General features: G+C 41.9%; 2 protein-coding genes across 2 annotated transcripts in view; both read left to right on the forward strand.

The window, feature by feature from the left end:
* The window catches only part of tfap2d (transcription factor AP-2 delta (activating enhancer binding protein 2 delta)), a 19,661-nt gene extending 17,361 nt beyond the window's left edge, over positions 1 to 2,300 (forward strand). Inside the window, exon 8 of the mRNA XM_084377052.1 lies at positions 962 to 2,300. Within this exon, the coding sequence (XP_084233178.1) occupies positions 962 to 1,178 (217 nt within the window). The 3' untranslated portion in view covers positions 1,179 to 2,300. The remainder of the gene's footprint in view (positions 1 to 961) is intronic.
* Positions 2,301 to 13,019: 10,719 nt separating this feature from the next.
* On the forward strand, positions 13,020 to 26,560 carry tfap2b (transcription factor AP-2 beta). Its single transcript, XM_084377312.1, has 7 exons — positions 13,020 to 13,098; positions 15,371 to 15,829; positions 17,244 to 17,298; positions 18,545 to 18,764; positions 19,104 to 19,222; positions 20,275 to 20,416; positions 25,637 to 26,560. The coding sequence occupies exons 1-7, from the start codon at positions 13,051 to 13,053 to the stop codon at positions 25,926 to 25,928; spliced, it is 1,335 nt and encodes a 444-aa protein (XP_084233438.1). The 5' UTR covers positions 13,020 to 13,050; the 3' UTR covers positions 25,929 to 26,560.
* The last annotated feature ends 45,529 nt before the right edge of the window (positions 26,561 to 72,089 follow it).

Consider the following 72,089-nt stretch of genomic DNA (forward strand, 5'->3'; position numbering starts at 1 on the left):
TAAAACAGGGAGAATTTGATATTTTTGCTTTGAAAAAACCCCCCAACATTTAATCAATTATACAAATTTGAGGCCGACTGATGCTGGATTTTTGAGGCTGATGTCGATAACGTGGTTATCACACATTTAAAAATACGTACGGAACTGAGGCATGATATTTTACAGTGGGAATTTTCACAAGAAAGAATCTTCTTCCTGATTACATTCTGTAAAAACAAGTCTTCATATCAAACATATATGTTGGTGCTGATACATCTGTGATATCTGTGATACCAATACAACAGGCTCTAATCAAATTAGTTTTCTGACAACTAATCGATTAATCGATTCAGACTGACAATCACAGTCAGAATCGACTTTATTGGCCAAGTATATGTAGACATACAAGGAATCTAACTGAGGTTTTCATTATTGTAAATGTACTTACACAAGGATTGACATACAGTTAAGACCAAGGAAGACAAAAGCTGAATAATAAAGTCAAGAGCAACAAGTTGATCAGGACCGTAATCTACATTAGTCGTGTAAAATGAGCATATAAAAATCATCACTGATCAACAATGTAAATAAAAGTCTAAATAGAAGTCAAGTGTTCTATAAATTAAACAATACAAGATGCAAGGGAAACAATTCAGCACTAATCTGTATGAATATGTTTAAAACTGTTGTAGTATTGAGTGTTTCCCCATAAATGACAGTAGAGATAGTGGAAACAGAGTGGTTGGAACATCACAGGACATTAAAACTGTGCTCTGACAGGAGTTAGCCCGACTAAAGGAGCTGTTTTAGGAGGATTAAAAGCTCCATAATGCAGCGAGAGGAGAGTTTCCCTGCAGGTGTACAAACCGAGGAGAGAAAAAGGACTTCCTCAGTCTGCCTCACAAACCCAAACCATCCCACTGATTCCACCTTCTCTCTGCACCTTAATGAGACACGCTTGTTTCCGTCTGCTTCCCTGCAGTCTGATCACTCACGGGTTCGGCACGCCGGCGGTCTGCGCGGCTCTCAGCACCTTCCAGACGGTCCTGAGCGAGATGCTCAACTACCTGGACAAAAACTCGAGCGGGAAGACGAGCGGGCCCACCGACCAACAGATCAACAACAGCTCGGAAAAGACGCAGCTCCGGAAAACAGCCGAGCCCCAGAGCAAAGACGGGAAAACAGAAAAGACTGAGTAGCCCCCACCCACCCGGTCCCCGTGCCTTGGAGCGCTGCATTTAGGAGTGTGTGTGTGTGTGTGTGTGTGTATATGTGTGTGTGAAAGGATTTGTTAACTCCCCGCATTACTGTGTCTTCTTTGGGACGACTCCTATTTATTGTCATTTATTTATCTTCTGTTGACCTGAACTGTCCCAGACAAGACCTACAGATGTGTGAGGGAAGGTAACACGTCCTGTTTAGGTGTGTGTGTTCATGTGTGATGACAAGGAGGAGCCTCGCCACAGGAGACGGCCCCGACTCGTCCAAGACTTTTATTTGTTTATTTATTAATTCTGAAAACAGGAAGTAAACATGCTGACATCACAGTTTCCCAGGACAGGGGCGGTAACTGCCAACAGAACACAACATACACACACTTTAAGGGTTTTGGGCGATTTGAACTCAATCCAGCTGATTCAGATGTGGATTTTCCGCGAGGATACAAAAACGGAAACACTTTTATTCACCTCTGAAAGTTCATTTAATCTCTTTTGGATTGAATTATTAAGAGAAAACGCAGTCCAAACAAACCAAACGTCCAGTTTTGCTTGAAATCTCACTTTCAAAACATTTAAAAAATGACCCTGACCCAAACTTCTATTCATACACACACCCAAACACACTGCTTTTACAAACCCCGCCCGTACCCCTGAGAGCACTCGAACCCACCGAGCAGACTTTTATTACTACGCCGAACAATCAGTGCCATAGCAAGCAGTGTGTTTACCATGTGAGCGACAGAGGGGGGAAAAAAAGGGACTGATTCTGGATGTGAGTCGGCCACACGCTGTTGTGCGTCTGCGAATGTGTGTGTGTGTGTGTGAGTGTGTCTCAGTGTGTGGGAGAGATGAAGAGAGAGTGAAAGAGAGAGAGAAGGGTCCAACTCAGCCATTTTGTAAAAGGTGACTTTGCGGTTGCCGTCGTTCCTCTTCCCCTGTGCATGTCTATCTTTGTACACTCCCCGGATCGCAAGTTTAGCCGACACAAGCTCTCCGACTCGCTCATGAACATTTGTAAAGATATATATAAATATTTAAATTACTTTTCTTGTAGGCTTTCAACTATATATATGTTAAATCCCTACCTTCTAAAATGCTGGTGTTCAATAAAGACAGTTGCTACGTGTTCTACTATTTACTCTGGTTTTAAGATGCTGCACACACACACACACACAAACACACACACACCACATTTAAACATACATCTACACAGAGATGGAAGCAAAAGAGCACGCAGAGACTAAAGAGAGGCAGTATGGATCAAAGCCAGCGAGGGTGAATTATCCATATGAGTTCACAGTGTTGAAATTATAAAAAAGTCAGAGTTCATCTCTAATGTTGTGGAGGGGAAAAAAAAAAAGGCGATACCTACAGAAAAGTTCAAACGCCTCCTTTGTGCGCACGAGCATGTGTGTGTTTTCTTTCAGTTCGAGCGACTTCTGTCAGGTTTCTCTGCTTATTTATATTTCAGAAAAAAGAGAAAAATGGGATGATAAAACAGAGCGAGGAGCAGCTGCCTGCTGGCGTCTCCATCCGGGCTCTGTAGGTTCTGTTTACTCTTTAATATTCCAGTCATTTAAAAGGAGGTCACGTTCACCGCATAACACAAAAACACATAATCAGACAGGATGCATTTACAGTGATGCCTGCGCTGGTTTGTCACCCTGAATCAATGCGAGAGAAGTGAAGCCTCAGGTGGAAGAAATAATAGTGGTATAAAGACGGTGACATAAAGGAGGAAGTGACACGGGTGCAGAGTTTCTGTATATTCCCATGTCTTGCTGTTATTGTTGGGTCTGGTGTTTGACAGATGGTGTTATCCCCACAAATATACACACCTGCAGTCAATGTTTTATGATGCTGGGACAAAGCTGAACCAATGATAACGCTTTGCAAAATTGTCAAAAACAATGCGTGATGACAAATGGTAAATTACAGTTTCACCATCGAGTGTTTTTCAGCTTTTACAGCAACACATTACAAAAGAGCAACAATGTCTACAATCTCATATGATGAAGGGATACAGGGTTTTAATTCCTGCAGTATATCTTCAGTGATTGAGTTTCCATAGAATACATTGAAAAACTGCTGAACTTACCTTTACATACAGCCCAGTCACCAGAATAAAATGGTGGCAATTTAATGTTTCTACAAACCAGATTCAAATACTCAGATTCGTACATTAAATACGCATCATTTAAATATTTCTGCCGTACGTGTCAAACAAAGGGACGTGGTGTTATTAAACGTTTCATCAGGACAATTTTCAGCTGTGTTTGTGGCAATACAATTGGTCATTTGTCACAAGACCTCAGGACATTTCCAGGTATTTTAAGCTAAAACATGAACTTTACCTAACCCTAACAAAGTGATATGTCGTGCACAAACCTAACCAGAGCACGGCCACAGTGATGTCACAACATTGACTTGAAAATGAAACATTAAGAAACATAAAGTTGCTGCATAAAGAAATGAAAAGTTTCAACATATCTGATGTTTGCAGAAACACATTATAGTAGCTAACATATATCCTGGCAAGTTGGGTGCTTACAAACAGTTTGTTTTCACCCGTGTCCATTTGTTGGTTGGTTTGTCAGCAGGCTTACGCAAAATCTGTTGAAAGTATTTCCACAAGACTAGGATGGAGGATGGATCTCGGCAAGGAATAGACCCCATTCACTTTTGGTGCGGATCTGGACAAAGGGACGGATCCAGGCATATAGGTGTTTTTTTGACATTTTTGTTAATTTCTCAGAGAATAATGCATGGGTCTTGATTAAAAAAATAAATCAGGCATATTTAGATATCTTTAAGTACAATTTGATGCGTATAAAGGGGACTGTTGGGCCTCGGCGGAGGTACGCACTCTACAGAGTGCAATGGTGCTGGAACAATTATTCAGTAGCACAATCATCGTCGACAAAAATATCAAACACTCTCTGTTTGCAGCCTCAAATGTGAGGATTCGCTGCTTTTCTCCTTTTGATATCACTGCAAACTGAATGACACGTTTTTAGTTTTGGACTGTTTGTCAGACAAAACAAGCAATATGACAGTGTGTCCTCTGGTCCTGAAGATACTTAACAAAGACCAAATCCAAACATTCGGCAATAGCCTTTATTTTGTTTATCATCATTTCGTTCTTGTATAACACAGTCTTGCCTGTTAGGGCTGGGCAATATATGGATGTTATATTGCTATTGTGATATGAGACGATACTGTATATGGTCTTTTAGACTCTGGATATCGTTATGGTCTTTCCTGGTTTTATATTTGTCTTGACCCACTTAGTCATCACTAAGGATTATTTATCAGTTTATTGTGAAAGTACCAACATTCATCCCTACAATGTTGCAATCTCAATATTGAGGTATTTGGTCGAAAATGTTGTGAAATTAATTTTGTCACTCAGTCTTAGCATTTATGAAGGGCTTTTGAGAAGATTTCAAAATATCAAGACATATAAGACGTATCGCGATATAGCCTAAAAATATTGGCAATATGATATCGCCCAGGCTTTTGCTTATTTTCTCTGCCACACAAGAAGCAGAAGAGCTGCTGTTCATCACTTCACGGTTTCACTCACTGGAACATTTTGATCCAAAACCATCTCTTAAAATCAAAAAACAGACTTCAGCCTCTCTTCAAAGTACAGTCGATTGTAACATCATAAACATAACTCATCAGTTTGAGTTTAACCCCTTTTGCTCCTGACTGCGGTGGTTTCCCGGAAGATGTTTGCTGCAAACGCTTCATGACGCCACGTTGAAGAAAATGGAGCCTGACAAACATTCACACACATCCTACTCCTCATCACCAGGAGGTTGATTGACATGTTGTTTACACTCAGCAGTCTGTAATGACAGGAAGTCCAATATGACATGAACTCAACGTTTCTGGTTCACGAAGGCAACCCGGCAACACATGTTTGTGGCAGGTGCTCGGCTACAGAGCTATATATTATTTTGCTTTTTTGTTTTTTTAAACGTGTTTTAATCACATTTTGGTCTGAGCCGCTGGGAGGAACTTCAATGATACCAGCATTATATATAATCAAACTCATGTATCTGAACCGCTGTGTGTGAGGCTGTAACAGAGTGATGTGTACGAGGCAGAGCAGCTCTCTAAATTGGCTCTTTGATGGTTGCTGCATCTCACTGGAGGGTACGAGCGGCAACAAATAAGCATGAACATACATACTGTACACACCCACACACACACAGCTACAGATATGCAAACATACCACTCGGAGAAAAGTAACTTAATCACACTTTTGTTTGTTATTACTTGCGTGATAAACATGTAATCCCCTGCCAAAGACGTCTCGGCTGACCCCACATCAGAATAATAATAAGCAGCCTGATCAAAATGAGCTGGAAACTGAAATCGATTCATTGCCTGTGCCGGAGATTCTGTAAATTGACAAACGGACAAGAATGAATCACAAGTTTTGACATCAGCAATGCATAATGTGATGGGGAGGCCGATGCATTATTCACACAGGCTATTGATTGTATTACAATGCGGCGCTCTGTTATCACCACATTAAGCATCGGAGCTCTTCTCTTTCTATTAACTCCGCCATTCTCCTCTCCAGCCTTCAATCTGCTGGATCTGTGATTATATTTAATTCAATCCATGAATCATTTCGGTGCAGTGCAGATATTTACACATGGAAGTGAGGTTTAACATCCAGGACGCACACTAAAAAAAGGAACATCCTCCACACAGGAATGCATGCGATGAACACTGCCATTCATATAGAATTGAATTAAACAGTCTGAGGTCTCAGAGGGGCTTTAGCTCCTGCTGACTGAGCCCCACAGTCACGAATACCAAACTTCTAAGCCCCATCTCTCCAGTCTCTCTCCTCTGAAGCTCTAACCCTCCTCCTCCTCCCCTGCCTCTCTGCTAAAACCTCTTCCTCTCCTGTCCTGATCCCGTTCAGTCCCAGGAACATTCAGGGCCTTTTCTCCTGCTCAATCCTGCCTTGCTGACTGTCCCCGTCACTGTCTGTCAACACAGACACACGCACACACACACACACACACACACACACACACACACACACACACACACACACACACACACACACACACACACACAAGCTGCTGCAATACACTCAAACCCACAAGACTCCAGGAAGACAGGGACACCCTGTTCTCCATTTAGTGCTGATCAACCGGCTGCCTCCATTTGTTAAATCCTGGGAGGGGAATTGGAAGTGGAAGCTTATTTCATAATGCAGCATAACGGAGTCTACAAGTCTTTTCTCAGGCGTTATTGAGTCCACAATAATGTTTTGCTTTGGAGTGCAGAGCCACGTTTGAGTCATTTTGTCTTTTGTTCCTCTTTCAACACCCAACGATCACTCCAGAATTCACACGGACAATATCAAGGTTTTTATTTCTATCGAACAACCCCCAAAATCCTGAACTGGTGGTCTGTTAGTGCTAATGTTGATTTACAAATGATGACGTTTTAAAGGCAGTCTTGAGCCTGTAAATGTCATCTCCTACACCCTTTTCACAGCAGACATTTTGACTTCTTATGGCAGGAAAATCTCAAGTGTTACTAGTAACATCAGTCTGGTTTATTGCAGAAGCCACTGAACCAGCATTAACAATACCAGGACCCTTAAACTGGATGGAATCCAGCCATCTTTTGATCATTCAACCCCTCTCAGAGTTACTGCACTGGAGCTGCCAAATTTTAAATTTGAGGCTAACGTGACACACATTTAAAGAGAGAAAGGACACATCCTGACTGGAAGCATCACAAACTGACATTGTTCATCACGGCCCAGGACAGGAAGGCTCTACAGCGGGTGATTAAAATCACCCAGAACATCACTGGTACCATCTACAGAGCATCAGTGACATCGGTGAGGTGAGATGTCTGCACAGAGTCCAAAGGATACTGACAGACAACACCCAGCCGGCCATAGTCTGTTCACCCTGCTGCCATCTGACAAAAGATACAGAAGTATCTGCTGCTGTACCACCAGACTACAGAGCAGCTTCACTCCCCAGGCTGTGAGACTCCTCAATTCATCATCAAGACTCCATCATATAGAATAGTTTGTGCCTTTAACCTCTCACCTTTTAATTAGCTATGCTACAACTGCAGCTAATTTGTTACAGAAGGCTTTTATACAACATATGTACCAGGGTGTCCCGGCTCCGTCTCTCTATCAGCTAAGAGATCCTTTGGTTTTCAGTTGATAATAATTTGGGTCATGCAAACATTTCCATTCAGTTTGGATCCATTACTCACATTCACAGGCTTTAGACAGTTTATCTCCATGGCTTTCTCCTCACACACTACGTTCCTCTGAACCTCTGTTCTGGTCACTAACCTCTGGAATATTATCCTCCAGTGCACATCTGTTGCTTCCGTTCAAGTGAAAGCTTACCTTTTTATTTTAGCTTTTCCTGGTGCGTCATATGTTTATTTACACAGCACCATTCAGACACAAGGCAGTTCAGAACACTTTACAGGGGCAGAGATATTAAGAGAACATTAAACACAGTATATTACAGCATAATATATTATGTTTATCATTAATGTATTCTTTTGTTTGTGTGGATATTTGTCATCGCTGTTGTTGATCTTTGTATTTTCATTTTGGTATACTGACTGCCTTATAAGGATTTGTAAAGTGTCCTTGGTTGACTTGAAAGGTGCTTAAAATAAAATGTATTTCCATTTGTATTATTAAATCAGTGTTGAGCTCAGGTCTCCATGTTGTTCTCAGCCTTCCTCTCTGTTCTGTGGTGTTCTAGTGCAGCCTAGTGGTCAGCAGCTGAACTGCAGCACACAATGCGACACCTTTCAGACTGCACCAGGTTAGAAAACTCAGAAAGGGAAATGGCATCTTAAGATGATATGAATGTGAAATGAGTGAATGCACCACCTAATTTATTGTTTCATGGACAAAACTAAATCATATAAGCCAGATCTGAAATGATTCGTATATATTTTCAAACAAAGAAATGATCTAAATGAGGATGAAAAACGAAAGATTGAATTGTCACAACCTGATTTTCAAACCTTCATCACTGGCAAAACATATTCTTTATAGTTGTGAAGACATCAGAATACAAACTAATTAAATAATCCATCCATTGAGTCAGTAAGTGAGCAAATTTAAGGCCATAAATTGATCAACATTTCCAGTTTTCTTTTGCAGGGTTTTGTTGAGCCTTTTCATTTGTGCTCTGACAAATAACACTACACCACATCTCCTTACATGTACCCAAAAGATTTAGATGCCTTTTACATAATTACACTACTTCTCTTCTTAGGATGAAGATGTGCACAAGAAATCAGTTTATCATTTCTAAGTTCACCATGTAAAAAGTGACTAAATGATTTCTCAGCCCTACTTTCAGTTATCTACCACACTTACTGTGCTATAAAAGGCTTAATTATGATGCACTGGGGAGATCCTAATGTAGGCGTCAAGAAATGTGAATCAAATCATTATGGCACAAGACATAAAGGATGTCTCCTCACAGCATATAAAGGCTTGAAAATGAGAATCTTTACAGACGTGTTGTAGACAGTGCAACCAAACTGGGGCCAGAACAGGTGGGATCAAAAATATCACCACCTTCCTCCTGTCTGAAATCCCAGCAAAAGAGACAACGAACGTGGCTCTTTTGTCGAGATGGTTGCAAACAAAAGGCAGGGAGAAGATAGAGCAGTATCACTGTGACATGTGTCTAATGTATGCTGATACATCGTGTGTCAAAGCCCTGCAGGACAACAACCACAACCAACGCCTCCAGACTTCCAGACTGTCAGGACATCTGTCATTGCTGACAGTCATATGCCCTGCCATGTGTGTGTGTGTTTGTGTGTGTGTGTGTGTGTGTGTGTGTGTGTGTGTGTGTGTGTGTGTGTGTGTGTGTGTGTGTGTGTGTGTGTGTGTGTGTGTGTGTGTGTGTGTGTAGAGAGAGAGAGGATGGGTGAATCTTTGGCAGCGGGTCAGTCCAGAGAACATGGGAACAGCCGTGCTTCTTAAACATTCATGTCTGCTATCCTCAGTAGCTTTTTCATTTTTGGGGGGTTTTTTTGCATGAAACATCAAAAAGAAGCGTAACCATAGCAGCCATGTCAGAGAAAACACACATGATAGATTGCATAGATTGTGTAGACACATGCACAGACAACACGAGAGCTTTATACATCTAAGCTCGGTCAAGACTTGCTCTGGCACCTGGTCTGGATCTGGTGAGTGCAGCTTTCTAATCATTTTAAAAGACCAAAAATGAATCAAAACTAACTTCTGATGTCCATTTTCTGGTCTTACGTTCAACTTCTGACTCAAGCGTGCACATAAACATGTATTTCCCCATAAAGGGATTTATTTTTCACTGCAAATAACATTCGTTTTCAGTTTTGACAACTCCATTACTGTCTGTGCTTTGACTTTAAAATCATTACTTTCATTTACTTACATCTGCAGAGTCAAATCATTAACAATCAACTTTACTGAGGCCTTCTGAATGAGAAACAATGGGACATCAAGACATGACACATTTATTTCAGGGAGCACAGATAGTGTTGACGGATGGATGCATGTATACTCTTAGGACACTAGGGGGAGCAGTTTACACACACTTGGACAATTTCTCAGAGGGTTTGAGGGGAATGCCATATGAAATAAGTGTACTAATAACAGATTTGAATATGACCTTTAAGTACATTTAACAATGGCCTCTGACCTGTTTATTATGGCAGCTGTGATAACTGTGGGGTTTTTTTTGTTTTATTTTTTGCAAACAGTTGTCTATGTCCCCCTCCTCTTGAGGCCATGGTAGAAGAAGTTTTCAGTTAATTCACTTTAGTAAAAGTAGAAAAACAACAGTGTACAAATATTCTGTTACATGTCAAAGTCCTGCATTCAAAATCTTACTAAAATCTTACAGTAAAATATACTGAAACCTTCGACTACTCATTCTACACAGAACGGTCCATCTCAGAATCATATTAATGTATATTACTAGATTATAATTAGTCCCTTTATTGTTGCAGCTGGTAAAGGTGGAGCTAATTGTAATAACTGTACATACTGCTGGGTCACTTAATCAATAACATTGTAATTTTCGGTTGATTTATATTGTGAATTAATAATCTGAATCTGCAAAGTAACTAATGTAGTCAACAAAATGTAGTGGAGTAAAAAGTATAAAGTAGCATAGAAAGAAAATACTCAAAATTGTACTTAAGTACAAATTGAGTGAATGTACTTACAGTCCACCACTGGATGCAAGTTACTGAATCTTTTAATGCCAGAGATATCGTCCAGCACAGCTCTCATCACCAAACGAAGAAAACATAAATATTGGACAGTGTGAGCCCCTGAATACTTGGGGAAAATATAGTATATTTTTAGAAAATAGGTCATAAATTAATTTATTGGGATAAACAGGTGTAAAAATTTATTGGATTTCAAGTATGTGTATGTTCATTAACGTCATCACGTTACTGTAATATTTAAATAATATTTATTTTTCTATGGTGCCCACCCTCAAACCAATCATATGTTTTTTGCCTCAAATTCAAGTTTAGTATCACCAACAAGAGTCGGACATTGCATTGTGTTTTGTACTCTCTTATTGTCTAATTCTCTTTCTAATGTGTTATTCTATGTACCTGTGCTTGTTCAGCTATCTGTGCATAGGAGTATATAATATATACAATGTAGTGTAATATTGTGTTTTGCTGTTTTTTCTGACTTGTAAAGTGCGCAGAGACTCTGGGTGATTTGCACTTAAAATAAACTGAAGTAATTTTAAGTGTGAAATCAGCTATGCTTCTGCTTCTTCTTGTTGGGTGTTACAGGCCATACTGGTTGCATATACTGAGACCAAGTAGTATGATCAAAATTAGATACTGTAACCCCACCATTTTATATTCCACTGCTATTTGTGACAACAGATCAATCAGTTATTTCTCCATTAATCCAACTATTAGTTACAAAACAATCCTATCTGTCTGAGGATGTGTAAACACAAATCATCTTCCATCTGCGGAGTGGTGCCGCCTGCCCCCTCTTTTAAAGGGGCACTGTGTAGTTTTTGGAGAAGAAATTAAAACTCAGAATTTTAATGTTTAAAATAGTTATGAGGAAAAATGAAAAATTGTGTCAATAACTGAACAAACAAGCTGTTCTCGGAGGAAAATAAGGTCCCAAGAACACTGTTTGAAGCTAGAAAGGTGGCAGGGTCTGCCACATATAAACAAAGTAAAACAGAATAGTGTTGTCCTTTACGGTCAGTTTGTTTATTTAGTTTATTCAGTCATGAAAATACTTTTTTTTTTTAGTTTAGGCATAAAAAAAAACAGTCAATGAAGATCTTAAAATTTCTTCCCCAAACTACATAGTGCACCTTTAATTGGGGCAACATATGGAGAGGTTTCCACACCTTACCAGAGTCCTGTGGTGTCATAGTGGAGTGATAGTGTCAAGCACAAGAGCCCAGGCTGCATGAACTTCTGGTCCTCATCATTACAACAGAAGCAAATATATAAACAGGTGACCAATTCATGGTTCAATAAGTGTGAAAACAACAGGAGTGATATGCTGTGGTCTTCAGACACCAGATCACGACCCAACATGTGCAGTGATGGGAGATTCAGGACCAACAAGCTGCACCACCATCAAAACACCAAATAGGGAAAATGTTTGGAGGAATGCTGTTCGTGCCTCCGGGAGAGATAAACAGACTCCAAGAGGATTGAAGCTGTTCCGGGGAACATAACCTCACATTATTGGTTTGGGTCATTGATAATATTACATATATGTATGTCATGCAACATGTCAGACTTTGTCAAGAATGACTTCATTAAAGGTCCAGTGTGTAGGATTTAGGGGGACGTATCAGCAGAAAGTAAATATAATGTTCATAATATTGATCATGTCTTATTCATATGTTTACTGTAGTGTATAATCGCTTGAAAGTAAGAATTGTTGTTTTTGTTACCTTAGAATGAAACCTTTATATTATATCTACAGACCCTCCTCCACACAGTCCGCCATGTTTCTACAGTAGCCCAGAACAGACAAACCAAACACTGGCGACCACAAGGCCTTTCCGTTTTTGTGTTTTTATTGGCCAGCACAGTACTTATACACTCCTGGGAAGGCGTAGGTGTTAGTAAGTCCAAACAAATCTTACACACTGAACCTTTAAGTCTTGGATTTATTCCCATTGTTGTAGCTGTTGCTAACACAGTCCACCAACGTTAATGAACAGAAACAGGCGATCAACGTCTGACATTAAGAAATACGAAAAGATAGAAACTACAAAACTACAAGCTTGAATAAAAATAAACTCTACGATCGTACTATTTGTTAGTTTTTGCTTTAATTTGTCATCCTCATCCTCCATCAGTGTTCCCTCTTCAGAAGCAACTGCTTAGATGATTACATGCAATATTTTTTTACTTCCATCAGAAATGTGCTCCAGAGAACTCAGAATTTGTGGCATCTAAGTCACCCTTAACCAAACTCGTTCATCTGAGCGTCCAATACATGCTTTTATTTTGTAAGCCGCAGAGACAGATGCCAAATAAAACATGTATTCTTTGTTTTTATGTGCCTGTTCCTCATGCTCATGCATGGAGCAGCCTGCCCTATAGCTCTTCTCAACAGCAGCGGGGTCTTTGCAGGGGTTCCCCATTCACAAAGCCTGCCTGCCTTTACAGAGGGCGGAGAGAGAGAGAGAAGAAGAAGAAGGGAGGGAGGGAGGGAGAGAGAGAGAGGGAGGGAGGGAGAGAGAGATGAGACATCCCTTCCGCACTTGGCTGCATTCGGTTTACCGACACCGGAGAAGCGACCATGCTGTGGAAACTAGTTGAGAATGTCAAGTATGAAGATATTTATGAGGTAACGTTGCCGTCCATGTGTGTATGTATGTTGAGGAAGCAGACTTACTGGAGATGATTTGAGGGATTAATGAAGTGTTGGACGTTGTTGGGATGAGTGAGGTGGTTTTCAGGAGGCTTTAGGCCTGTTAGTCTGTGGTGTGCTGACTGAGAATGTGGATTAGAGCAGAGAAATTTTTAAAATCATGATTTTTTTTCGTCTATAATGCAGCTCCATTCACTCTCTGGAGCATGAGTAAAACGTAAAAAAAAATATGTAACATTGGATAAAGATAATTTGTGTTTCACATTTTCTTGATTTTTTTATTTTTTATTTTTTACATGCGATATAACTTATTTTAGATAAATGCTATTTCGTCATGTTTAAAAGCAATCAACTTAAACTAACTTAAATTAAGCCCTGAAACATCTCTAAAAAGAAAATTTAAAAAAGAGCACCGGTGCTGCTAAAATATGTATTCAACAAAATAGTCGAAAAATAAATTAAATTCTTCATTTTAGTTTGTAAAATGCAGCAAAACAAGTTGGAGAACCGCTGGGTGAGAGGAGGCTGCTGATGTGTCAGAAGAATGTAAATTATTTGGCTTTCATCCCAGAACAATAATTCTTTTTTTTTTTAAAAACGAGCGAGCAGGAAGGGGAGAAATACCGCCGCGCTGCTCCGGCTCGCGCTGAATGGGCTCGAGCACAAAGCACGTTAGGAAGAAAAAAGGGGCAGCTCCGCGAGGCCCCTCGGCTCAGCCCGGCGGGAAACCCTCGTCTCGTGCCGCACATGGCTTTTCTCCCACGGCGCGAGGGGAGGGGAGGCTCTGGTGTTGTTAAACAAGTCATCCAAGAGGGCAGAGAGGGGCCCGCTGGAGACACAATGTGAAGTTTAATCGCTTCTTTTGACTCCTGACACCGTTCACACGAGCCCCTCGTGCGCCCTGTAGTGTGTCGGGTGTGTTTGTCAGGAGGCAGCTGCAGCACAACATGCGACACCTTCCATTTTTCAGGAGGGGTTTTGTTGGCAGGGTGAAGTTTGGGTTGAAAATCTTACAAGATTACGCAGACATGTTGTGCGTAAAAGTGATCTGGTAGAAGCCTTCTCCACGTCACCCTGCACTGGAGCGAGTCTGGATGTGTCTGATAGAAACAGAAGCTGGTTGCTGGCTGGCTGGCATTGCAGTCAGTAAGCTTTAACACAACCCCAGTTTATATTCTTCTCCATCAACCTCACTGATATTGTTTTTTGCGTATGTTTGCGCAGACATTTTGTGCGTAAAAGTGATCTGGTGGAAGCCTTCGCCACGTCCACTGGCCGGACGTATCTGCTAGAAACAGAACTTTTGACCCGATTAGTGTCAGAAAGCTTTAAAACAACCCCAGTTTTTATCCACCTGCTTCACTGATATTGGTTTCTCTAAGTCTGTTTGCGCACAAATCATGTGCGCAAAAGCGTCTCCAAAGGACACAAAGTGTGCTCTTCCTGCGTCATAAAAAAAAAAAACTCCCTCAAAGTGCGCTATATATTTTGTGTGATGGGGGAATTCCTCACGGGTCTTCGCTTTCTCCCCTTTCTATCTCCTGCTGTTCGTGCGCCGTTTCGGCTCTCCACGGAATTTAAACGTCACTCACGGTTGCGCGAGAGGCTTCACGCTCCATGTGTCGCCAGTCCCCTGCCTCGCGCACATTAATATTCCTGTAAGTCTCAGTCATGAATAACAATTACACCGTGTACCGAGGGTAGAGGCGGGCGCTCGGTGCTCACACTCAGAGCGGCGGCAGCTCCGGGCGGAGGAAGGTTCAGCGTGGAGCTGTAGAGCGGGCCGTGCCTGCAGATACTCATCGTTGCTTTTACCTGGAATGAGTTGGGTTATCTCGGCCTGACACGCTCTTTACCAGCCTGCTGTTTTACCGTGAGCTCGCTCGTGACGCCAACAGAGGGCTTACAGATGTTAGTCCATTCATACTCCACCGCGGTGAGTTCCCCTCCCTCACACTGTGTTTCTGAATTCATGTGAAAATGGTGACTGTGGAGATGAATGCGAAGAGGTTTTCGTTATGAGACGTTTAAAATGAGGTTTGTAACGTTTTCCTCCAGGCTCTTTGTGCTTTTTGTTCAGGAGATTCAATGCCAGTTAGGCTGCTTTGGCTACATCACCAGAGGCAACACACTAATAAAAGCGTCCTGATCCTGGGCCTCCATCTGGTTTCATTTGGTTAAAATGTGCTTCTAATTCTGCAAGCGGTTGATTTTTTCTCTCTCTCTTCTTCTCTGCATCCTCCTCAAGGACCGGCATGACGGTGTCTCGAGCCACAGCTCGCGCCTGTCCCAGCTGGGCTCGGTGTCGCACGCGGGACCCTACTCCAGCGCGCCGCCGCTGTCTCACGCGCCCTCGTCGGACTTCCAGCCTCCGTACTTCCCGCCGCCGTACCAGCCGCTCGCTCACTACCAGAGCCAGGACCCGTACTCCCACGTCAGCGACCCGTACTCCCTGAACTCCCTGCACCAGAGCCAGCAGGGCGCGTGGGGGGCGCGGCAGCGGCAGGATGTCGCCGGAGACCGGATGGACAGCTCGGCTCTGCTGGCGCAGCCGCGGGCCTCGCTGCCGCAGCTGTCCGGGCTGGAGCCGCGGCGGGACTACGGCGGTGTGCGGCGGCCTGACGTGCTGCTGCACTCCGCTCACCCGGGACTGGAGCCCGGTATGGACGGACTGCTGCACGGGCTGCACGGTATGGAGGATGTCCAGGTGAGCTAGGATTATTTTTTTTGTTTTTGTTTTTGCTATTTTGGTTGTAAAAGTTATTCTAAAGATTTTTGGGGATTATTATATTTGAGAGAGACCGGGGTCCGTTTGACAAAGTAGAGAATATACGACTGCAATTTTTATTACAGTGTATTATATATTAAACAATAGCACAATATCAGATATAAACATGATTTCACCATTTTCATTTACATTATTTTTACGTTTAGAAAAACACAATTCCCACCTTTTCACTGCAGAATGAAACAAGTTTAATAGCTTGGATAGCAGCTTTAAAATACTAGAACCAAAATAAAGATAATAAATACATAATAAAATAAATGATAGTGGAGGAAACGTATCGGTAATTGTTGACAGTTGTCTTCTTCATTGTCTCCGCATGTTCGCCGTGCCTTTAGAGTTGAGGTCAGTGAACTCAGCAGCTCCCTCAGGGCTGGACTCTCACAGCAGCTGTAGCCTGAACGCAAATGGCCCACAGCTAAACGAAAGTTGCCTTCAGAGACCCGAGACATCTCCTTTGATGAGGAGATGCTGATGTGTGGATTAACTGGGCAGAAAGAAAAATAAGATGAAATGTTGTTGGTGCGAATTTCAATCCATTTACCTTCACTGATAAAATGATGGAGACATATTTAAAGCAGAAAAGTGTGACGATGCTGCAATATTTGATTTTTAAAAATACATTTTTTCCCCCCAATTTTGTGTGGAAAATTACTATTATTACTATTATTATTATTATTATTATTATTATTATTATTATTATTATATCCATGCTCACTCTATTTGTCGATTTTGTAGGCTGTCATTTTTGTGTTAAACGATGATTATTTGGTTGTTGCTGCTTGAAGACGTAATGAAATAGACCTTAGTGTCAGCTGTGTAGGATTTCATCTTCCCCATCATCCCCTCGTTTCCCCCCTCAGGGCACGAGCATCACGAATTGTTTGCCATTTCACCTCCACAATAGCCTCTAATTTCTGGCTTTCAGTATTTGTGTCACACATTTATTAACCCCCACGTGAATTTGTTTTAGCAAATCCTATCTTTTCTTCTCTGTGTCGAGCGTGCTGCATCGTCAGGTCTATTTAACGAGGAGTTCATCTCGCAGGGTGATGGATTTGAGTGAGTTTGATGAGAGAGGGTTTAAATGTGCGAGGATGCGGAGGACACGTCGTGATGAGTAACAGATTTGTTTGCTCGGTGGAAACAAACAACTTAAAGACGTTTTTTGTTTTTTTAAATGAGTCGTGGAGGATTTATTTTTCTCTCTCAGTGTGTTTGATTGAATTCCAGTGAAGGAAACGACTTTCATATACTCTTTAAATTGGTTGTGGCAGTGTGGATCTCGTTGAATTAAGCAGATTATAATGATTTTTGTATTTTCTGGTTCCGACAGACTATCGAAGACACCAACGGAACGAACATCCTGGATCAGTCAGTGATTAAGAAAGGTAGGACACACAAACAGATGCACACAAATCTCTGCCTGTGTGCAAGATGATAAAAATGCCAACAATTAAAAATAACAAATATAAAATAAATAAAATTGGGCAACATTTTGTTTACAAAAATAGTTTTTGAGATTGAAAGGGATAAAAAAAAGTAGCTTTTTAAAAGCTTAATGTATCATTATATTATCTTTTTTTCTTGTGTGCTGTAAATTATGATGATTTATGGGTTGTAGAATAGCAATCATGCTCATAAAAATGTAAATCTCAGCATGACTTGTACCAGATGCTACCCATCTCCCTGTTTTCGGCCGATCTGAGCCTTGTTTTTGGAGAGTTTAGAAAAAGGTGAATGATCCCTTTATATGACTGGCAGGCAGCACGTTCTCTTAACTTCCTGTCTTATATTATCTATCATCATATGTGTGCTGTAAATTACAATGATTTATGGGGTATAGAATAGCAGCCATGCTCATAAAAAGGTCAATCTCAGCAGGACTCGGACCACACGCTACCGATCTCCGCGTTTTCGGCCGATCTGAGCCTTGTTTTTTTTTTCGGGGGGAGGCGAGTTTAAAAACGGGTTAACGATCCCGGTATATTGACTCGCAGGCAGTGTGTCTCTGACAGACAGGCTGCCATGCTGCCGCTCTGATGATGTGCGGTGATTTAGTTACGGGATGTTGAGTGACTGAGCTCCCCGCGGGGCATTTAAGCCGCTGATGTAATAAATGGCACCGCTCACGGAGATCTCGTGAGCTCGTTTAGAGCTAATCTGCGGTATTATCCCCCGTGGAGCCATCAAGGCCCCCTCGCACTGACTGGCCCCTACGCACACGCACGCACGCACGAGGCTGGCTGCTTCTTTTTCTCGCCATTAGCGCGCGAGCAATGAGCATTAAGACGCGGGATGAAGGAGCATCCAGTGCTGCTGCTGCTGCTGGTGGTGATGGTGATGGTGGGAGTTAAACCGGCCGTGGAGAGAAGACGGGGAGGTGGTTAATGCGATTTGAGAGCGCGAGCCAATCAACAATCGATAATATTGTAATGAGAATGTCGCGCGACATTAAATAACAGCAAATGCCCGGCGCGTGGGCGCTTCATTAGGCCAGGGCCGCCCTCTGAGCGCGCGTGCTCTCACACAAAGTTAGACAGAGGAGGAGGAGGAGGAGGAGAAGAAGAAGAAGAGATCTGAAACTCGTCTCAGTGTTTCTTATGTAACTCACAGCCTCTAACCTTCCTCTTCCAGTCCCCATGCCGCCCAAGAACATGGGCTCCCTGATGCTCGGCAAGGACGGCCTGATCGGCGGGGTGACCGTCAACATAAACGAGGTGTTCTGCTCGGTACCGGGCCGCCTGTCGCTGCTCAGCTCCACCTCCAAGTACAAAGTGACCGTAGGGGAGGTGCAGAGGAGACTGTCCCCGCCCGAGTGCCTCAACGCCTCCTTGTTGGGGGGCGTGTTGAGAAGGTACGAGCTCAGCCCGGGAGCATGTTGACTGTGGTGCTCAGGAGTGTGGATGTTTAAAAAAAGAAGGAGAAGAAGAAAAGCTAGTGGCTTTTTAAATATGCAGAGACATCTATTAATTAAGGCCTCTGTGTCTGAGCCGTTTACAACCCAGATTGTACTTAACGTCACCGAAACCTCTGGAGACGAGCTGATTTTACTGTTTGATAAAGTTTCCAAAGTTTTGAAGAGAATATTGGTCATTTGGTCTTTTATTGTTTTTTGATATCGTCTTAATAATCGTGCCTTATATACACTTCTTCAATTTGACATGAGTTGATTGGTTTTCCTCTCTTTCTGCAGAGCGAAGTCCAAAAACGGTGGGAAGTGTCTGAGAGAGAAGCTGGAGAAGATTGGACTCAATCTACCTGCCGGAAGACGCAAAGCTGCCAATGTCACATTACTAACATCTCTTGTAGAAGGTGATTGATTTACTGGGTTTAACTCCACAAACACAGAAACACACGCTTTACTCAATCCGAACATTTTATTTGCATCTGTGACGCGTTTTGACGATGATCTGACATCACTTAAGAAAATAGAACTGCAAAGGTCGTGACCTTACTGGCCCGATGAATGACAATCACCCTGTTGTGGTAAAAATGGCTGCAGGAATGTGAAGTCAGGTAAATAAATACTCAATATTGAGCGAGTGAAGGATCAGGGTTGGAGTCACTACGTTAGATTGTATAACGTGTTAATTGATTAAAGGCTGCAGTTTGGGCCTACACATGTGTACATCAACATTTTGGCTTTAAGACAACTTGTTTATTTTCTATATAGGTCATGTTTTCATACATATATTCTTTAATATTCTCAATAAATCTGGTAATCTTTTTTAATTTTTAGGTCATTATTATCTAACAAACAGGTAATATGTATATGGATAGATTTTTTTTTTCATTTTTGAAATGTAGTTCAAATATTTTCATTCAACCCAGGATTTGCTCATATTTTCAAGTAATTTATCACACGGTTTTTTTTCTTTCTGTTTTTTTTTTTGTTTTTTTTTTACTTTTTGGTCTTTTTAACCACCAAATTGTCAGTTTTCACTTTAAATTTGGACTCATGTGTCCACTCTTGCCCGCAAATAAATAAATAAATAAAAATAGAGCAATAAACTGGACCTCTCCTGATAATTAAAGATAATTGGCACCTATTGTTAATTTTCAAAATAAAAGCGTGGAATATTTCACCACGTTCTACCGTGTTTGCGCGCAGGGAAACTAGTGCGTAAAAGGAAAAACGCGTCATTCACAACGACTCCGACACAACCATGAAACATGTGATTACAGCACGTTCATTGACGGCTAATAAAAGCTGAAGAGGAACCACGTGTGAGTGCAGAGCTCCACATTTCTGCTCCATCACGCGAAACCCGCCAACATATCCTTCACTGAGTCAAACATTCACACTCACTGTCACTTTCCTTTCGATACTTCTGTCTCTAACTCTACCTCCCCTCCCCCTCCAGGTGAAGCGGTCCACCTGGCCCGGGACTTCGGTTACATCTGCGAGACGGAGTTCCCCACCAAAGCCGTGAGCGAGTACCTCAACCGGCAGCACGCCGACCCCAACGAGCTGCACACGCGGAAAAACATGCTGCTGGCGACAAAGTGAGTTTGATGGAGCGTTTGATTAGATCCTGTCCCCTCGCCGTCTTTATAGGGTGTCATAAGAATATCTAATGCACGTCTGCAGTGTAGCATATAGGGAGACACCGGTGGCAGTAATGAGATTACAGCCTGTGAGTAGCTGTTGTTGAATCGTGGAGAATAAGGGGGATCAGGACCCCTCATGCAGGTAAACTGCTTGGGACAGAAAAACAAGACATTTCCAGTTCAGTTCAGAAAAAATATGAGCTGTTCTCTTATTTAAACGTGCCAAAGGTGCAAAACTGTCACACACTTAAGGCTCAGGACGCTGAAAAACTCAAAATCTCTGACTATTTGTCAAGAGATTCAAGCAAATTTGTACTCTTTCCAATGGCAGATTTTTTTATTACTGAATAAAGGCAAACAAACCCTATTTTCATTGTTTTTAAACTTATTTCTGAAGCGGCAGGTTTGTAGTTCCTGGTTGCCACTCAGAAAGGTTTTGTCGCTGTAGATTTAAATTACATAACTGCATGAAAAAACAGGCTGTCCTTCTTCTGCAATCATTTCCTTCCTGATGAATGAAATTATTACAAAATTAAACCCTCTCTCATTTTCCTGGGGCCTCCATGGCTCCTCTCTGAGACCCCCCTGAGGGTGCAAACCTCCCCTCTCCTCTCCTCTGTGCCTCACACTGTGTCACACACACACACACTGTGCCATATGTGAACATGGCATTGACATTTGTAAAAGAGAGCGAGATTTTCTTAATGAACGGCATCGAACTCGATATGGATCTGACCTGCAATGAGACGGCTGATTGAAAGAACTGCCCCGCTGAAAAATTAGGGCGGTTTAATTCAATTTAAGAAAACGAGCAAAAATCTGCATCACGGTCGAGAAACAGGAGCGCTGAGGCGTTCATTTTCACCGTTTGATTGCAATGTACGTTTATATTTTTTTCGATGTGACTCAGCATCCTTTAGCGGGTAACCTTTAGCTCGAGCTCACTTTACAGCTCACAGACGTTATAAAATATACGAGCTCTGAGGTTGCTTGTGTGTTTGACCTCTGCTTCTGGTCTCAGAGGCGATCAATTTTTGTGCCTCTCCTTGTAAAGTTACTTATATCAATCCATTTTCTCAGACAGTCAGAGTCCTCCAATCAAGGATCTTCTCATTACCTTTAGCAACGCAGATTTCTTAGAAACGAGGGCAGCAGAGGTTAAAAATCACAGAATAAGTTTGATTTCTCTTTGCCTGTTTTTACAATGAATAAAAAAAGTATTTTGCCAATTAATGAGTAATGCTGTTCCAGGTTCATTTGCTCCCCTGGATGTGGGTTTTCCAGACGTAAAGGTTACGTGCAGAGCAGTAAACCACCTAGCAAAGATCCCTTCAGGAAGCTTGTATTTTTAGCTTGCATAAACAGTGCTGTCTGCTGGCCTGGGCCGCGTAAAACCATCTGCCTGTGTCTGTGTGTTTGTGTGCATCCCAGTGTACTCTGCTCAGTATGTACGGTGTGCTCGGTTTGGTGGGTGTTTGATGCTCACATTCAAACCTGTTCCAATACTGTGTGTCGGTGCTGCCTGTTAGAAATTCATTATTTAGCAGTGAAGTGTTTCAAGTCGTCAGAAAACAACAGCGAGAGCCCAGAGTGTAGCCCGGGGTGGCGGCTTCTCCTCTCTCTACTCCCCTAACCCCAGCTGGGCTCGGCCCGCACAGCCTGTCACTCATTTGCTGGAGCTCTGCCCTTAGGCCGCTTACAGGGTGTGTGTGTGTGTGTGTGTGTGTGTGTGTGTGAGAGAGAGAGTATAAATCTGAGAGAGGGAATGAGAGAGGGGTCTCTTGAATATAAAATGTGGGCCTAAAACCAGAGGATGATTTGTTGAAATTTAACAAGGAAGAAGGTGAAGGCTCGATTTTCTTTTGTCGGTACATTTTTTTGCTTTAAATCTGCAGCGATGACGAATGATGATTTAATTCGACGACCTCGTCTAAAACCACACATGCTAACTGCTAAAGATTTACTCTTAATGTTCAGAGGCCTCGAACCATCAAACTGTCTGGCTCGAGCAGCGCCTGTGCTGTTGATGTTGGCCTTGAATTTCTGGGAGCAGTCGCACTGAAGATGATTCGTCACACGTAACAATGTGACGTCATGTTGAGTAGGTGTTAAATGCCTCCCTGAAATTACACTTGTATATTACTTAATTGTTTTCATAGGTGAAAGACAGTCCAGGGTTCGCGTCTAGCTGTTGTTGAATCATGGAAAATAAGAAAGAGCAGGGCCCCGGTGCGCATACAGTGATTTCAACACTGTGAAGTCCAATGAAACAGCAAAACAAGGCGAGACGCTCACAGTCAAGTCATGCTCATGACATTTCCAGCTCAGTTCAGGCCTAAAATATTAGATGTTCTCTTATTTAAATGTCCACAGGATTTTAAACCGTCACATATTTATGTCTCTGAGCACTGAAAGACTTAAAATCTGTCTCTTTATTTGTCTAATTTCTAGTCAAAATGTCTCATTACACTAAATAGAAGACACAATGACCTAACAGGTAACATTTCACTTCTCTCTTCAGCTCTTTCCCTAACCTTAACCAAGTGCCAACAGCGCCTAAACATAACCATAAAAACAGCTGAATAGTGTTGTCATCAGTGCCAGATTGACTATTTTGGCTGAAAACAAAAGAAATTCCTTGTCAGCGAACGTTTCACTGATACGTTCCAGATCCACACTTTTAGAACGTGCCAGGTCCGTTAATTAACATTGTGTTAACAGGAGAAATAATACGGTTGGCATCACGTTTCCTTTAAAACCTGTTTGCTGTTGCAAAGAGTTTAAGATTTCAATATTTATCTGTTTTGTCATTATGCCCAGGTAAAACAAAACTTTCTATGGCACTCCCTGTAGTGAAATATAAAACATGTAACTAGAAACAGGAGAAAAAAAACAACTAATAAATAGAACAGAAAAACAACAAATAAGCAAGAACAGCATCAGTAGGGGAGTGCAGAGTGTCTCGGGTGCAGGTTGTTAGTCCTCGGCTGTATGTGTGACACTTTGCACTCCCCTACTGATGCTGCTTTTGCTTATCTTATCCACTTATCCAGCAGAAAAGGTCTCAACAGTAAACTGTACTGTCGGGCCTTCAGAATAAAAGACAGGGCTTTGTTTTAGATTTAGAAGTAACCTTCAGTCACAAAACAATCGACAAAGCAGTAGCCTCAGTGTGCCAGAGTACAGTTCAGCCTGAAGATGTGTTTTCAGGGAGTTAAAGATCCCCTCTGCACAAAAACTCTCTAATGTGTGTCTGACATTGCAGAAAAAAAGGTAAAATTAAGTCCTTAAAATGGCACCTTTTCCTTCTCACTCATTAAAATGACAAAATATATAAATATGCAAATAATCCTCATTTCACAAGTTTTACCTTTGGGCACAAGATGTCTCCTGCTTCAGCGTGTGTGCACAGGAGGTTTCAAGTGTCCACATCACACTGATGTGTGTTGAATACTGGACCAGGAACATTTACACTTTCAGTAGATGAAGGTGAACAAACTCTGCACAGTGAAGCTCAAACATGCGACTGTAGGAACAAGAAGGAAAACACTTTCTTCACTAGAGAGGGACTTTAAATACGCTCGGTGCAGTCGCTCTGTCCAGGTGAAGGTATGCTGCAGTTTGTGCACTTTGGGATACATTGAACATCACTTAAAGGGGATAGAAACAGGAAAGTATCAGGGGGAAATTTTCCTTTGGGACAGATTACGTCGTACTTACGTACTTTTGCAGTAAAATGAGTGCAGGACAACAGAGTGAAAACAATCCTGTTCACTTGTAAATATCCCGAGGTTTGGCAGTTTGCATCATGTGACTAAGAGACATTTTGGAGGATTTTCGCCAGAGAATTCTGGTTTAACATCTTAAATCTTGCGATTATTATCACAACACTGCTGCACTGAACATTTGCTTTGGTTCCCCCTGTCATTAGATGGGTGGTGGGATGCAGGAATTTCATCCGTCTGGGATTCAGGGATGGTACTAATGCTGTTTTAATGCTCAGTCCCACCTGAACAAGAATACTGTCCTCGGTGAATCACTGATTTAACTTTTTGATGCAATAAACCACTGCAACCATATTTTCACATATGCTGTGCTACATTCAGAAAATGCAGTCAAGTGTGACAGTTGATGGCTAAAACTACATAAATTCCTATCCTGATATACTGCACTGTAATATTACAGACCGATTTTTTCCACAGGACAGGAAGTTTGAAAAATAAAAGATACATTTAAATGCAGCTTAAAGGGACAGTTCACCTCAAAATCAAAAATACATATTCTTCCTCTTATCTGTAGTGCTATTTATCCAGCTGGATTGTTTTGGTGTGGGTTGCAGAGTTTTGGAGATGTCAGACATAAAGATCTCTGCCACCTCACAAATATAATGGAACTGGATGGCACTCGGTAATGTCTCTTTCCAGCAATCATGACCTGGTTACCAAAGATAAATCACAGAGCTTGTTGTGAGCAGTTTCATGTAGGGACAATTTTTCACTCTACCGAACAACATCTGCCAACCATGTAACTTAACCACAAGCTAAGATAGCTAAGCTTCTGGAAAGAGACGCTGCTGCTGTGTTGTTGAGTATTTCTTGAGAGACATCTAGTTCATTATTTTATAGAGAAAGCAGGCATCTCACACCACTACAGGTAAGAGGGAAACTATGTATTTTCTATTTTGGGGTGAACTGTTCCTTTCATGTGAAAAGGCTTCTTTCCCCTCAGATTATAAGATATAACCTAATATGTTGCTTTGTTCTGGAAGGTTTAATAGGTTGTGTTCAGTTTCAGGTAGCAGCGCAGGAACATCTGCAACTAATGCTGCACAATACCCTCACTGTCATCCCGTGACTGTGTTTCAGCACAGAGGCATTTCATGAGGCTTTCAGCCAGGCGGAGGTTGCACAAACTGTACAGTTGTTGCTGACAGCTTTTTATTACGAACTGGACACTGATTTTGAAATTTCTGTATTAACTGCAAACAGCTTAATGTTTTTGTTGCATTACCAAGTGAGGTCGAGGTGGCAGTTGTTCTCTGTCTAATATTTAGAGGGCAATCAGTTAGTTTGGAAATCACTAAAAAAGACACACACTGACTGTTGCCACCAAATGTGGTATTGCTATGTTGGGGAAACCCTAACCTGACATCTGTCTGTGTCTTCTCCCCTGCAGACAGCTGTGCAAGGAGTTCACAGACCTGCTGGCCCAGGACAGGACTCCCCTGGGCAACTCGAGGCCCAGCCCCATCCTGGAGCCCGGCATCCAGAGCTGCCTCTCCCACTTCTCCTTCATCACGCACGGCTTCGGCTCGCCCGCCATCTGCGCCGCGCTCACCACCCTCCAGAACTACCTCACCGAGGCTCTCAAAGGACTCGACAAGATGTTTCTCAGCAACCCTCCCAACAACCGGCACGGGGACGGCGGCAACAAGGGTGGCGACAAAGACGAGAAGCAGCGGAAATGAAGCACGGGGAGAAGGGGAGCGATGACGGAGGGCTGAACGAATGGGAGGCAGACACACAGACAGACAGACAGACAGACAGACAGACAGAGGCGTTACACCGTCACTTCTAGCTTTACACCACTGCCACTGACCTGCCACACACAGGGCTGAGGTGGAGGAGGAGGAGAAGGAGGAGGAAGGCTTGGTAGAGAGAAAAAGGCAGAGGAAGACACCCGTGGGCCAGTGTCAGAGAGCACAGAGGGATTTTTCATCTGTGTTACGTTCTTTTCATTCCCCTGAGGACATGGTGGTTACTGTGTTACATCCATTTCGCTCCCTCTGCCTGCATCCTGTGAGACTGAGACGCTGCGAGCAGCCAACAAACTACATTGTGTGTGTGCCTGAGTGAGCGTGTGTGTGTGCGTGCTTGTGTTTGTTCCTCACACAGAAAAGCATTGTGGGTATGAAGATTGGGTGACGAGCATTCTCTCTGTGAAACAGGTTCGTCTGGTTCCTTAACACAAGCGCGAGGAGGGAGGGTGTTAATTTATGTGTGTAAATATTTATTTATATTAATTTAAATGGATGGTTGTGTAAATAGGTGCACCCGCAATTTTGGAGTAGGCCTATTTATCTGTGATTCGATCTTTGTGAGCCAGCGGGAGGGGCGGGGTGGGGGTGGGGGGGCAGGACTCATCCAGTGTTTTTCTGTTCTTATAGAGCTGTTGTCATGGTGCTGATGATGGGTAGACATGCTTCTAATTGTCCAGTGATTTCATTTCTATCACATTGATAATAAACCATGTGTTTTATTAATGCGAGGTGTGCAGCCTGCGCCTTTTCTCCAGGGAAGTTCGCCAACAAGAGTCCCACTGAGGGTCGATGGGTCTGAGTCACTTTGAGTTCAATCCGCTGAAAATGTAAAACATGATATTCATTAGCTGCTTTCAGGGTATTCACCTGAAATAATTTCATGAAATAATAAAGGTGCATTATGGAGTTTTAGGGGAGAAATTTTAATTTAGAAAAGGAAGATCTTCATTGACAAATTTTAAATGCCTAAACACACTGAATAAACAAACTCTTTTTGTTTTCATGACTGAATAAACTGAATAAACAAACTGACCTTAAAGTTCAACACAATTTCATAATGTTACTTTGTTTATATGTGGCGGACCCTGCCACCTTTCTAGCTTCAAACAGTGTTCTGGGGACCTTTTTTTCCTCTAAGAACAGCTTGTTTATTCAGTTATGGAAAAAATAAATATTACTGAGTTTGTATTATTATGCATCATTAATATTGCAAATATTAAAATTCTGAGTTGGAATTTCTTCTCTAAAAACTACATAGTGCCCCTTTAATGGACATCTGGAAGTGGAATAGTGTGCAACTTTCTGGGTCAAACTCACAGGCCGGCAAATTTGAGTTATCTCTGTCTGTTCACCTCAATATACAGCAGTGTAATAAAAACCCCATTAAGATCAGATTAAATGGCCGACTTCGGCAGTAAAGAAAACCATGAAGATTCTTGGAACACTCTATAATAACCATCTTTAATAATGGTAAATTGATAATTAATTAAACTTAACTTAACAGTTTTTTGCACTGTTAATAGAGCCCAACTGACTGCATTATGGAGGCCGATGCTGAGCAGATATTAGGAAGTAAAAAATTCTGATATATCGGCTGATATTCACAATTATATCACCTCTTAAATGTGTTATGAAACAGCAGCAGTGACAAAGATATGTAACAGAGGCAGAAAAATACAGACAATTAGTGCAGTGAAACAGTAAATTTACTGGGAATTTAATAATCATAAATTATTCCGAGCATCTTTTTCAGCATTTTAATCTCCACAAAAATGTTTTCATATCACCACATATGACTTTCACTACACTTTTATTGTGGCCAAACAAATTCCCAATAACGACATTACTGTGACATAAATTTATAGTAAAATAATATAAAATGGCGATAGTAAATTTAATCTTTAACTTTGTTTACTGTGTGTTTTGTCTCATTTTTGGGCAAATACATTTCTCTCAATATGAGTGTAGAGAGGTGAGAGAGAGACTCTGTGTAACCATAACTATAAAAATAAATTGTGAAAAAGCAACAGGGTGATAAACAAAAGATCTACAAGGCACAACAACTCCTATTCCCTTTATTATTCACAGGATATTATCACAGGCCTCTGTATATCATTAATGCTTAATAAGTTATACATTTTTTAACATCACTGTTATTGTCAATATCAGCATATCACCACACACCTAATATATGCTTATTTTAAAGGTGCAACCGATGTTTATAAAACTTTATAAATGGTTAATAAATACTGCGTAGTTCATCTATAAACATTAATTGAATGGCCATTGTAAAGTTGCAATTGATGGTTGCAAACCTTTACAATTGCTTAATAAATAGTTCATAAAGTTGTTTTTAACAGTGAAAAAACTATCAAATAAGGTTCAACTAAGTAACGATGAATTTACCATTTGTTAATGATGGTTAGAAAATGCTACCCTTCTAGTATTTTAACAAAAACTGTGCATACAGTAAATTTCTACACAACAAACCAAAGCAAAGAATTAGTATTTCAGGTATTTTTGTAAAAAGCAGCCCAACCACCGGCCTGCTTGGTGCAGTGAAGATGGTAAGGAATAACCTAGCCCTTTATTTTCCTGCAGGGAGGAAAATATGTGGGAAAGATCAAAAATGGTGATATTTAAAGGCATAAGCTCTGCTACGAATGTAAATAATAAAAGTACCACCAGGGACGTGGGAAGTCAGTCACAGTTGGAGGTGCTGAGGGGTCGGTCTATATAATGACATGTCATAGTAAATGGTGCGCAGCATTCATGGCCACAGCATTATAATTTACAACAATTTGAGAAAGTCAATCCAAAAGATGACAAACTTGAACACCAACATACTAGAGGTCAAAGCAGCAACATCAACTGCAGTCAACAGCAAAGAGATGACGAGAGAGAGAGTTTCACCAGACTCACCAGATTCAATTGTGTGAGGTGTTGAGTTAGGAAAACCTTTATAAACTTTGTGAAGCCGTGTCTCTGACAAATTCTTAATTATTTGGGCCTTCTTGTAAATGTGGCATATGTTATACAGCTTCGTTTAAGGGGGTGCTGCAGCCCCCTCAGCACCCTTAGGTCCCACATCCATGCCCTAGACCAACACTAGCCAAGACACAGAATTAGAGTCACATTCACACTGATTAACCAGCGAACACATGGATCAGGGTCATATCTGATGCTCCTGAAGCACAAGTAATATTTGTAAGAACAAGAGTGTCCATGTTTCAAGTCAAGATTTTCATTTATAAAAATGTTTTACCACTTCACTTGTAGTTCATATTAGGTGTAGACCAATTATTGAGCCGATATTCAGCATTTTCTGATTATCAGTAAAAATAAACTAATTTAAAAATGTGCTGATTTGGCTCGGATGCAGCATCCTCTCACACAACACTATCTGACTGGTTACACATCACAATTAATAGCCTATAAACATTGAATAATCTGAATCTGCAAAGTAACTAGTGACTAAATTTATCAAGTAAGTGTAGTGGAGAGGGAGAATAAAGTAGCAGAAAATGGAAATACTCAAGTAAAGTCCCTCAGAATTGTATTTAAAGGGGCACTATGTAGTTTTGGAGAAGAAATTCAAACTCAGAATTTTAACATTTACAATATTAATGATGTAATAATACAAACTCAGAAATATTTATTTTTTCCACAAGTGAATAAACAAGCTGTTCTCAGAGGAAAATAAGCTCCCAGAACAATGTTTGAAGCTAGAAAGGTGGCAGGGTCCGCCACATATAAACAAAGTAAAACAGTAAGAAGTTGTCCTTTAAGGTCAGTTTGTTTATTCAGTTTATTCAGTCATGAAAACAAAGAGAGTTTGTTAATTTAGTTTGTTTAGGCATTTAAAAAAATCAGTCAATGAAGATCTTTCTCTTCTGATTAAAATGTCTTCCCTAAGATTACACACTGTAGTGCACCTTTAATACAGTACAGAGTAAATTGTACTTCGGTTTATTTCATCGCTTCGTTGATTTTCATTTTTACTGCAAATGAATATTGGTCCAAATATCGGTTTCTAGTCCCCTTGATTTCTAATAAGCAGTATCGGCCCGGAAAAAGCCACATCGGTCGACCCCTAGTTTATATGTGGGGACAAAACATGCTAAATCGTTCTTTAAAGGTCCTTTTTCTAAGAAAAGATGATTTTTGAGTCTCATTCCCAAAGCGTCAGTACGAGTTGGGAATGAGACTCAAAAATCAACGTTTCTTACAAATGGCACCTTTAAATCGGCTACATCATGCTATGACCATGGAGATTAAAGATATAGGCAACTGAAAATTGTTTGACATTTATAGTCTGTAATTGAAATTTATAAACTATAATAATAAAAACAAATAATAATAATAAAACTATTTTAATACCGTGATAGCTTTGTAAGGTTTAAAAATATCAGCAGTCTGGGGTGTATTTGTTGCAGAGCCTCTGAAATGAACACGCACACACACACACACACACACACACAAACATCCACACATGATGGATACCGTCTTATTCCAGGGAGATAATTGGCTGTATATTTTCCGGCCAGTGAGGCTCTTCTCTCTCTCGCACGCACGCAGGGGGAATAGACTCGTGCCTCGCGGGCCCGCTTCTGCGGTGGGGCTCTACCGCCGGTGTGCTAATGACGAGAGAGCGCGAGACACAGAGGGAAGTAGAGAGAGATAGGCAGAGAGAGAAAGCTAATGAGAGAGAGCGAGAGAGAGAGAGAGAGAGAGAGAGAGAGATGGGGAGGATGAGGGAGGAAGAGAGGGAGAGAACGCGTCCCGCGGGCTCAGTGTGACCCGTGGAGTGGAACGCCGCGTGACGCAGGTGCAGAGTTCAGCACCCGCATGTCCGCGAGCGATTCCCGCTCAACAAAGACAGGAAGCTGCTGAGCATCAGTGGCTCCAACAACGACAGGTTGATAAACAAACAAGGCAGAGATAACAACAACAACAACAACAACAAACAGGAAGAGAAGCGTGGTGCTTTAATGAGTGTAATCAGCCAACATCCGGTCATCACGAGGACACTGAAGATTAAACATTAAGGATTTTTAAATAACTGACTGAAATTTGAACATTAGACAGCTGTTTCTGTTGTGGATGAATCAGACTGACTGGGATATTTCTATACAAGCAGAAATGTAGCCATGCTGTTGTAATAAACACAACATTTAAGACAGAATTCATTTAGATCTGCAGTGTCAACAAAAACAATACATTAAATTAAATTAAACAAACCTTGACTTGACATTTCCAGCCGGAACAGAACAGCTAATCATCTCATCTGAATAATAAAACGATGATTTATAGAGTTTTAGGATTAAATGTCAAACGGAAATGCATGTGTGGCGAGAAACAATCATCATCTTGGATTGTGTATAATATTTCTCTCCTTGAAATAAGTACACAAAGAACTAAAATCTGTGGTTGGTGCAAGAATTCTTAAAATTTGCAACAAAGTTGGTTTTGTCGCTCACTGTGCGGAGCCTCAGGTTGTACATACAGAAACTAGGGTTCAAAACTAAGTCTGCAAGGTCATGCAAATATTATAAATTATGGGAAACTTGTTCAAGCTTTTTTTTCTTAACCTATTTAAGTGAATTAAAAGTTTTCATTTTTAAAAGATTGCAAGTTTGTCAGGAAAATGCTGAAAAAAAATCTTCATTCCTCAAAGTCTATTATCTCTGATGACAGAACATTTAATGTGCAGATTCTTTTTTTTATGACGCGGCAGTGATTTTTTATAGGTGACATTAAACGTGAGAGTCCACAAACCCATGAAGGAAGATGACAACTGCAGTCAACACGCGGCGTTACAGTACCTGCTGCTCCATCACACCTGATTCAAATGGTCGGCTGGTCATCGAGCTCTGCTGAAGCCTGATGACGACTCATTCATTTGAGTCAGGTGTGTTCTGCAACAACTTCTGCCCCTCGGTACAGGATTGAAAAACACTCCATATGATGGATAATGTCATGTTCTGAGTAGACTTATACATGAAAGTTTCCCCCTTTTCATGAAAATACTTGGAAGCACCTGTATTTTGAAATTAAGTTGATTTTGTCTTCTGAAGAATGTACAACAATATGAAACCCTACAAACGTGGCAAGCTCGTCAATAGAAGCTTGTTCCACAAAGTAATGCAGGTTGCAGGAAGTTTCATTAAACAAAAAATGGTGTCAATAATCCTAGCATACGCAAACTCACACTTTAACAAACACAAGTCCACATGAACCAGCGTTCGACTGAAAATATAAAATGCCGAGCTGACACAGGTGTCAGTGGAGCGTTCTGATGCAATAACCCAATTCCTGTTCTCATATTCAAATAACAGGACGCTAATTCGCAGCCTTCTGTGAGCTGTGAATGCAAGTCTTGTTAAAAAGCGATTCAACGCACACTGAAGGAAATGCATTTATTTTACACGGCAACGACGACGTCTTCATCAGGATCATTGTCATCAGCAACAAAAGATGTATCATGATGATGTGACATTCATGACGAAGTGAGAAGTTTGGGGCAGGATGAGCAGAAAGGGTGAAGGAGGGTCCGTCCCTGGATGTCCTCTGACTTAAATTCTAGTAAATAGACCGAAACAGTGAATCATGATGGAATATCTACCTCTGGACTATAACACCTGTCTTTTAAAGTGTATTATGTCATTCTCTCCTCTTGTGGTTCCCATAAAACTGCTCTGCGATCACCTGTGCGAGTTTTTGTGAATCCAATATGGCCGATACTGCTGTAGCGCATCACTTCCTGTTCACCAGGGAACCATCCACCTGCTGCAGAGTGTTTAAAATGGCACATACAGGAGCTGGATGTAACATGAATCACTTGTGTTTGATGAATTGGTGATAATGGGAAGCAGAATTTATTTTTATGAAAACGTCACAGGTTGTTACTTTAATGAGAGGACCAGCGGAAGGTAATCGGGTTATGGACTGAGCTTATGAAGGCGTTGGTAATATTTGATATACAAAGTGTGAGAGCAGCGCTGACAGTCTCTTCTATATGCAGTTATGTCTGCAGTCAGTCTGTCTGTCATTTTGCCAGGAAGTGAGAGAGCAGGCCCCCATCAGCAAAGCCCCTCAGCGTTCTGTCACGCAATGGGCTGTAAAAATGCTTATCCAACACACACACACACACACACACACACGCAGGTTATCCAGCATGCAGACACCCGAGTGCCGGTTGGGAGTAATTCCTGCTCGGGGCACTGTGCTCCAGGCAAGGCAGGCGCGTGCTGGATATTTCATTATTCATTAATTTACTGTTTAACAAATCCTGTCATTACTGAGCCCGAGCCGAGTTCACACACACACACACACGCACACACACACACACATACACAAAACACACACTCGCAGCAGTGGGTGTCAGGCGTGGCAAATCGGCCTGTTTGATCCCGGCCTTCTCAACAAACGGGGAGAGAGCCATGAATAATAAGAAACGCGAAGCCTCGCCGGAACGAGGGAGCGTGACACTGTCTCACAAAAAGCCCTTTAGCATGGAGCAAAGCTCCGCCGGGGTCTCACCGAGGGCCCAGGGTTCATTATATGAAAAGACAAAACAAACAGTTGGCACAACCGTGATCGATATGAAAGGCAAAGCTCCCACACACACAAAAGGCGAAAGTGAATCAGTCATGTTTGACAAAAGACGCCGCACAGTTTCCTTTCTGCACATGGAGGAGTTGAGCATGGCTGCTGTTTACTATTTTCACTCCTGAGTCCACTAATGGGATCAGGATTAAAGCTGTGAACATGTTTTTGGCTCATCCATCCCTGTTTCTGGCTCAAATCCCAAGATAAACAAAGGGGTTTCTACTTGAGTTTCCCATGAAACAGTTGAATATATACAGAACGATGAACTCAGACACTAGAATAATGACTTTTACTTTCCCTTTTCAGTCTAGTTCACTTAATTAATTAACAGAGGAAGCCTCCAGGCTACAAATATTCATTATTTCACAGGAAGAAAAACATGTATCATAAATATTATAATGATATATTTGTGTTGTACAAATACATTTCATTCTAAATCACTCCGTAACCAAAGCCAGCGTTTCAGGCTGCACGGCTCGTGGCTGGAGAAGGTGGAGGAAGGTGACCAGAGACTTGACAGCGGACCTGCTGAAAGGCGAAGGGTTAAAGCCCTCGAGTGGTGGCGCTGAATGCCACAGCGGAAGGATAAGACTGGTGTTCCAAGGAGAAACGACTTTATTTCTCAATCTGCTGCCCTCAAGTACGGCGCGGTCTGTGGGTGGCCACAGACTTGATGTCATTAACATGTGACATATGTAGAGCTGACTGGAAGTGGCTGGAGGCCAGTGTTTGTCTCCACCGCTGTTCTTGTGTCTACGGGGCCAGGCAGGCTGAGTCTGGGCTTTGTCAGCAGCCAAGCAGCCAGCCAGCCAGCCCACTGTCTGCTGCTGTTGATAGTGAACACGTTTATCAGTATGCATGACGGACAGTGTGCATGAATGTGTGTTTGCTGGTAGCTCAGGGCAGAAGAAGTGGTGGCGGTGGTGAGAGGGGGGGGTCTGGCTGGTTGTTCTATCAGGGGGGTCCTTGGATGTGTGGGCAGGGACACGGGCAGTCCGGGTCCCTTAAGGTTGGGCTGAAGATGCTGAGTTGAAGTGACACAGCTGCTGCTGCTGCTGCTGCTGAGGCAAGGCTGCCCCTCCAGACGGGTCAAGGTTACACAGAGGACAATGCACTTCTGCCACACAGCTTCACGCGCTCGCTTACGCACAGAGACACACGATACAAAGCAATGTTACGAGGTCAGACAGGTCTACTTAGTCCTGCTTGTTATAAGGAAAGATCTTCATGTGTTTTAGCCTCCTAACAGGTTATAGTCTGATGTCTTAAGATGTTTAAAACGTGTTGATAAGTTAAATTTTTCTGTTATTATTCAGTGTTGGTCAATGCTTCATGCTATTGGCCAACCCATGCCTGCTATGTTATCACAGGTAATACCATAATAAAGGTGTCTTTAATGGGAAAGCGTACAATCGGCAATAATCCAGCGTCAAATGAATCTGCAGTAGTCACAGGTGTTTGTGTTTATCAGCTTCGGCTCTGATCGGTAGTGATTGAAGCCCGACACCCGGGTGGACACGCCAATTATCACCCCTTTTCTGGCGTGATGACATGCGTTAAAGTAAAGGACGTTGGAGTGTAGGTACTTTTACAGCCGTCTCTGTTCAAGCAGCGCTCGAACATTGTTCAGCTGGCGTTGAGTTTGAACGGCAGTAACCACCGTAATGTCACTGATCTCCATTTGGATTTCTGCTGTTCCCTGTTTTCTGGCTGTTCGCTTGTGGCCGGTCAAAAAGTCGCGGACTAATCAGGAGGAAATAGAGGCAGCAGCTGCAGGTGTGGTTTAGATGTGATGACAGTGAGAAGCGACTGCTAGCTTGTAACCAATGGCAGCCATCGAAGAGGTTAGCGTGGATGCTACCATAACAGCATTTTTATCAGAACTTTATCGCAACATTTCTTAATTAAAATAAGACTAAAAAAAAACAGTACTGAAGGCTTCAGTAAGAGTTCAGTTCAGTAAGTGGCACAGCTGGTCGAGCTCTCCCTCTGTTGATCTGATTGGTTGAAGTTAGCCTTTTAAGGACAGTTACAGACAGACAGTTTGTCCAATGACCTTCCAAGTATTTTTTGAAAGCGCCTGAACTTTTCCAAACAGTTTCTAGTAGCTCCTTCGCCGCCATGTCAGGTTAGTATTATGTTGATTTTGAGCCTGCTCAGGTTTTGGCGGTATGAATGAGCCTGCCACATTACCTGGCTGTGAGCCTGACCCCTGAGGACTGATGAACCTGCAGCCTACTTGTTTTGACATTTTTGGAGACACTCTTATTTTTTTGTAACGCCTGTGAGTAAATCGATACCAATCTTGTATTAAATGTGAAGCTATAGGAGATGGCTTGGTTAGCGCAGCATATAGAGCAAAAAAAGGTGGAAACTACTAGCATGGCTTTAACTTCCGGTAATAAAATCCACCTGCCACCTGTTAATTTCTAGTCAAAAAGCAGAAATTGGTAAAGGTAGAAGCTCTATCAACCAGGGTATGTAGAAATGAGTAGGAAATTATGGGATGGCGCGGGGGTTTGAGGATAACTATATGAATACCATCACTATTGAACTCCAGCCTGTGTGTGTGTGCATTATTAACTCTGTTTACCAACCCCCCAATGCATACACACACACACACACACACACACACACGTACACACAAAGTCCTCTGAGAGCCAGTCGTTATTAGCTGTGTTTATTGTTGAAGCATGCTCAGGTCATACCACTTAGACACAAACATACAGGCAGGACCTGTAAGAAGGAGGAGCTGAAGAGGAAAATGAACCAAAGAGTTTACGGTAGATAGTGAATAGATGCTAATGTGAGGAGTAAGAAAAAACACACTGTATACATACATGGAACAAAGTACTGTATATATTCAATCAAATCAAATTCAAATTTCACACAAGGAACAATATCTTGGGCCAAATGTAGGATATCGCTGTCACCTGTCTCCAAATGCTAACTTTTAACGAGCTAAGAAAAACAGCCATGTTTTCAGCTTTGTGGCGATGCATTCAGTGCACTCGTAAAGGAGCACTGCCACCAGTTTTATCAAAAACACAAGTTGATGATACGTGGTTTTACCTGCCCAAGCATACAAAAACACATAGTAAACCATCTATTTAGTCACTGAGCCTTCTGAGTTGTGTCGGGTGATTCAACCCCTGCTTACTTGCTTCTGCTTGCAGGTCCAGTTTGGTGATGATCAGCCTTGTGTTCATTTCTAATTTAGACATGGAAATTCACATCTGGCCGGCAGGCAAACACCTCCAATTCAGTCTCATCCTGATGTGATCAAAGGTAAAAATGAGAGAGGATGATGATGTAGAAAACAGATGTTACAGATATTATAGAGATTCTGATGTGGCTCGAAGACGAGAGAGAGATAGTGAGGGAGAGAGAGAGAGAGAGAGAGACAGAGAGACGGGGGAGACAGAGAGAGGGACGGGGGAGAGGGAGGGAGAGAGAGAGAGAGAGAGGGGGCCTCAGGGCGATAGAGGTCTCTGCTCAGTGTCTGAACAAAATGCCCAGTCTGATCGAGTGCGCAAGGCCATGAACCGACCTCCACCCCATAGCATCCAGCCCACCCTCATAACACTTCTATCAGTGTGTGTGTGTGTGTGTGTGTGTGTGTGTGTGTGTGTGTGTGTGTGGAGGGAGAGAGAGAGTTAAAGCTAGACAGACAGATATAGCCATCATTTCTGTGACAGTTCATTTCAGATGAGACGTATATAGTTCAGTTTGTTTGAGTACATATTTAATGTAGAATACTAACAGCTGCCGTCTGTTGAGGCAGAGGGTTTTGTTATGATGATGCATATAAATATGGATGGGGCTCATTATTTTTGTTGCTATTTTTTTAAAGAAAAACAAAAACAGGACTTCATCAGTATTTCTTTTGAATATTGAAAAGGGGAAGGGGAAAATCAAATTTTATGAATACCCTTGGCAGCTCAAAGACTCCTCAGCAGATTTAAGAAAAAAAAGGCCCAGCAACGTAAAACTGATATAATGCATTTATTTATTTACATTTGGATGGAGCATGCTAACTTTTTTCACTTGTTTTAAGTCTTTATGCTAAGCTAAGCTAACCAGCTGCTGACAGTAGCTTCATACTTACTGACATGAGAGCGGTGTCAATCTTCTCAGTAAAAAAGTGAATACACATGTTTCCTAAAACTATTCCTTTGATGAGAAACTGTGACATTTATTTATTTTTTCCTTACTTGCAAGATTTTTGGTACATAAACAGCAGTTTTTTAGCTTTTCCTCTCCATTTTAGGGCATTCATCAGACGCCTTTGTCCAAAGCAACTTACAGTAATTCATAGATGGATACACTAATGGCGGTGGCTGCCATGCAAGGTGCCGACAAGCACATCAGGATAGTTTGGGGTTCAGTATCTTGGCCAAGGACGTGCAGACCAGGGGAATTGAACCAGCGAACTTCCGATAACAAGACGCTGTCTCTACCCCTGAGCCCCAGCCACCCTATTTTGGTCTTATATTTTAATCCTTTTCTGAGCTGTAGTTGTGCAAGGACCTGCAAACTGCAGCGATCAATGTCTTCTTGCATCAGGAGACAAATTTCAGAAGAAAAGTCTGTTTTAATCCTTTGAAAGATCTGGGTTTTAATCAAAACAGCTAAAAACTAAATTACAAGCCTTTTCAGTCCCAAGAACACAATTTAGCCTTTGAATACCCATATCAGCTGAACCAAGTGTGTGTCTTTGAATAAGTGCTTATGAGAAAGGGACAAGGAGACAAAGGGGACACTGGAGTGGCCGGTGGGCTGCTCGGGTTAGTTTGGACAGCGGCAGCAGGGCTTTTCTTGATGCTGAACCAAGAGGACAGGAGGAGGCCCGGCCGTGACGCTCATCACTTCTGAAGCCCCCATCTGTACTGGTGTCTCCCCACCAGTCAACTAGCCAACGCACACACACACACACAAACGCACACCAACACACATGGCTCTAATCTCTTCTGACAGTGCTCACATTCAGTTAGGCCCCACAGTGCTTGTGCATGTCACTGACCATAAACAAAACATACACTCCTCTACAGGAGACACACCACAGGACACGGGCCGTGGATACCCGAGAAATACCAAAAGACAGGGGTGTGGGGAGTGTGCGTTGCAAAAGTGTGTGTGATGCCCATGATGGGTGTCTGTGTGTGTGTGTGTGTGTGAAGCTTCTAGGGAAGGAGAACAGATGCCTGCAGGTCATGTCATATCTCTGACATTAGGGCAAAGTCAATGGCAGCCAAGCCAATGGAAACAAAGAGGAGCCGGTTAGGACTGGGTGCTGGATGAAGTAAAAACATCACATTACGCTGAATTTTTTGGTTTTATTTTCATTATGTGGTTCGTAGGGGTGGGATTCTCTTGTCACCTCAGGATTCAATTCGGAGGTCTACGATGAGATCATAAAACAATTATTATTAGTGGACATTCACAACACGAGGTGGAGGTGAAGGAGGTGGCCTTATTACAAGCCAACGCGGCTGCCAAACGACCGGGCGACAGCAGTTCGAGTCTGTGGCGTCACTTCTAGCTGTTTTGGTGGCGACCAAAACTGGCATCAGTGAACGTGGCGACAAATCAGGTATTTTAAGTCAAACCATGATGTTTTCCAAAGTGTTTTTTTTGTGCCTAAACCTAAACAGACCGTAAGCACAGCATTGTGACAAGAGAGCAAGAGGGAAATATCAAATTCAACCTAAACGAACAGAAAGTTAGGACAAGCGTTCAGTTGAACTTTTCTGTGGTTTTGCAGGAATGTAATGAGCTAACATTTATTCTAGCAACAGGGTTGCTGTGTGACTGCTTGCTACTTTATGAAAGAGAGCATATTTGTAATGATATATAATTAAAATAAGATGAATTACAAGGCTAACAAAGTAGCCTAAACACCTCAACACTACATATGCACATATTTTATTGATTTTATCCATTACGTTTGACCATCCAATTGGTTCAGCCATAGGGACATACAGCCATGTCTTACATGTTGTTACAGGCCATCATAATGTCAAGAACTGGGTTTTAATCTTTAGGTTTAGGACCCAAAACAACTTGATTAGGTTTAGGAAAAAAATTTGGTTTGGGTTTTAAAAAAGTGACCAAAGACCAAAATTTAAGATACCAATTAAGATGCACGTTTGTTTCCATGAGAAAGTGAGGATGAAACACACTGGCTCCAGTGTTTTCACATATTTATTCTGCCACTTCACATCTCGAGGTCTTTCGTGTTCACTCTTGTCAACTACACAATGCAGCACTGGATGAAACATCTCATTAAGACGATGTTTGTGTCTCTCCTCTTGTTCAAAAGTTAAGAAAAATGACATTTAAAAACTGAAGGAAGAGGAAATCATTTTTATCCTGTTCAGAAAAAAATATTGACACACATACTCCCCTGAGGTTGTTTCTCATATTTTTAGCTACTGTCAAAAATTATTACTTTAGATTTTGGTGTTGTGTTTTGGGAAGATGAGCTTCCAGTGTGGGTCCCTGGAGAAAAAGTTTTGAATCCCACTGTGCCAGCTCTTTGGCTGCTGGCTGCTTAGCGAATGGAAACACAGTGAGACGTTCCCACAAGAGAAAATGTGCTGTTTACAGACTGTTTTAAAGCAATTCTAGTTTTACTAAGAGACACACAGTGGAGTGTGACAGGAAAGATGGGAGAAAGCACAGACGGCATAAACAAAAAGATATAAGTGGATGTGAACCAACAGCATCATGTAGCTGACACAAACCCTTAGATCAGTTATTCAGTCCAACGAGTTCTCAAACCCAAACGACAAAATGTGTCATTTGTCAGTGTGTTCTTAAACATAGGAGAGTATCAAAAGTGACATTTTCTTATCCGCTGTACCTTGTGGTTCAGTTTTGATAAAGTTTAGGCAACTTAAACAACTTGGTTAAAGCTGGAGTTGGTACGATTGTAGAAACCAGCATGGGCAAGCTACATTTTGAAAGCATCCAGCTGAAAAAATCCCACTCTTTCCAAAGCAACTCCCCCAAAACACATGAACGTGCACTGCCTGACTACATCGGCACCGACTGCCCTGTAGCTTTCACTGGCATGCAGGGAGATGTGTTTACGGCACGTTTGCTATGTTCAACAAGCTCCCTTAGCTAGCTAGCATAAATAAGCAACTCTGTCAAATGCCACAATCATGTAAACACAATCGAGACTATACGGTCCATAAAGGCTTCGTGGCTCCTTAGTGCTGTGTTCCAACCACGGCTCTGTTTTTCGGCTCAGGGGCTTTGTGCTTTATGCTAACGTTAGCCGCTAAAGGAGTGTGTCACTTCCACTGTGGCTTTTAAATTGGTCTCAGGGGCTCTGTGTTTTGTGCTACTGGGTTAACAGCTGAACAGAAGTCTGTCACAGCTGCTCACTTCTTCCTTCGGTCAAGAGCTGTGTGCTTCGTGCTAGGCTACTGAGTTAGCAAGCTGTGTGTATGTTAGCATGTTAAGCGTGTGTGCTAGCAAGCTGGCTGTGTACTGTGTCGCGTAGCACATCGTCGTCATCGCACGACTCACTCACATGTAAGGAAACAAGGAACATGGCGGGTCCAGGGCGGCATTCCGAAGGGCCGCCATTCCGAACGTTCACTTTCATGTTTCGGAATGCCGGCCCTTAATTATTTTTGATAAGAGGGCGCCATTCCGAACCTGAAACCCTAACCTTAACCATAATCCGGTCGGAATGGCGGTCCTTCGAAACGGGTGTCGCCCCCCGAACATGGCAATAGTTAGTACTCAGCTGCTAATAACTTTAGTAAAACATCTGAGAGATTACCCTCATCACTGATAGAAACACACAGTTACTGTAAGATGGAGGCGTCCACTTCATGACTTCCTTCAGTGTGAAAAGGGAAACAAAATGGCCGTCTGTCACTGAGACAATCTCTGCACTCTTTACTGCACTCATACCTCACAATCCTGCAGCACTAATGGACAGAGGAGAAACTTTTCTAGTGCGCACTGTTAAAGCTGGTTTTGGGTTACTCTAAAAGTCAAAACACACACACACACACATACACACACCTAACAGATTGGGCGTGATTGACAGCTCTGACCTGAATGTGCACATGGCTCCTTACCCTCAAGCTACAAGCAAGCATGCACACACACACACACAAACACACACACACACACACACACACACACACACACACACACACAGAGCTGTACACAATGATACACATATATTCTTGCGTGTTGCATTCATATGCACCATGACAAAACCATTAACTCTTCCATCTGTGTGTCCATGTATGTATGTATGTTTAAATGTATGTGCATATGTATCTATGCATAGATTCATGTCATGCATATTTATTTATGGATCTTTTTTTCTTCATGTCTCTCTGAATCTATCATGCCTCTCAAAAGGGTTTTGATACTGGTGTCGATGCATTTGCTCTCTATGGGAGGGTGCTTCTAAATGTTTTAAATGTCAACTCATGAACAGACCAAAACAACAATGCTTCAGTCCATGTCACCTTACCTTCAAACTTCCTTACCCTGTCTGTGGCATACCCTGCTTTAACCATGCAATATGTAGGGATTTTAGTTAAAAACATGAAAAAATGAACTTCAACAGAATGGGACGTAATAACAGTTTTGACATTATGACGTCTATCTGAAGTTAGCATAATAACCAGCTAGCCCCGGCCCGTGAGGTCCAAAGCTCCTGTGCTAGCCATATGCCATCATATAAAGCATATAAGCACCAACACCCCCTCTGTGCTCCGAACTCTCAGTCTGGACCACTAGCTGCATGGCTAATTGAGCTAACTAGCTAACAGTAGCTACAGTGGGCGGCAGTTAGAGGTTATTCTGGTGATACGTTGCCCCTAATTGTTTTGAGTATCAATTTAACAAGATGCCCATTCTTGCATACACAGTCGCAACATGGTATGTAAAGTGTCTATTTTACTCTAAATAGGACCATAATTTACAGAATAAATATCATGCTGTGTTGAAGAAGACTTGGAACTAGTGATTGAGACTATAAACTCTTTAGGACACTATTTACTGAGGTAATAAATCAACACAGAAGTAGGGTAATTTTCTCATAAGCTTACATACAATGTGTTGCCTCCTGCTGGCCATTAGAAAGACTGCAGGTTTGAGATTCACTTTTTAAACCCAGAAGCTTTGTCCATATTTCACACAGTGTATAGAAAGAAAAGTACAGCATACTGATGAGTTTTTGGACAACAGTGGAGCTCTGTGGCACGGAAAAATACGCTTTATCAGACTTGGGTAACTTAACTGTTGGTCCTAGTCTTTTCAGAGGATTTGTTGACAATAAGAAAAATACAGAATATCATCAGACTCATCCTTTCCTCACATTTATACTGTATGTGGCCAAACCGTGTCAGGATTGAGAATTGTTGTGCAGTCGGAGCCTTGTTTTCTCTCAGATCTTCTCTCAAACGAGCCACAGGCGAGTCAAAGTGAGTGTTAACAAGAGGGATACCAGACGCTTCCAGCACCGAGCCTCAGCTCGCCCGCCGGAGCCAACAGTGGGCGAATATTCATCCCTGCTCACAAAATCATTTTGACTTCAGTGTGGTGGATCCGAGGGGTTGTTCTTATGACCTGCAGGGCTTCAGAGGAACTACAGTGGCTTGTTTGGATCATGTGAGCTGGAGGGATCAGGAAGTATCATTATTTCCATTTTATTTTTTTAATGTGTTCTTTCCAGCGTAGGGAGTATCTTCTGTGTCCTTGATGACTTCATGGTTTAACTTCAGCTTCGAGTTGTTGAAGAAAACGCCTTAATTTTAATTTTAAATTAGCACTTTTATTACCACATACAAGTTTAGGGGATCTGAAGGGGAACAGATGCAAACATTCACTCTGCGTTCCTGTTATTTTAGGCAAAAACTGAGAAAATTACTGCCTCATTATCCTGAAATCACTTTTTAATTTGAAGGAATTGAGTTAGGCATTAAAAATATTACATACCATGTTGCGACTGTGTCATGCAAAGTGGTGATAAAGTGTAATAAAGCAGACGTGCCCTATTTCTAACTTTTAAAAAACAGTTGCGTGTAGCTCTGCGAGCACACACACACACACACACACACACTCTGATAGCAAAGGCGGAGAAGGGAGTAGCAAAGCAGAAAGCGAGAGGAGGGCTCACCATCTTCTCCGTTAAGCCTGGCTGACTAATTCTTGCTGCTAATTTGCGTTTGGTTAATTAACTAATTACTGAGGATGTCTGAGGGCGAGGCTGTCTGTCAGCCTGTATCAGTAATTATTTTCATCGTTTTAATTAGACTCACACACTCCTAGACTCGATTTCTCCCCTCCTACCACACACACACACACACACACACACACACACACAGATATACATTCATCCTCATTCAAGCATCCTGCACTTTGTAAACATCCTGATGACAGTATAGAAACTAACTTCTATATGTGGTCTGCAGATGTTTGAGACACAAGTTCAAGATAATCTTCATTTACAGCTCAGTGTGATCATTCATAGTAAAGAGGAGGGATTATTACTGATTTACGATGTGATATTGTCATTATCTCATGAATACACTGCAGGGACTTCTCACTGGATAGAGAGAATTGAGGTTTAAGCCACTGACACTGTGTGATGCCGCGTTCATTATAGGTTCAAAGGTGGTTCGACATTTGGGGAAGTAAGTTTATTGTCTTTCTTGCACAGTTGTATGAGAAGATTAATACAACTCTCATATCAGTCCATTCAATATAAAGCCACACAAAGAAGCTTGTTAGCTTAGCTTAGCATAAAGACAGTGAACAGGGTGAAAAAGCTACTCCATCAGAATGTAACAAAATCCACCTGCAACCTCTAAGACTCACAAATGAAGGTTATGTATCTTGATTGTTTAGTTCATATAAAGACTGGGGGGGGGGGGGGGGGGGGGGACTTCCTGGAGTCTCCAACTTCACAGTGAACAAGACTGCAAGGAAGCTAGCCAACTTATTTTAGGCCAAGATGGCGACATTAAGGGTTTGACGTTTTTGGTACTTTGTTTATATGTGGCGGACCCTGCCACCTTTCTAGCTTCAAACAATGTTCTGGGACCTTATTGTCCTCTGAGAACAGCTTGTTTTTTCAGTTATGGAAAATATAAATACTTCTGTTTGTATCATTACCTCATTAATATTGTAAATATCAAAATTCTGAGTTTGAATTTCTTTTCAAAAAAACTACATAGTGCCCCTTTAACTAGAACCGGTGCTGTAGTTTTTGGCAACAAGACGCTAATCCTCTTTCTTAAAGCGATTGGTACGGCAGATCATTCATTCATGAAGACCTTAGCGACTTTGTCATGTGAATATTAGCATCACTATTATTATTGCTTAGCCCACTTAGCTGCCAATGCACAATACTTTGTTACTTATGCTAGTTTCTAATGAGCACCGCTGGTATCACCTGTAATCATTTCCCCTGTAACCCCCTCATGAAACTTGTAAGACAGAAGGCACATGTTTTTCATCATTCTAACACTCTTGGTGCCTGATTTTGCCCAACATATCTCCATCGTATGACCTTTGATGAAGAAATGCCTCTCTGAAATGAAAGAACACACTTCAAACATGGGATTAATGACTTTTAAAGGTTTCTTGCAAGACTCCAGGAGATAACTGCAACCAAACAAGTAATATCCCAGCGCATAACATCACAAACTGGCTCCAGCTGTCATGTTTCATGTATCTTTATTTGAACAGGGACAGTGCACTAAAAACATCTTATTTAAAACAAGATGTTATGTAGTGGGTTTTAAGAAAAAAGCTTTCTTTCAGCCGTAGTCCCTGGGCAGGTAGAAAAATAAATCCGTCAGAGTATTAGACATTAAGAGAGTGGTACAGTTGGATGGTTGTTCCTTTGTTTTATGGCCATGGAAGTGAAAGATGATTTGCCAAGGGAGGTCTTGCGTTTTGGGATTCTGCGCTCCCCTCGAGTGTTTGTCCTCATGGCTCGTTGCTTTTTCTGAGCTAAGTGTGACAAAGTTCTTCAAGGGATGAGGTGCAGCATTATGAATGATGTTAAAAACACTATAGTGTGCTATCAAATTGACTTAATGTTAACGAGAGTGGGTACAATCATCTGATCTAACTCTCTGCAAGAACAGAAGAAAAACATTATCCAAAAAGTTAAACCATTCCTTTAAATTGTTTATTAAAGGATAAGGCTAAGCTATTTTTAGACCAGCTTTACAGCAAAAAGCATTGCATCATTCTCCTAAACAACTGAAGTAGATGGGGACCGTTCACATTACACAATTTTAACCTCATACGATCTGTGCTTGCACATATTTGACTTGCATTAAGTGATGGAAAAAGTTTCAGGTTCCAGGTTCAACGCTGTTTGCTGTTTTTCTGGAGCAAGACCAGCGCTCTGCTACTGCAGTGGCCTCGGTCAAATGGATGAGGAGGCTACATTTTTTTTCATTTTTAGTGTCAGTGTCAGTCTGAACACAGCCTAAGGAGGATTTTAGCTTCCCATGATGGTGTAAATGCTGTTTCAGCAACCAGTCCTGCAGTCGACATGAGTAAATAGGTTGTCGGTGCCTCCTAAAACTCCCCATATGCCCACTTCTAAAATACCACGGATGAGTTCAGGATTTCTTAAAAATCAGTGAAATAAAAAAGGGCTTGAAGTTAAAGTTCATGTGCAGTGAACATTTATTATACATGGATAACTCCTCACAATGGAATATGAATAATAATGTCGTGTAAAATCCACCATAAGATGAGATCTTGCAGATGAAATTATTGTCTGTGAAGCTCTAATTTTGCTCTTTGCTTTGCTGTTGGAACCGAATTGTGATTTGTTTTTTGGCGTATTGTTGTTTAGATGTTTCGTGGCCAGAACAAGATGCCTCATCAGCGTTCTGCCCGGTCAGACCCTGGCAGGGAGAGAGACGCTCGTAAATAGTGAGCAGATCTTTGGCAGAGCGGCCGCACAGCAGATTTCATCCCAAGAAGCCAACTTTAGTAAACAGGCAGAACTAATGAGGACACTGAACACACACACACACACACACACACACACACACATAGAGACAGGCAGACATACACACACACACAACTCAGTGTCTGAGCATTTGGAGGCCCCGAGGCCCCGGGGCCAGAGCAGCCCAGATACCTGATGGGAGCAGGGACATCAAAGCTGCAGGATTAGAGAGAGGAGAGAGGAGAGAGCGCCGCAGGGAGGAAATGCTAACTTATTATCCGCTTCCCAGCTAATCCTGTTATCTACAGAATATAGCTGTGTTTAACCCCCCAACACACCTCCCTCTGACAACACACACACATACGCTGTACACACACAGAACTCAGTGTTCGGGGGTTCAACAGCCTCCCAGAGCACCCCCTGGTTCCACCACGAACCCCCCAAAAAACCATCTGGTTGTGTATCTTTGGGTTTAAGATATTGTAGTTGAACCTTCACCACACGTTAGAGTCCTCTTTGAGTAGATCCATCTCTAGTTAGGCTCATGACTCGGTCCCGAAGTCCACTTCAGTTGGGCTTTCAGGTGATGTAACGCGCCCTCTGGCAGACATATTGGAGGTCCACTCGCCCCAGGCTGACCAAAGCTGAATATGATTTCGTTCCCCTGATTCCATTTTCATTTGTTCGCCTACATTCGGCAACATGGAGCTGTCCTTTAAACTGTATATAAGTAACAGTATTTGTTTTGCTCAAGAAAGTCACTGTATAGCTTTTTAGTGACAACTGTCTTTTCAAGTCTTAAACATAAAGGCTGCTTTGCCCCCCCATATATATATATATATATATATATATATATACATATATACATATATATATATATATATATATATATATATATACATATATATATATATATTTATAAAAAGTGGATCAAAGGTCATCGGCATTAAATCCCAAATCTTTGATGTTTGTCCCCAAGGTCAAGAGTGAACCTCCAACCTCTTCATATGCATTGTTGTGCTCCTGTATGGTTAACTGTGGTCAGAACTCACGAATGTAAAGTTCGGAGATTTATGCTCATTTCATCAGGACCTTTAAAGAAATTGTTCCAGACATAAACAAGTTGTAGCAGCTTCACAATGGCAGTGTTGCCGTTTTAAATTCAATAAAAGCAGCATGAAGACCATATGTTCAGGATTTCAGCCTTGTCACCGTGTTATTTATACCAAAGTCAAGTCAAATTTATTTTTATAGAACATTTAAAACAACGTGAGTTGACCAAAGTGCTTTACAAACGAAGGCAAAAGAAAATAGGGTCAACAGAACAGACAATAAGATCGTGCATATATTCAGAGCTCAGAGCAACTTAAAATAATATGCAGTAAGTAAAATGTCTAAAAATGACCAGACATGTGTTGTACATTTTGTTGTGTACAAACAGTGTCACAAATGTACACAGCAAACCCAAGAAATCTGTCGTTTTATTCACTTTTAGTAACGTGCGTTTTATTTGCTCAACAATCCCTCAGTGATCTCATAGTACTTAATGACGTCATCAAACATAAACTAGCAACAGAAATTACACACTGTGCATTTAGTGGAAGTGCCACTAATGTTTTTATACCTTTAAATGGGTTTCACATGATATTACTACCTTTGTACAGCCTTACTGGACGTCCACAGCTGTGTTCATCTCTGTTTGACTACAAATGGAAGAGTTAACTTAACATGCTGACCAGTAGTTCCCACCCGTTAGCTTGCTGGCTAGTTTGCTATTGTCAGAGATAACAACTATTTATGCACATTTAGTTGAACTGAGTCATTTTGAACTACAATTTCAGATCTAAAGTAATGGTGCTCTTTAAGTCAAATGTCTTTCAAACTTTTCTGCTAACTACATGTAGCTTTCATCTGTTTGCTATGTACAGCAGCCAGACACAATTATCAATTGACTCCATAGCTGATATGATGCTACCTTCAAGGGCTGCAACTAACAATTATTTTCATGATTAATCTATTATTAGTTAGTCTATTAAATGTGCATCACAATTCCCCAGAATCCAAAGTGACATCTTCAATGTGCTTCTTCTTCAGCGCAAAACCAAGACTTGAGAAAAGCAGCAGATACTCTCATCTAAGACGCTACAACCAGCAAATCTTTGAAATGTTGCTTTATAAATTACTTAAACGATTAATTAATAATCAAAATAGTATACTTTTGATCAGCTGCTATTAATCAACTAGCTGTTCCAGCCCTTTTACCTTTAGGTCCTCTTCATTAAATCCCAAAACAATAAAGCCAACTATTGTTTCATGTTAGAAATAAACATAACGCATATCTACTTTTTATTGCGGTGACTGAAACGAAGGAATATAAAGTGATTTATTATTTTGTATATAACTGATACTTTCACTAATCTAATTCATATATGTATAAGTGCAGAAGAAGCTGTATAGTTTTTCACTTCATATACGTCTGTAATGGTAAAACACACCAGATTTACACCAGTTGCTGGCTCTTATGTTTACTACAGAGTCACTTCACACTGTCACAATCATATTTATCACACGTTTTTGTAATGGGCAACAAAGTCATTACATTTCTGACAGCGTGTAGGCAGCATATGAACCACTAATTCCTCCTGATTAAGCTGCAAGATGATGTGTTATGACAGATGATTAGCTGGCAAGTAAACACACTTCTCATTATGGATCTGTATTGACCTTGATGTAAATTATGATATATATATATATACAACTTTTTGTCTCTGTCTTTTGTGGCTGCAAAGGTATAAATCTGAATGATCCTTCACATTAATTTACTGCAGGTATGAGAGTTTACTTCTAGCCATAATTAGCTCATTGTCCTTTCTGACCATAGCACCTGTAAAATAAAGAGGGGAAGAAAAAAAGGCAGAGAGAGGGAGAAGTTGAAAGAGAGAATTCCTTGCAGATAATGTTTATGTGAACAGAAGTAGCAAAAGAATATGGTGTGCTAATACATGTAGATGAAGTGAAATTGTCATTAGGCTAATCAGCACTAAACTAATTGGGAGTCATGGACCCTCCTATCTGCTAATTCTAACCCTAAACCCCGGCCCATATCTGCGAGCGAATGGAGGAAGAGAGCGAGGAGGAAAAGTGGAGGGAAAGAGCTGAAGACGCGACTGAGGTAAAGAGAGGAAGAGGGAGATGAAGCCTAATTAAGAGTGCTGGGATTTATGCAAATGAGACGGTGCTGATATGGTAATCAGAGCCTGCAGGGCCGTAACAGGCTGTGCACTGAGTCTGTGTGTGTGTGTGTGTGTGTGTGTGTGTGTGTGTGTGTGTGTGTGTGTGTGTGTGTGTGTGTGTGTGTGTGTGTGTGTATCTAAGAGGCTGACAGCTGGCTGTGAGGAAGGTCAGAGCCAATCAGGCTCTTACTCTAATGCACACTGCCCTCTGGCCACTCTGCCATCTCTCTCTCTCTCTCTCCCGCGCTCGCTCTCTCTCTGTCTCGGTGTCTCTCTACCCCTCGCTGTTATCCTAACCCTTTCCACTCATCCTCTCTCTCCCCCCCTCTCTCCCTTTTTCTTTACATTTCACTGGTTGTCTGTCATGATGCGTCTTGACACGGCACACAAACTCAAACCTACACACAACAATTGTTTTCACACATTTACTGACAATCGGACGTAAAATACACATTTCCCACTCCCATGCCACCGTATCCTATGTGATAAATGATGCCCATGTGATGGTGTTGGCGGTTACCGATTGCTGTAACAACTGGCTTTGGTTCTATATGTGAAAATAAAGCGTATAAACGTAATTCACATGAAAAAATTTAATGAAAGCCAATCACTTGTGAAAATCTCCTGGTTGTTATTTTCATATCAAAATTTTTGTTTGCATTTGAAAATATTTTTTGTGACTGAGCTCGACTGTACAGCTGGAAACAAGGGTCAAAATTCACAGTACTTATTTTTGTATGAATGGTCTGTGATAGTTGGAACTAATACAAAGCTTCGTCCGTCTCAGAAGTTTCAAAGTTTGGGTCTTTTCTTCAGATTCAAACAAATGCATCCTTAATTTCATTTTTAAATGCTGTTTTAAAAAATGACAAATAAATCTACCTTGTACCTTGTAAATGTGTTATTTATGTCTGCTTAATTTGGACACAACCCAGGCCTCACTGTTAACTACGCTGTAGAATTAACACTGTTCTGTTCATTCACAGCCTCTGTTAGCGTTATCTCTCGTTACTCTATGGATATTTCTGGGTTCAACCACTGCAGGAAACATTTGGGATAACGTAAGTACACAACTCAACAAAATATATAACCAGGGTTTAGTCATTTTGAGAGACAAGTTACATATTATACCTTAAAGTATGTTACAAGAGATCAATGAAATAATAAGTAAAAAAGAAGTTTTTTTCATTTTGCTGTGTCTTTAAAGCTGCTGTAAGCGTGATTTTCTTATTCAAATAAGTGTAAAATACAGTAGCTCTTTATTCGATATCTCTATATAAAGACAAAAGACATTTTCTGATATCCCTGCCCACTTTATCCAATCAGGACAGAGATCCCAATAAAGAGGCGGTCCTGTCTGCTTGTAAGGATGCAGAGAGCAGGATCCAGGGTGACAGGTGAAGATGCTAATGCCAGCGCTCCCTGTGACGGCTCCTACCACCAAATATACCAAGCGAAGAAAAACCCTTGTAGAAAAGACCGAGGCAAAGAGAGCAAGAGAGGAGGGAGGGGATTGCTAACTGCAGAACGGACAGGAAGTCAGCTCACAGCAGCTTTAAGTTAACTACAAAATAAAGGCGGGTGAGTCGTGAGAACAACCTCTGCTAGCGCTTTAAAGCTGCTCCCGCCCTCATCAGTCAGTGTCTTCATGTGTCAGCGTCTGGACCTCACAAGTAGAATGAAACACAGAGCTTCTTGATAATCATTCAATGCACTCAAATGTGCACGAACATGGACACACACACACACACACACACAGAAATACACACACACACACAGAACCCAGGGCCATGTGGCCATATCAACACATCTGAGTGTAATCCAGTTAACAGAGTATCCCAAATGACTAAATTAATCAGAGAAATACTATCTGGCTCATCTCTCTGCACAGCTTTGATGTGTGTGAACACACAAAAACACACACAGATACTGGTACACACACACACACACACGGATACACATATAGAGGAGGAATTATGGTGGAACGCTGGTCTAACTGAGAAATTACTTTACCTGCTCTGATAATAAGGCCTCAAACCCATGGAGGGGCCTGTGAGATACTATCATTATACCGGCAACCCCGGGGGCATGGAGACACACATACACACACACACACAAACACACACACACCTCTGTTGTATACATGGGAGTGAGGGAGATCAAAAAGATGCATTGATTCACGGCTCCAGATAGAGAGCACAATAGCACAAAAAAAGATCATTACTGAGGTTCTGTAGCAGCTGTGAAGTACAAGTCTTCACCAGTGACATTACACTTAATTGAGGATTTTGCTTTGTAGATACAGTCGAGGTTATTGTGCTGTTAACAGGGCTCCGACTTCCTTATCATCGCTCCTCCAGATGCTACAGCTGCCAACAGCAGAACAAAGGTGGTCTTGATTCTGAGACAGAAACTCATTCAATTTTTGACTTTTGAGGCATTTAACTAATAATAATAGCTAATAATTTGACATTTTACCACATGCTCTACTCGAGTGAGAGAAGACTCTATTTGAAATGTAAAAGGATCAGCGTGTTTGAGAGCTAGAGTCAGGGTTTGACAGAAGTTTGCTCACTTCTTTTAATCTGAACTGATTGATACTGATTTTCAAAATAAGTTTGCTATCAAAATAATATGACAAGAGGGAGTTGTGATTTATGTTTTCCACATGATTAACAGGTTCTTTCATTTCAACATGGCAGCAGCTTCACTTCCAGCCAGTCTAATCAGGGGTTCACACACCAACACAGTGCTACAGTATCTTCTCTTTCTTTGTAGCCTGGTGAAGCGGTGGATGAGCATTTGATTGAGACAGATTAACTTTCAAGTAGGAAATCCATCATGGTTGTCTGCTGTCTTCTCCCTCAGGCCTCAACGTAAACTATTTTGACACCAGAGGCCTTATTTATATAAATGTTCTTAGATTCATTGTTGGACTTGGTCCTCAGGTCATTTACCACTCTGTGCTTACATTCAAGATGCTTTGCAAAAAAAACAGCCCGGTCACCAGGATAAAATGTTAGTGTTTCAGCATTTGTAATCGTGACAAAAGTGACGAAGCAACCTTGGGACGATTTCCAGCGGTTTGTGGTGACAAAACTGGGTGTTTTTAATGAGACCTTGGAAGAACGCCATCTGTGTTTATGGTGTCCAAAGCTGCATTTCTAAGCCAAAGCATGATCTATTCCTAACCCTATCCAGATGGTTTAGTGCCTAAACCTAACCAGAGCATAAGAACAGCGTTGTCACAACATAAAATTGAACATGAAGAAACTTAAAGTTGTAACTTGTATGTGATTTTCTTTTGAACATGTATTCTGGTGATTGGGCTGTGAGAAAACTTTGCTGTAATAGGTTCTAAGAATCCGATTTGTAACTTCCACACTGTGATCTATAAATCTCAAAACTTGGATTGAATTTAGATTGATGGCACCTGCCTCGCCTGTTTCGCCTTACATAATTCCAGCACATATGAGAGTTTAGTCAGGAACAGTCATGGATCAAAAGAAAGAATCACACTTTTTGGAAAATGAGATCACAGCGATGGCAGATGAGATTGAGGCCGGGCAACATGTATTAATCTGGAGACTAACTAGTGGGTTGACAACAAAGACAGAAACAGCAAACTTCACCAAATCAGGCTTGGACATATCCCAAACTGCAATACCCCTACATAACCAGCATGAAAATCACTTACGTCAAGTGTAGACTATATTTACAGTAGAGATAAGATCATAATCTCATCAGAATAAGGACTAATAACTACTTATATGTGGTTTCCTGCTAAAGTTAAGATCAAAACTGACAGCAAGTTAGATTGTCACTGGCCTTTGCTTCACATCCTCAAACTGGAAATATATGACAGCTGAAATTCCTCCTGAACTCTCCACCAACAACAGGTTCTGATCATATCTGAGGCAAGAAAGAAGTCTTCTCCTTACAGAACCGTGCATTTTACACTAGTCGTGATATGTTAATTGGCTGTTAAGGAGGTTACGCCAAGTCATGTCAATATCTAAACGATATCTGCGGGGGGGTACACATTTTATCATGATTCTTGGTGCTAAACTGAGTTTGTGAAATGTCTCGTGGCTTTTTAAAGTGGTGTAGCAGTGTTGCAGGTTATACATGGATGATTGATAATCATAACATAATAATAATAAGGGAAGAATAATAAATCAGGGAAACATATAAATCACTTGAACATCACTCCAAATTTAAAAGAAGATGGATTTTCTTCACCTCTGGTACAACATTTAAGTAGCTGTTCTTCCACCAATCAAGACATGGGTGGGACTTAAATTAAACTTTTAATTACATGAAATGAAGAGTGTGAAAGAATTCGATAAGCATTTGCTTTAAAGGAGTGTTTGAGTGTTGCTTCAGAGATGTTACCATCTAACCGGCAAACATCACGGTACCTACAGGATGACTATGTGTCGTTATTAGCATGTGGCCACGATCCACCATCTCTGGACCATTTTGGGAGTTTTTGCGTTGATTAAAAAGGAGCATGTTAACAGAACCAGGTGGCTTTGAGCTAAACCAATGCTCACGAGCAGAACCCCTCCATTAAAATAATGAAAGCAATAAAAGCAACAACAACAACAACAATAATAAAACCTTTGGAAAACATTTCATAAACCATCAGCAGCCAATTAGAGGAGCCGGCACAGGCTGTGCTGTGCTGTGCTTTGTGTGTGTGTGTGTGTGTGTGTATGTGTGTGTGTGTGTGTTGGGTATTAGAGCGTTACAGCGCCCAGCCCGGCTGTGCCCTGCAGGCCCGACCTTCTAATCATTATCTGTCTGTCTTATTACGCTCCAAACCGGGCCACTCTTAAATAAAATATGCAAAGGTTTCTTAAATGATGACCCGAGGCTGCGCGCGCCGCCGCTGCTCTACATGCTGTTAATCTGAGAAATGCAAATTCCCTTCATCTCGCACTCGCCTTTATTAACTTTTTTGAATTTAAAATTCCACGAACAATGAGTTCTGTCAGCTTCTGAAATGATATTTTCTCTCCTCTTTTTATGTGCGCACGGAAGCGAGTTTAGAGCATGAAATTACCAGGGGAAATATGAGCGGTTTCATCTCTCCCGCACAATTTAATTGGCTGCTTTGCAATTATTAGTTTTTGCTGCTAAAGTTTTTTTTTTTTTTTTACTTTACTGTTACTGTTTCCTTAAAGTGGCAGCTCACAACAGTGTTTTATTTTTCCATGTATACATCTGTGTGTATGTGTGTGTGTGCGTGTGCCTGCAATCCCACCGCCAACCATTAGCCACCCGCTCTGATTGGACGGCTGAATCCATGTGATTTTCACGGTGATTTGATATTCAGATTCCAAAATCAGTGATGCTGAGAGAGGACGAGGAAACTGTTAAGCAGATGAAAATCAGACAGTCGTATATATATGGATAGATACTGTAGTCAGATTAACAGATGTCCCACTTTATGATGCCCAACGTGTTTTACAGTGTATGTGTCTTTTTCCCAAATTCAACTAAAATCCACTCCGGTGGTCTTGACCTCCAGATTTCACACACAGGAGGATGTCTAATTCTCAACATTTTCATCATGCACCTCTTTTCTCCTTCCTGCTCTGTGTCCATATTTTTCTCTTTCTGCGTAACATTATTCGCCCTGCTTCCATCCCTCTGTCATTCACCTCTCCTTTCTTCCTCTCACAGGATCAAACACAGCTCCGGGTGAGAGTAAACTTCTGACTTCACCTCTTCAGACTGTCAGAGCAATGTCTTGATGTGTTCATTGCTTTGTGTTTACAAGGACAGCTCAAGTCAGATCATTTTACAATAAATGAAACTGCAAGGGTTGTGTTTGTCACGGGTTTAAACTGTAAATTATTGCTTCCTCTGTCAGTAGCAACAGTAGAAGTGCGATTTTGACACTTTTTTGGCCAAAAGTCATCATTGGTTTCTTTTAAGTGCACTGCAGACTTAACCAAAACCTAACCGGACCTTGAACCTGCATTAGCTGATTTTTTGGCCACTTGGGGGCAGCACAAACGTCTTTTATCACCTTCTAAAGTTACAACACATTACCAAACAGTTGCCTATTTACACCTCCAGCAGACATAAACAGCATCATTTATTTGGTATCTTACTTTTGGCCACTTGACAGTTTTAAACGTTTTTTAGCTCCGTTTTGGTCTCCACACAAGACTGTATAACAGAAAGATAGTTGCAGCCCCTTTATTGTACTCATAAAAACAAAATGATATACATGAATGAATAAGTAATAAGTCATAAAAATTAACCTGTTTTTTATGGTGGACTGTTAAAGTGATAGTTCAGGTCTCTTGATGTCGGGTTGTAGAGAGCTACTGCCGTAGATGACCGTCAGCTCCCACCCCGTGTGGAGAGGCAGTGAGTAGCGCCGGCAGGAAGCAGAACATTGTAAATATGTGACGTAAATTAATGATGTTACAGTACGTCCATTATCTTGTGGACATGAGTTAAAACAAGTCAGCGCTGACGTTTGGTTTCACGAGGGAAATAAACAACTGTCTCCGAGACCCATCCCTAGCCTCAACATCCACCCTGCTCAGACTTTACGTTGCTCTTTATGCTACGTCACATCACATTTTTTTCACGCCTGGTATTTGGATGTATTTGTTTCCCACAGAGCTTAAAGGGAAGGGTTGGCGTAACACCCGCACACAATATTGGACTTTGGAGCATGTGCTAAAAGTCTAAAAGTCGTGTTTGTAGTACGCAGATTGAAGCGACTGGGCTGCACCCAACAGAAAGGAAAGGTAACAACAGTTTGATCATGTTTATACCTTTATCACATCAGCTTTTCAGAACTTGGAAAACCTGTTGACATCATTCCTTTGCTCAGTTTCTCTCCTTTTTGTGTTAGCAAAACATGTCAAATGAAACATGACTGTTCCACATTAATCGTCCTTCTTTCTCTCTCCTCCTCTTCACCCCCTCTTTTTCTCTCCACCTCCTCCCCTCGTCTCTTCCCTCCTGCTTGGCGGCAGCGAGTAATGGACGAGGTTATGAGTGTGTGGAGGCTTCAATTGCTTCAGAGGAATAATGACTCTGAACTAATGTTGATTAGAAAGAAATAAGACGCAAACATAACGAGGGCTCGTGCTTCATTCCCCTTAATCACCCTCCTTATTTACCTCTCTGCCAGAGTGCTCAATCTCAGCTCAGCTTCCAGGAAAGAGCCGGGATGTGATCAGGAACACAAAAACCAAGGGAAATATGCTTATTTAGTCCAAGGTGCAATTATAATTTTCAAGAAAACACATAATACATCCTAAAATTGTGCTGCGTATGTTTTTTTAGTTGCATGGGGGTTAACTTTTCAAAGAGGGGGGCTTCATTTTGAATGCTCAATGTGGAAAAACTGTCTGGTTGCACCAAGAGTGCATGTATGAGTGGTATCTTTAAAATACAAATGGAAACTGTTTCATATCAACAAGAATAAAAGTGTTCTCTCTTTATGTCTAAAATTGTTGTAGCACAGATATGACTCACACCAGACACATACCATGTGAAATGATGGCAGCTGGTTGACAAACAAAGCTAAACACAAAGCTTGGGGAGTGTATCGCCGCTGCACGTTGTTTGTAAAGCTCGTGAGCTAGATAATTTTCACAACAAAGTCAGGATTTGAAATAACTACTTACACATAGTTGGGGCAGCTGTGGCTCAGGAGGTAGAGTGGGTCATCAAGTAATGGTTTGATTCCCTGGCCTCCCTGATCTTTACATTTTGGCTCCAGGCACTCGTCCATTAGAAGATCTACAGTGTAACTAGTCACACCAAGGCCTGTAGATTGTCTTGAGTAACAGGGTGATGGTTTCTGGAAAGAGATATTCCTGTTTTTCTTATATATTTGTTTTATACTCCAGCCGAGTGTCATCTAGTTCCATCATATCCAAGAGAAGGCAGACATCTCTACATTTCTCCAAAACAACTCAACTCAAACCAAAACAATCTAGATGAATAAATATCAAAGGTAAGAAAAAAAAACTACTACTTTTGACTTCGGGGTGAACTTGCCCTTAAACTGGGCTCATAAGGATAAGCAGGATTCATTTCATCCGTGAGATTTCACCTCTGTCATCACTTGTGGTTCACACAATACCAATCAAATATGAGAGATTTGTTAAGAAAATGGGGAGTTTGCATCATAAAGTAAAAGGAGTCGTCGAGTTTGATTACAGTTCTCTGAAACACAAACCTGGAGTCAACCTCAACTACAATCACATCACCTCAAGCTGACGAATAAGAGTGGGAGGATGATGAAAATGGCTTTAGAACAAACTGAACTTAAGCTCAGTTCAATCTCATCCCCTGCTCCCAAACGACGTGTACACAAAGCCCACACCTCCTCTGTGCTCTGTTGTAATTTCACTTGTTTCATTCCACTGTAACACCCTGCACCCCCACAATTACACCATTTCTCCGCTCTCATCAAACTCTTCCTATTGTCCTTGGCACAGAACTGCTGTACTTCAAAGTACTTTTACCACCACCACCCTCCTTCTCCTCCGCCTCCTCCGCCTCTTCGTCTTCCCCACAATCCGTTTTGTTTTGCTGCCAGTGTTCACTGTAAGAACTTTCAGACGTGCAGAAGATGCTGACACTAATTCACCACAGCAGCACAAAGAGATGCTCCTTTCTTTGTTTTCGCATACAGGAGAGGAATATGGAAACAAATGTGATCGAAGCGCCATAATTATACATCTCAGAGGTCTTAAAAGCATCTGTATATGATCACGTTGCTGCCATGGAAACAAATTGATGGGTGTGTGTGTGTGTGTACTGTATGTGTGTGGAGGATGTGTGTGTGTGTGATGGATTGTTGTGATGCTGGGTGGAGGAGCAATTGATTAGGCCCGCCGGATCATTGCCAGGAGCGCAGTGCATTGTGGGTGATGGAGAGGAGGAGCTGGGGAGCGCTGTGACACCTGCACACACATGCAAACATTTACACACACACACACACACACACACACAGACACACACACACACAGATTTATCTATCCTGTGATATTGTTGGTATTGAATAATTCAATGATTTTATCAGCCCCAACCACAACAAATGACTTAATTATGTTAATCTGAGCTTGAAACTCACAGTGTGTGTGTGTGTGTGTGTGTGTGTGTGTGCATGTGTGTGTGTGTGTGCGTGTGTGTGTGTCAGCAGGATTGACAGGAGCCTACGGGCTTCACCACCGAAACGCTGATCTGGAATTTCACATCCTTATCCCGAAAGCCTTAGGACACACACAGACACACACGTGCAAAAACTTGTTCACACACACACACATACCGAATATATGTGTGTGTGTGTGTGTGTGTGTGTGTGTGTGTGTGTGTGTGTGTGTGTGTGTGTGTGTGTGTGTGTGTGTGTGCCCAAAGACTGCCCAAAAAGCCACCGGGCGATTAGCACTACCCCACCTAGAGTCTTTTGATTTGCATACCAAGTCAGACGGAATTCATATCAGTGTGCAGCAAGTGTGACACACACACACACACACACACACACACACACACACACACACACACACACACACATACAGTATACACATACAGAAGAGTATGCACAAGCAAAAACACCCACACAAGCACACAGGGTGTGTGTAAAGTGAACACAAAGCAGTTGCGTTGCTGGCTCCTCACTGAGGTTATAATTCAGCATGATGGACTGTCTGTGTCTGCAGTGTATCACCTAGGGCAGCGTGCACACACACACACACACACACACACACACACACACACACATGTACCTGTGGTCTCCACACACTGACATGAAGATGAACACCCGCCTGCTCCACACCAACAGAACAAACTGTACATGTCTTTAACAGCATTACGTCTTTCTTCAGCTGTGCACGGTGGTGAGAGAGAGCTGAAGTCACATCACTGTGAGGAAAGTTCAGTTGTTTTTGTTTTATGTCTACACTGATACAAATTACTTCCAACAGGTGCTGCCGATTGGCTCCTTTTAGCTTTTTGACCTGTCAAGCCAGAACTCACAAGATGGAAAAGCCTCTAAGACAACATGTAAGATATAACTCTGCATTAAAATGCTGAGTTGTGTACTCATATTATTTAATTTTGACTGAAGGTAATGGTGTGTTTCATTTGGTCATATGTTGCATTAACAAGAGAGTCAACAAAGAAGACAGCAACTCCCATGATCCCATGGTACCTCACTACATCATCAAACAATATCTTTTGTTTTCATTGTTCTGTCTGAGAGACGTAGAGACGGAGATGACCTGCTGTGCGTTTAAAACGGTCCATGGAACCCAAAAGCGACTCGCTGTGCTTATGGACTCAAACTTTACATTTGCAGGGGAAGTTTTGTCTGTTTACACGACATTTCGAATTTACTTCACCAACTACAGTGTCATCTGGTGGAAAGAAGAAAGGGAATTACTGGAGCTGAAAGCTGTTTTTCCACTTGAACATCTAGAAGACATCTCTATGACTCAGACAGTGTAGAATATTATATATATTCATCTGAAAACGAAGTTTCATGTGTGGCTCAAAAGGGACTTTTGCTTTTTCAGATCGTTTTCAATCTCTTAAAGTCTCAAGATGACCTCATTTACATTAAACCACCACGTCCTCTTGCAACAGGAAACACACAGATCCCACAGCCCATATTCATTCCTCGGAGAGGCAAAACATGACACTGATACCAGGTTGAAAAACAACATCCGGGTGTGTGAGAGACATAAAGCGTGGCTCCAGACTGATTTGAAATGATATGAAATGAGGTATTTGTTTCTTACTGTCAGATTCAGTCATCAGTTCAGGCATTTTTTTTTATCTTCCTCTACAAGTTTAAAAGTTGCACTCTGACAGGAGAAAACAAACCGGTCCGCTCTCTGCCTGTTTGTATTGTTCTCCTGTCTAAGACCCGGCGTCCCCTCAGTCCAGAACATCGTATGCACCAGCAGTCCAGCAGCACCTCCCAGACAGAAACGCTAAATCTGATGGAGGCCATGAACGGTTTTATGGAAAACAGCTGTGTTGAATCTGTTCCAGCTCCTTTTCTTTTTTCTCCTTCCACCTCATGAATGAAATTTCCCATGCTGCACTGCTCCAGGCTCTGGCACATCTAGGAGGTAGAGCGCTCTCTCTCTCTCTCTCTCTTCCTCTCTTTGTCTCTGTCTTTAATGCCTTCAAACACCTTATTGCCGCTCGTCAATTACTGACACACATTTTGGCAACAAACACACCATTAATTGAAACATTTAATTAGCATTAAAACCAGCAGTAATTAACACCTTTTCTCCAGTGCACTCTGAGCCGGGCTCAAATTCTATTAAGGCTTTAAGCGGCTCACTGTTTCCCTGCTCTGCACCGACTTTTTTCGTAGCATCTGCAGATGTGTGTGTGGGAGTGAGTTTGCGTGTGTGTACACTCAGGGCCCCCAGGTAAGGAGCCTCCGTGAGGAGTCGAGCACCAAGGCCAGGCCTGCTGGGTGCCCAGGGGAGAAGAAGAAGAAAGGCGGTTCGAGGAGGGAGGCGAAGACGAAGAGAGAAAAATGAGGGAGGAGGTCAAGATGGAAGGGGAGGGGAGCGCTTGAAAGAGGTACGGGGGGGAGAAATAAGGTGGGAGGCAAAGCAAAGACATGAATGAGGGAGGGAGGGAGAGTAGGAGCGATAGAAGGATTAAAAGGAGGAGGAGGACTGGTGAGCGAGAGAAGAAGAAGAGGAGGAGGAGGAGGAGGAGGAGAGGGGGTCGTGTGAAAAGAAGACGAGAGATAAATAATGGTGAGGCAGAGCGACTGTTTGAACACATACACACCATGAGCATTAACCAACACTCTCATGTGTGTGTGGCAGTGTGTTTTACATACAGTACGTGTTTGCACATACTTCTGTGTGTGTTCATGTGTGTGTGTGTGTGTGTGTGTGTGTGAGGCCTACTTGGAGCCAAAGCAGGGGCCTGGATTAGCTGCATTTGCCAGGGCTGCGGGGCAGGATTAGCAGGCCGGGCTGCTGTCTGACGCCGCTCTGCCACCACTAATGGCATTATTAATAGGCAGCTAAAAAATTCATTAAAAAATCTATTAAAAATAAATGTGTTTTACATAAGACTTTGCCCCAGGTAGAAGGGAGGCAGGGGAGGCAGGGGGTGAGACGGCTGCAGGAGGGAGAGAAGACAGAATGGGCGATTGTTAGCTTCGAGGTCAGCTGAATATCACAGTTCAGACGGCGGAGGAGTAAACACACCAACACTCGTCTCGCTGGATATACGTTGGATGTGGGATAATGAGGCTAAACCAACAAGACCGACGTCTCCGCTCCGCTCAGAGAGACGTCGACAGGGCTGACGTCGAATGTCTACAAGCCTCAAAGTGCATGTTAAACACATGTCGGCAGCAGCGGCTGCACGCTGTCAGTCCTCCTGTCAAACACTGAGAGGACAGGTTGTGGAGAAAATGTGGGAAATTAGATGTCTTGTGGTTTATGGACAGTACATGTTTCATTCAAGATTAAATCAACACTTGAGCTGGAGAAAGGTCTGGCTGTACCATGTCCCATTCTGGTATGGGGAAAAAAATGCTCTGGCTTGCTTGTATTTATTTTAACCAATCACAATCGTCCTTGGTGGTGCTTAGCCCAGGGTGCAGAGAGGGTGCCTCTACAAAATAGTGTCTGGGGGGACTTGTTTTCCACGTGGGGACACATGTCCTGGCAAACGAAAAGGTAACAGTTGCTAACTTGTTTAAGTTCATACTGTTACTGACCAGATTAGAGTACAGATAACTCGCCATGACTCAAGTCAATGAGTCAAAGTCTCAAGTCAAGTCGAGTCACATTTTCACTACTCAAGAAACTTCAGTCTATCCAGTCATAGTTTTAGTATGAGCAAAAGTACCTGTCAAATAATATTCTTGAATATTACACCAATTAATTGAACCTGTTCAAAAGTATGACAAAGAATTGAACTTAGTTTTTTTTTTTTACAATTCAGGGAAATAAATGTAATCAATAAAAAAAATTTAAGAAAAGCTTCCTTAATTGCTTCTCAATCGAAAATATTCCTTGAGAGAGGAGAATGCTGACTGAAATGGTCGGCCAATAGCTGATTTATACGAGCAGTCTACATCCAGTGAGTCAGACTAACAAATAAATGTCAGGTTTTTTTGGATCTGTATTTAACTGGGTTACTTAGGAGCAACTTATCCAGCTTGGGTTGTTTTTTTTCACAAACCAAAAATGTTAAATTCATTTCTTCTCTGAGTGATTCTCCTCCGAAATACTGGGCAGATGTGTAGAGCAGCAAATAATTGGTTTGGTAATCAATACAGCTTTGTCAGAAGACCTACGACCAGATATATTTACAGTACTGCAGTAACCCTAACCACAGTATGACTACAGCTATGACAGCGGGCACTTCTCTGCACTCTGTAGCAGAATGTAGGAGAATAGCAAAGACGTGCAACACAGCCTGACTTATTTAATCACAAATTGGGCCAAATTCCACATGAATCCAACAATAATTGCAATAAAAACAAAATGATGGGAAAATAAATTACTGGCCCGCTGAGTTTACATTCAAACATTGTGTTGCCTTGAATTATTGTGTGTATCAAAGTATCTAAACTGATTAGCCTCTTCAAATGAGTGAGATGGTCGGGGATTATTATCTGTGAGGGAGAGGGAGAGACGAGGAGGAGGAGGAGGTCAAAGGTGAGGAGGGTCTGCTTTGTGTATGTGCCCTGGGGACATTTAACCAAATCAGATTAACAAAAGCTGTGTCTACACACACACACACACACACACACACACACACACGTATAACACAGTGGGCGTACGGGCACTTAAACACATCGACGCTCTTCTGTGAGAGCTGTTATCTTTGTATTGGACATTTTCATGAGTTGTTTGTTCTATTTGATGTGCAATCAGAACAACGATTACAGCCGTCAGTCAGTGTGAGAAAACCCCGGTGAATCATCCTGATGGATGCTGATGAAACTGAATCATTGAGATTTTAAACTGACTTATTGTTGACATGACAGCCTGCAACATCCTCAACAACCCTTGAAAAACAGTACTTATGTGTGGCACATTTTACAGGAAACCTACAACTATTGGTAAAAAATAAGGGTAATGTAATGAGCACAGTCGTGCTGTTGCTGCAACTTTAAAAAGGGGTAGTTAAAGAAATCATTGAATAGTTTTTGGTGCAACTGACAGCAACTTTGGGCCTTCAGCAGCATCAGAACCAATACTGGTGAAAAGTTAGAACAGCCCAACGAAGGAAACAAGAAAGGGATGTCTGCACATCGGATTAAACTTTATAAACTTTACTGAACTGAAAAAAGGCAGAGCTCCTGTTCTACCATGGAACAACAGCCAACACAACAACATAGATGGATGGATGGATGGATGGATGGATGGATGGATAAATGGATAGATAGATAACAACAAAGGTATACAAACAAAAAACAATCCCCGAGCTGCAGTATGAAAACATCCAAAAAGAAAGACCCACCACGAAAAAATAATACATATACTTCACGCCATTTGTAATGAAAGTTCAAAGTTCAAATGAGAGCTGGGTCGCCGAGGCGCCCGCGCTGTCTATACATTATCAGGTGACAGATCATTATGGCAGATATAGCGATCTCAGGTCAATTCAATTAAAAATGCAAAGATGTCAAAACAAAGCTCGCTGAATAAGTTGTTTAAGAGGCCACGCATTTAGAAAGAGGAAGAAGATAATGGCAGTCAGGAAAGAGCCGCCGAGGGAAAACTCGGACGCAGACGTCAGGGATGCCACAATTCAAAGTGTGACATTGCTGCAACAGTTTTAATTTTTTTTTTATTTCTTATGTCTTGAAACTATCACATGCTGCCAAAGAATTAACAAAATAATACACTGCTATAGATGAAATGCATAAAACTGACAGTCGGCAAATACTGTTTGTAATTGTAATTGTAGAATTGTGAGGTTTGATCTAAGTCTCACTTTGTGCTTTGGTTGTTGCACACGTTACATAGCGTACAGGCCCACCATAATAGCCCATACTATAATAGTATATAGTTGAGTATATATTAGCGATATTGCAGATCCAAGATGAAACAGACGACAGACGAGAGAAAAAGGTGAAATTTAAAATCCGCCTGTTCCTTCAGCACCACAGACAGCACCATGGATTCACCAACAAACACGTTATTTATATTTCAGAGTCACAGTCGGGGCCAAAGAGTCTAACTTGCACAAACATCAGTCAGATAAAGGATCAATGCTTCACAACCCCTCTGCCCCTGGAGTCACTCTGCTGCTAGGGTAAGTAGAGGAGAGACGGCAGGTTAATAAGGGGGACGCATTTTGGTCATTTTGTTAACAAGGGGGATGGCATCCCACTGAATGGCCTGCTAGATGAGTTTGTTTTTAGCACAGCAAAACAGTCAGATGTTCAGGACAACCAGCATCATTATATGAAGACAGAACTTAAATATCTCTGATGTTGGTACAGAAGTTTCAGAAGCTGGATTTTTCCTGATCCGTGACGCTGAATTTCAAAGATTTTGTGCCACTTTGGGCTACGGTTGAACTTGGCCTCCTGCTCCCACATCATCATCCATCCGATGCTTTTTGGCGAGATATCATGAGGTGATTAAGAATATGTCAGCAAAGGGAGTCTGAATCAGAGCCGGAAAAAAGTAAAATGCAACTTACCAAAATTGGGCGAGGAAGGGCAGAAAAGTAAAAGGCAGGAAAGAGCACCTCCCGCTGTGCCGAGAAAAAGACAGCAGAAAGTCAGCAACATTCACACTCAAAGCAAACATCAAACATCATCAAACACACAGAATGAGACACTTTGATCTCACTGGCTCCACAGGAAGCCAGCATCTTTAGAAAATCCTCCAAATGTAAATTAATTTACTACAGAAAGAGATCCCGAGGCGATGGTGTGCAACCGAACAGCAGACATCAGAGGGTTAAACCCAAACTCCGTAGCTCAGCCCACAGAGACAGTTCAGCCCTGGTGAGTTTCTCTCAACTCTGAGCCATGCATGTAGTCCCCCCCACCAACAGCCAAACTAACACGCATGACACAATCCTGCATTACTGCAGAAGTCGATTACCCAACACACGGGGAATCTGTGCGTGTTGGCATCTCAGCTCATCATTACCGACATCGTAGAAGTCGGTTTTTCCTCAGCAGGACTCGTCTCCAGCAGGGGCCTTTTTCTGAGCACTGAGTTTAAGATGTTTAAGCAAACAGGACTTTATCTGCAGGAGACTTTCATTCGTCTCATGATGTTTTTATGCTTACGCCAAGATTTGACATGAACTTAGCAGCCACGCATGCTGAGCGCTACGAGCACACTTCTTTCCTTTTTTTTTTTTTTTTTTGGTCACTTTGGAGAAGCGGAAATTGCTGTAAAAACGATGAATGAGCAAAACATTTCCTCAGTCACGCATCCACCAGAACGTGAGCAACATTAGCATTCATTCAGAGTGGTGTTACTGGTCATTAAAAGGATGTAAAGTCATATATTCACTCTGTGTGTTGGTCTCCAATGACGGTCTAATATCAGCTTGTCTCACTTCCAAAGGCTGCCAAACAGGCAACCTCAGTTTGAGTATGCTTTCGGCATTTTTTAAGTGTGGACTACTGCGTTTCTACATTTGTAAGGACACCACTGGGTAGAACTCGGGGCAGTTTCTGGACTTGTTTGTGCCGACCAAAACTGGATATTTTTCATGGGAAGTAGGGACACCTCCAGCTGTGTCTGTGGTGACAGAACCAGGTGTTTCTAAGGAAATCTTTGTCCAGTTTGTGGCGACCAAAACATGTATTTTAAGCCAAACCATGATGTTTTTCTAACCACAGGCAAATACTTCTTGTGCCTCAACCTAAACCGACCATAAGCAAAGTGTGTGTGACGAGAGTGAGACTAAGTGGCTTTATGTTATTTTTACACAAAGCAGAATGTTTCTCTAAACCTAGCCAAGTAGTTTTTGTCAAACAGTCTAAAAAGTCATAATATGTCATAATATGTGAAATGATAGTCAGCAAATTTATTTTGAAAGTCTAACTGGACAAAAGTGCCACTTGAGAGGTAGGTAGAGCGTCATAGTTTAAAGCTTTGAAGCTTTGAACAGACCGAGCTGCCATATTGGACGAGATGGGAGTGAGAGCGTTTTGCTAATATCTGGCTTGTTAGCCGCAAAGTGCTCCACTAGCTACAGGCAAACTTCCTGCAGTTCGGTACTCAGCAGGAGGCACACAGTGCGCTCTCTTTGGAGCTTTTTCACTGCAGCTGATGTAAACATGGTAGATTAGACTTGTGAAACTGAAACTACACAGTGAAGCTTGGAAACCAAAACAATGAGCTGAAAGAAGCTAAATTAAGGTAGATATCCACCCAGGAGCTACACTGCACTTTCATGCCAAAATGTTAATCCAGAAACAGTCCACCATTTTGGATCAGAGGAGGGCAGGTGCTGTATAAGGAATTAACAAATTTATTAGAGTTTCCTGGTTAATTTAAGAGTTTTCTTTCAATTCCAACATGTAAGAGCCATTTTAAATGATTTGTATTCTCCTGGATTTATCCCAAAAAAAAAAAAAAAAGAGGTCATCCGTGCTCGAGGCTTCACACTCAAGCACAGACAATGATGACACACAGCCGAGTGCTGCGGAGAAGAAATCCACCTGAAGTCTGTGTAACCATTCGTTGCGTCTGCATGTCTCATTCTTATGAAGTCACGTAATTCCATAACGATTAAGGGCTATTAAAAGAAGTAAAGCTTCAATTAATTAGAAAATTGACTATAAAATATAATACATTTACACAAAGCGAGTATTTGACTAATGATGATAACGTACTAAATGTTTTTTCTTTCACCTTAGATCCACGTCATTTAAAAAAAAAAACACAATTAATTTAATCTTTTAAAGTTTTAAATGTTTTGAAATGTTTAAAGTCAGCTGTGGGCAGCTGTGTCTCATCTCTAACTTCGGCTTTAAGCTTGTACTTCAACATTACAGTAACATTAACTGTATTAACTCAAATTTCTTGAGTTAATAGGACACAACATTCATATATCTCATGGATGACTGTATTGGTAATTATCAGCAAATAAATCAAATCACTTTCATGCTTGTTATGTCTGCAGGAAGCCAACAGGAAGTAACCAGACTCGGCCAGAGACGAGAGATCATGCTCTATGAGGCGAAAATACTGAAACCCGAGGAAGCCTGAAAAACATTTGCGGCGCACACATCCAGCAAGCATCTTTTGAATGAATTGGACGCCGTCTTGCAGCACATTGTCCAATTCTCTTTATACATTCATGGTCTGGATTAACTTCACACCATGACAGGCAAGCTAAGCACAATTTGAGGATGAGTCCAGGAACACTTTGCTGGAGGAGTTTTATTAAGATGATGTGTGTTAAGGGGGTGAAAAAGTAGTGAACCCAAATTCAGACAATACCAGGGAGCCAGAGAAGCAATTATGGGTTTTATTGAAAAAAAAAAAAGAAGTGATGAGAGGCAGAAGGTTGCAGAACGGTGCTGGTCCAAAGAGGTTTCCTGGGGTTTTTGGGTGAGCGTGGACCCAAAGCAGTGTGGCAGGGTAAGAAGCGGGGACCTTGCATGCACCTGCAAGGGTGTCTGTGCGTGACATGATGGTTCCTTAAAGTCCTACGTGGAAGGAAAATGTTTGTAAAAATCGCTGATTCAAACCTAAAGGGGTCACTGTGACCTCTACACCCTCTTTGGCACGTGAGGGGGTTCAGACTGATTAGTTGTGATTAGACGTTAGAGATTAGACGACCTTGGGGTGTCTTAATTTCTTAAAATACGATGGACCAGAAGAGCCATGCATGCCGATCTTAGTGACCTTGTTGACTTGAGGACATCGAGGCTTTTGGAAGAGTTTCGGTTAAGTAAAACCAATCAGTGTTCGATTTTGTATCTCACCGTCAGGCTGGTTGGCCACACCTGCCTTGGGATGATCAAAATCTGCTACACTGTTTACACAAAACAGGAGAATAACGGCAAAAGAAGAGGCAAAAATGGGTGAAACAAGGGGAGGGAAGAGATCAGAGTTACAGATGAAACAGCATCACTTCACGTCACGTCACCTCCAGCAGGATCCCAACTGTTTCTGCTCAGCATGCTGTCTAAACATCTGCCCTTCAGGTTACGGTCACACGTGAGCCCCTCCTCTGCTGACTGACATGCTTGTCTTTGCCCTGTCAGTGTAGAATAGCTGGTAAATGTGAGAGCAGGACTCTGTCGCTCTCCCTCCTGTACCTCTCCTTCACACCGAGAGACACGTCGCAGCCGCTCGGTCCCTCCAACCTGCCTCGAGGTCCTATAATCTTTTTACAATGTGTTGAAACAGAGCAATAAATCTGTTAGCTTACAATCTAATTTCCCTGGCCTTTTCCAGAAATCCTCATAAACTTTTGGCGCCCCCATTAACGGCCCTATTGAATCAGAGCGCTTAATCTGCTTCCAGGTGAGGGGTCAGAAAATGAATGCTTTGAGATCCATCACGCTGACGGGAGCAGAGAAAACTGGGCGAGGGAGAGCGCTGGGGAAAAGGGCAGCATCTCTTCCTCATAGGTCAATAGCAGCCAAGAGAGTCAGTCATTCACTTTTTCCCTCAGCGCCGCTCTCATTTTCCATTTAATATGGACATCCAATTAATGTGAGCACGTCTGGGGCGGCCCGGATCTCCGTGAATTATGGCCCATCATCCCCCCAGTTATGGCTCGGCTAAGAGAGAGGAGGACAGAGGAGAGGAGAGGAGAGGAGAGGAGAGGAGAGGAGATATGAGAAAGAGGAAAGGAAAGGAGAGGATAAAGGAGAAGAAGGAAAAGAGAGAGACAAGAAGAATAAGGAGGGGGAGGAGAAACAAGAAAAGACAAGTAGGAATGGAAAGGAAAGGAGGAGAGAAGCAGGATGAATGGAAAAGGGAAACCAGGTAAAGGAAACAAGGAGAGGAGAAGAGGAATCAGGAAAGGAAATAGAGAGAATGGAGAAAGGAGAGGAGGGGAGGAAATGAAAATCGAGGAAAGGATATGAGGAGAAAGGAAGAATGAGATGAGAGGAAAGAAAATAAAACAAAATGAATAGAAAAGGAAAGGAAACAAGGAAGGAAGCAGAGGAATGACAAGAGGAGAAGAAAGTTAAGAAAATGAGCGTAGGAGAAAAGTGGAAAGGAAAACAGGAGGAGGAAACTAGAGAGAGAAGGCAAGAGGAAAAGAAATGAGGAGAGAAAGAAAAGAAAAGGAGAGAAGAAGACAGGGAAATGAAACGGAAAGAAGGGACAAGGAAAGAACAGAAGTGAGAGGAGAGGAGAGGAGAGGAGAGGAGAGGAGAGGAGAGGAGAGGAGAGGAGAGGAGAGGAGAGGAGAGGATTTCCAGAATTAGAGATAATTGATTGGTTGTTGGGGCAGCAGTGGCTGCCACTGATTGGCTGCTGGGAGGAAGAGCCAGATTAGATTCCAAAGTGGAACGACAGACACCTGAGCTGTGTGTGTGTGTGTGTGTGTGTGTGTGTGTGTGTGTGTGTGTGTGTGTGTATCCAAACAGCATTACACCAGGGCCTGTGATATTAAACCTGGACAGCAGCACCTTATTGTCGCAGCAATGGGGATTTGTCATTGTACCTCATTATCCAATTAACACCATGTGGCCCCGCGGCCAAACATACACACACACACATGCATTGAACCTTGCTGTGTGTGTGTGTGTGTGTGTGTGTGTGTGTGTGTGTGTGTGTGTGTGTGTGTGTGTGCGTGTTAATATGTGGGTTTCAACAAAGTTAAAATAGGAAATGTTGGAGGAAACTTTCAGCTCTGCTGCCAGCTGCTGATACATAAAACTTTTTAAATTCATGACACAGAAGACGTCTCCTGATCGTTACAAGGCTTGTTAATTATTTCAAAGAATGGAGTCAAATTACAAATTCACAATGTGACTGAATTCTCTAGTTTGTTTCTTTCTTAATGTGCCTCACCCACCTTTGAAAACACCTGTGGGTCTGATCCAAGATCAGGCTTCACTGAGTTGTCTGGGTAAGTTTGTTGAGTAAAGCCTGGATTCTTGTTGAAGACTTGAGGGGATTATGAAGATACTCAGGCTCAAAACACCCAAACATGCGCACATACTTGAATCAGAAACAGACACAGGTTCATTGCTCAGTTTTCACACGCCTTGGTATTTTGTGTATAAGGAAAAACAAGTACTGCAAAGACTCATCAATTGAAAATATACATATAGAATAAAAAACGTTAAGTTTATTTACATGTTGCTCTTCATCCCAGGCTGCAACGATCGTTTGCAATGGAGCTGTTGCAGATTTTGTAGCTTTTGGGTGAGGTGAGGTTGGTAACCTTGTGCCCAACCGTCGACCATTTCTGGCTTCTGGAAAATGTGTTAGCCCTCTTCCCTGGCCAACATGAGCAAGCACTTGGCGACAGCGGCGAGAAAAAACTGACTTTATCGGGCAGAAACGTCGAGCAGAACCGGACTCAATGGTGGGCAGCCATCTACCTCGACCGGTTGTGTAACCTCCTGGAAAGCCAACAGGAGCTGTAGGTTTCATATCCAAAAGATAAACTTTAAGCTATTGAAACAACTTTGGTTCAGTCTGGAGTTTAGCTTCAAGAACACTACTTAATTTCACTGTTAAGGTTTAAGCTACTAAAATGATTTAGGATGGAGGTGAGGGCTAAAGTTGTGCTCACTGAAGGAGAAGGCAGACGTTTACAGTACACTGCATCTGTGACCTTAGACTTTTAGATCTCATTGCCTATTTAATCTTATTTTTTCCATGAAGCACATATTTGCATTTTATAGATCCTCATTTCCCAAAACTGTGGGAGTTGAACTGGCATTTCAATGAGCTTGACACGATTCACACACTAAAAGCAACACAGCCCGTCCTCACGGCAGCTTGGCACGCAGGGCTCAAAGTGGACGGATTGAAACATTAAGTGGAGAACAGAGAATGAATGAAAAGAAAACAAACTAATAAAGAGCATATCAAAACACGGTTCATCCTGGCATTTCCTCAGATTTGGAAACGTTTCAAACTAAATGAAAAAAATGTGCATTTCATTAAATGCTAATATCTGAGAGGAGCTCTGCAGATTCTCTCTGATTGTGTCTCCGCTCACAAATAGATCTCTCCCTGATTTCGGAGGAAAATACAGGAGTTATTGCAAGGATACAGCAAGTATTCCAGTGCAGAGCCCTCTAAATCCTGATGTCAGATGTTTTATTATTAAAAC

The sequence above is a fragment of the Pagrus pagrus genome (genome assembly GCF_965226575.1).
Source record: "Pagrus pagrus genome assembly, chromosome: 16".
Lineage (NCBI taxonomy): Eukaryota > Metazoa > Chordata > Actinopteri > Spariformes > Sparidae > Pagrus > Pagrus pagrus.

Bases quoted from the DNA above. Each gene is read 5' to 3' on its own strand.
- tfap2b (XM_084377312.1), top strand. From the start codon at position 13,051: ATGCTGTGGAAACTAGTTGAGAATGTCAAGTATGAAGATATTTATGAG. The intron at 13,099-15,370 runs GTAACGTTGCCG...ATCCTCCTCAAG, and splicing joins AGTATGAAGATATTTATGAG to GACCGGCATGACGGTGTCTC. The intron at 17,299-18,544 runs GTAGGACACACA...TTCCTCTTCCAG, and splicing joins TCAGTCAGTGATTAAGAAAG to TCCCCATGCCGCCCAAGAAC.